Raw genomic sequence first — 62,833 nt, 5'->3', positions numbered from 1 at the left:
CTATCTTTTCAACCACTTCCTTTATTGTTGGTATAGCTACCTCATTATGACCTAATAATTAGTTTGACTGGTTCCAAGTTTGCACATAAATAAACTAATAACTATATAGAAACATATGTACATAGCTTTTGCTTACAATTATCCTTTAAACCATATACATTATATGTGCTCACATGCACATATCTAATTGTACATGGGATGAAATCAAAGGGCCCTATAGGAGAAACTGAGATTAGTCATATAAAACAATCAAAACAGTAAAATACAAAAGAAGAAAAATACCTTGGATAAATAATAGTGGTCGTTAGATTCTGGCCACAACAAAAAAGGGCAAATAAAAATCAGCAAGGGGTCAAGTTTAATAGCAACTAATGTGGATGAAGTGAATATACTTAAATTGAATGTGGCATGTGGACTGTAGCTATTGAGCAGTCTCTACATATTGTAAAATATGTGAGAGACTCCCGTGACAAGTTATTTGACTGCATGCACATATTACAATATTATAGTGATTATGTTTCTCTATATATTAGACTCTAGATTTGAGCCTTTACCTTAGAGGGTTATGGATTTATCTAGTTTGTTGTTCTACTACGAATGCTAAGTCTTTTATTGTTTGCCTTTTTTAGGTTTTGACGGGTTTGAGGTAGCAGGTTGATTAGATGACTCTGCTCACATCCTACTGAAGAGACTTTGAGTATATAGTAGTGCCGACGCGTCACGTTTTGTCTCATTGATGTCTTGTTTTTGTTTAGACATTGATGTTTTGGTTTTGGGGCATTTTTGTCGTGTCTGTCATTGATAAATGTGAAGTCATTTTGTATGAATTGAATTTGCGATTTGTCTCAGTGTCATTTTGATTTGCATAGCTTATTTTTAATTGTTGTGTCGTCGCACCTCAACTCGTTTTGTTGAAAAAAAAAAATTGGGGGTAAAAGGTTCGAGGTGTGACAGGAAGTGTCAATTGGAATGGACCACCTCTTGGAAAAGACAAGCTAGTGTTAGATCCTAAATATGTGCAAACACCCATTTTTTTTTCAATTCCCCAATGCTTATGGCAGTCAGTGCATTTAGGTGGAATGCAATCAAGGGGAATATATTTGTTTTCAAAAAAGTTTTTGAACTCTTTTTTGAGAGGGTTCCAACTCCTTTCAAAGTTGTTTTGAAAATTGAGGCTAGCTGAATGGGCATCAATTGGTTCATTTTTATTATTTTCTCTGGTGATTTCTCTCTCTCAAAGTTACTTAATGGAGTTTTGTATTTTTTTCTCTCTCATCCGATGTGGGTGAAGTGGAGAATCTACTCTGAGAAACCTGATCCGAAGTTAAATTTGACTAAGTCAGACTCATACTTAGGGAAACTGAATCAGCCAAACCAACCTTGGATCATTCGATTCAATAGCCGAGTCGATTAAACTGACTATGAATTTCACTAAACCGATAAATGAATTCTCTCTGAATTGGCCTTGGAACAAGTCCTAGATCATTTGAATCGGTCTCAGAATTGGTCATATTAGTCCCAAAACTAGTTTAACTAGCCTTAGAACTGGTATAACGCACTGGTCCTTGAACCAGTTGAACCAGTTCATCGTGACTGAATCCATCAAGTCAGATTAGACTATGCATGTTGGTGTAAGCAGTTGAGATATATTGTTCACATTTACCCTTCACGAGAGCAGAAAATAGCAATGATGGTGGTGCCAACGAAATGGAGGATCCTTCTTCAGAAAACTCTTAGCAGACACAGTCTGCCGTGTCTGCCATGCTATGGTTTCTCCTTACTTAATGTTCATAGTCATAGATCTGCTTTTTTCCTAAGCAACCCTTCACTTGACACTTATGGCTGGGAGCCATAAGAAACAAGTTTTAATTTTGTATTCCTGGCCACCAAAACTCTCTTCAAAGTTGTTCTTTCTGTTCAGGTTGGTGGCTATTTTTTTTTCTTGACCCCCTAAAAGAGTAGTCTACAATAGGAGTGGTTACCTGTACAGAACCCATAAGAGGATGAGTAGAACCCTTACTGTATTTGGTCTCAATACTCCTACCTTGATACATAGTAGATAGACGACCATGTTTATTCCAGCAACGATCCTCTAAGTATCCTATCTTCCCACAACCCTGCGAGCATATTGCATCGAAAAAAAATGAGTTGTGGTTCCTACGCAAGGAGCAAGGAGAAGGTGAATTGCAAGCCAACATACAGAAATAGAACAACTAGATGCAGGGAGGAAAAAAAAAACCCGACATTAAAGTCCCGTTTATTTATGTACAACTTTAGTGTTGTTAAAATGTTAAAAATCCGGGGCATTCATATGGAATATGTTACTTTTGTGCTTGTCTTCTCCTGCCCTAGGAGAAAAAGACTCCGAGGTTCGTTCGCCCCTGGTGTCCAGCCGGTGTTCCTCTGGTGGCCGGCCGGTTGGCCGGCGTAGTGGGACGGTTCGGAAATGGAAGCAGATGCACAGATGATCTGTAGTGTTATGGAAGAAGGAGGAGATGGTGTCGTGCAACCAGCTGCGCTGAACAAAGAGGCGTCTGCACCTAAGGGGCCCTCTTGGGCGTCCATCATTGAAGGGGAAAAGTTCCATGATGAAGAATATCTGAATGAAGTTGAAATCCGAGAGGTGGACAACAATAAGGTGTTGTTCATCCCCAAATCACCGCACGAGCAGCTCAAAGCCCCTTTCCGATTTACAGCTATTGCAACACTTTCAGGTGGTCGCTCCAGCAACAGGTTAGACTATGGTTTTCTGTTTTCTTCCCTTCGTGCTCTGTGGGTTGGGCTCTGCCTGATCAAGTTTTCGTCCGTAGGTAAAGGATTGTTCTTGGTAAGGGCCTCAAATGAGGCTGATTTGCAAATGATTCTTACTCCTGGTCACTGGAAAGTTGGGGGCAGGTTCTGGTTGCTAATTGATGGAGACCTGGCATGCCGTTGAAACTGGAATCATCTAGTAGAGTCTACATTTGGGTGCGCCTTCCTGATTTGCCGCCTGAGCTTTGGAGGAATAGTATATTTCATAGGCTAGCCAGAATGATGGGAGCGACGTTCGTCGAAGCCGATGCTTTCACAAAGGAGGTTGCTAGTCTGGGTTTTGCGCGTGTGCTCCTCGAGGTTCACTAGGTTTTCATCTAGTGAATGAAGTCAGAGTCTCGTTTGAAGAAGGGGTCGCCCTGGTGCAAAGTATTGAGTATGAGTCAAAGGTGAGATACTGTCGTAAATGTGGTGCGACATCCCACTTCACCTTTGCTTGTGATGATTTGAAGCAGTCCCCCAGTACATATACTGTTGATGTAGAAGGTGGGAAGGCTTGGATGGCTGTTAAAAGCCCCAAACGCCGTTCTTTTTCCCTGAACAAATCGGCTGGTCCAGCTAATCAAGCGAACAGATTTTTAGCACTTCATAGTGTGCCTGAGAGGGAGGAGGGTGTTAATGTTGAGGAGGGAGGGACTAGCTCTGCTCCTATCCCTGAGAGCACGAGGAGAAAATCAATGCAAGCCAATGAGGTCTGTTCGGAAGTCGTGGGACATAACAGGGTTTGTAGTAAAGAGGCGAATCCTGCCATAACAAAAGGGCCGACTAGTGCAAGTATCCTTCAAGGCCAGCAGAGTGCCGTTTCTATGGCTATTGATGAGACACATGATCTCTCAATCGATGTTTTGGTGTCTCATCGGAAAGCTCCAATGGAGAAGAAACGCCAGTTGAAAAGCAAATCTACCAGCTCATTTAAAAAGAGACCCAACAGCCACGCACAGTCAGAGAAGCTCCTCGCTGATCTATATGCCTCTTGCTCTGACGCAAGCTTGATCCTTCCTCAGTCCACAGATCACTCTAGCTTCAGTGCCACTGAAGCCAGGGCCTCCCCAGCTTCTGAAGATCTGGGTGATAAGGATATGAGTTTACCTATATACAAAGAAGAGAAGAAAATCCAATTGAATGCTAAGGATAACAACCCTACCAACGGAAAGCTGGCGGGGTGTAGTAGGGAGAGTAGCGCTCTTGCTGGGATGCAATGAGGTTCCTTGCTTGGAACGCTCGCGGGCTGGCCGGTAAGACTGCCCAGCGTGACCTCCAGTTAATTTTTCAGCTTGCTCACCCAGATATTGCAGTTCTCATTGACACTAAATTGAATGAGATTGTTTTGACAAAACTCAGTTTGAAGTTTAGCAGATACCTCTCTGTTTCCAACATACATCTTAATGGCCAATGGGCCCAGATTTGGCTTTTGTGGGATGCTGACAAGATGCAAGTCCAGACTTCTAAAATGCATGCTCATTGGATTTCTATGGAGATGAAGCACCTAAGTTCTGGCATAATTTTCTCTGTTTTAGGGGTGTACCTCAATCCGGATTTCTGTATCCGTAGGTTCCAATATGATGAGCTCAATGTGGAGCTTTCTAGCTTATGTAAGCCCAACGTATGCTTAGGCGACTTCAATTCGGTGAGGGACATATCACAGAAAACTGGAAGACCCCCAGCTCTTTGGCCTTGCATTCTTTTCAATAATTTTATTGCCTCCAACCAATTTGTGGAAATTCATGACCCCGACACTAAGTTCTCTTGGTCTAACAAGAGAGAGGGGCCTGCTAATGTGCAAAGTTTGATTGATCACTGCTTTGTCTTCCATGACTGGTGGGACTGCCGGGAATGGAATTTCAGTCTTCGGATTCTTCCTCACACTTCTTATGACCATAATCCTATTGTTATGGCAGCTGAGAGAAACCATATCTTCACATGTGGCAAATCGGTCTTCCGTTACTTCAATTACTGGGAACAATTTCCTCAATGCACCAAACTTATTGCAGATTGTTGGCCCCATCATGTTGCTGGCTGCCCCATGGTTAGGTTTGTTTCTAAACTTCAACTTGTTAGAGATAAGCTTCGGGAGTGGTCTAAGCAAGACCCCAATGATCTGGTCAGAATTATTAAGAGACTCAGAGTGCAGGTAGGAGTGGCCCAAAACCTTATGGATAGGGGCGATTTGTCTGCATTCTCTCATGAGATTAAGCTTCGCCTCACTCTCATTAAGCTCATCAAGATGGATGAGGAGCGGCTGAGGCAAAAGGCTCGTGTGAGGTGGATGAGGGAGGGTGATTCTAATTCAAAATTTTTCCATGCTATGGCTAAAGGCAGACAACGGAGAAACCATATCCGCACTATCATGGATGGAGAGAGGGTTATCTCTGACATGGATGAAATTTTTGCGTCCTGCACCACTTATTTCAAAGACCTGTTGACTGACAATGCGGGTTCGGGGCTCCTTCCTTGAAATGACTGTATAGGTCTGAGGGTGACTACATAAGAAAATGAGCTTTTAGTGAGTCCTATTTGCGATGGGGAAATACATTGGGCAGTATTAAGGGCGACAACTGCTGGACCAGACGGTTTCAACAATCACTTTTATCAATCATACTGGTCCATCATTGGGCCCGATGTGAGCCTCGCAGTTAAGGAGTTTTTCCGGTCCGGGCGCATGGTTAAAGGGATCAACAAAACACACATCGTTCTTCTTCCCAAAGAAGAGGGTGCTTGCACTATGGACAAGTTTCGGCCTATATCACTTTGCAATAGCATTCTTAAATTCCTCACTCGTATTATGGTTTTACGCATGAGACCCATACTGAGTCGCATTCTTCATCGGAATCAAGTGGCTTTTTTTATGGGACGCAGCATCCAGGACAGTTTTTTACTCAGTCAAGAGGTGGTTCATTTACTTGCTCACAGTAAGTCTAAAGATGCGTGCGTTAAGATCGACCTTAGTAAGGCATATGACAGAGTGAATTGGCAGTTCCTGAAGAACAACCTTAAACTGCTAGGTTTTTGCTCCAACTGGACTAAGCATATTATGACTGTTGTTTCTACTTTGTCCTCTGCACTTCTCATTAACAGTAAGGAAGGATCATGGTTCTTCACGGCGAGGGGGTTGCGGCAAGGAGACCCCCTGTCCCCCTATCTGTTCATCGTTACGATGGAAATTCTTAATCGTAGCATGTTGGCTTATCTGCATTTGGGTAAGATTCGTGGCCGAAAGGTTAGCGCTCTTAGCTCTGTTCATTCCTCCTTCTATGCTGATGATGTCCTTGTTTTCATTGAAGGCAGGAAAAAATTCTTTCTAGGCCTTAAAGATTGTTTCCTTGAGTTTAAGGCTTGTTCGGGACTCAAAGTTAATCTCAACAAAACCTTTGTGTATTTCTTTAATCTTTCTGATTTCGAGTGCAACCGACTATGTGCTATCACAGGCTGGAAAAGAGATTTTTTGCCAGTTATGCATCTGGGTCTGACTCTTCAATACCAGGCCATCACAGAGAGCCCATGTCAGCACATAGTGATGAAAGTTAATCAGAAATTGGCAGGCTGGAAGCAGAAGCTGCTTTCTTATGCCGAAAGACTCTGCCTGGTTAAACATGTTCTGACATCTATCCCTAGCTATTGGATGATGGTCTTGTGGATTCCTCTGTCCACGTGCCACCAAATTGAAAAGTTGTGTTCAGGTTTCATTTGGGGGGATGATCTGGGGGTCAAAGGGGCACACCTTATTAGTTGGAATGCTCTTTGTAAACCAAAGGTGGAGGGTGGAGTAGGGCTTCGACGTATGGTGGATATCAATAGGGCTAATTTCTATTTTCTCAGGGTCAAAGCTATCACGCAGGACTCACTCTGGGTCGATCTCGTCAGGGCCAAGTATCTAACCAAAAAGAGTATGTGGCAGTACAAACTCAGTGGAAGTGAATCTAGCTTATGGAAGCGGGTGATCAAATGTTGGCAGTTAATTGAATCTCAAGTTCATTGGAGAGTCAACAATGGCTTTAGAGTCAAATTTTGGCATAACCGGTGGAATGGTGTCATCATCTCCAATATGATTTCACCTACTAGTTGGACACTAATTCAAGATACCATGAATTGCACTATTAAGGAGTTGTTTGCTGATCGGGCAACCTATGTTCACATGTTCCTTGAATCTATGAGCATTCCCATTCACCTCCGCATGCTTGAGGATAGCCGACAGGATACACTTGAATGGGTGGACTGCAGTGCCTGGCCATTTGGACAAGCTGCGAGATAGTAGTCCCACTTAGCAGTGGAGGAATGCCATTTGGAATGTTAGAGCCCCTTCCCGTGCTGCATGGATGACCAACCTGGCAGTTGAAGGTCGCCTTCATGTTGATGCTAGAGCTCAGAAGTATGGACTCTACCTTGCCTCCAGATGTTATAATTGGGCTCAAAAAGATATCAACCATGTCTTCCTCCATTGCAAAGAAGCTAAAAGCCTGTGGGAGTTAGTTAGAAGTTCAAGCAAAGTAATTTCCATCCACTAACGATTAAAGACACTCTCGTATGGTGCGTCTCTCGCAAATTTAAAAATAAAGTCTTCTTCAAGTGCTGGAAGAATCTACTGCACATAATCATTTGGCACATTTGGAAATGGTGCAATAACTGCAAGCATGGGGAAAAGCTGCTATGAACTATAGTCGTAAGGCGCTATGGAGCTACTGCAGCGACTTTATGATCTCTAGAGATTGGAAGCAAGGTGATAGACAAGCTATCCAAACGTGGTTACATGTTGGGCTCCCTTGGGGAGGTTAGAGGTGGGAACTTCCCATAATATTCACATTACAGTTTGCCCAAACAAAGATAGCAGGGATGTGGCTGCTCTAGTTAGGGAGAGTAGTGGACGCTATATCTTTGGTATCGCCTGTTGGAGTGATGCAGCCAGAGCCACTGATGAAGTTTGGGTTCTTCAGCAAAGTCTTCTAGTTGTCCAGGAAAATGATAGGAATGTGGGCAACATCAAAGTCATTTGCAATAATGGGTTTTTCATCAGTTGCTGCTGCAAGTGCTTCATAGATGAGTCATTACAGCAGATTTTGTGTGGCGTTGCAAGTCGACTGTGTAACAATCTGGTTTTCATTAGAGATGTCCCTGCTCCCGAGGTGTTTCATATTCTTAAAAGAGGTGATAGTGCCACTATTTGCAAGGTATGGCATCAGCCGTCTCTAGACTGGAGGCCATACAAGGATATTTTGTAAATGGTTAGGATCTCTTAGATCCCATTTTTGTTGTAGATACTCTCCCATTTTTTGTCAATAAATTCCGGGGGCAACCCCCTAGCATCAGTTCTCTGGATATATGGAATCGTTAAAATGTTTATTATCTGATCGAGTATTTATTTAAAACTGAATTTCTATCTGAATTTAATCAGACATTATCTTTTAAACATTTATATTTAGTAATTGCATGTTTTTTTTCTTAATCATATCCAACTTATTTATAACAATTCGATCGGATTTCAGAAGTGCACACCCACGCGGTTGCAGGAAGCCTGCGTCGCTTCGATCAAGGCAAAATTCCATCGTGAGGTGTGCGCCTCGTAACCCCTTTAACGCCTCACGTCCCGTCTAAAAGCCAAAAGGAGGATTTTTGCCTTTTTTTTTTCGTGTTTCTTTAAACAAATTACTAAAATCGGTGGGAATCGGGCAGAATCGGCCAATTCGATCCCGAGAGACCTAAAAAATGGGGCGAATTTCACCCGAATCGCTCAACTGGAGGCAACTGCCTTGAATCGTCCGATTTTGCCTAAAAACCTACAAAGAACTCACACCGTTAGGGGCTTCCCGCATCGCATTTTTGAGTCTTCACAGTTCGTCGTCTGACTAGTCGTCTTCCACCTTGGCAACCGCAGCTTAGAATCGCCTCGGCGTCCAGTTTATTGGCATCCACAAGTGCCCCTCTTGGTGATCGGTTCATACATAAGATGCCTGTGCTATATTTCATTTGAGACTGGCGAAGGCTCCCATTGATGACTTCAATGAAATCGAATCCACTTGCCATTAGAGAGAGGACCGTGAACAGGGATCTCAACATGGACGCTCCTAGCACATTCTGTAGGTCGTATTCTTTCTCTTTTTGTTAAAATTGGGCAGGATTTCTAAAGCCTCCATCGCCGAAAGAGGATATCGACAGATCAAGCTGGTATTCGTTACCCACACCGCTCGTTTGATGATATATCTAAGAGAGAACTTGCATCTTGGGATGTTAGGATTTCTAGGTTTGCTCACAACAACAAGAGCTCTATAACGGAGATGGAGTTCATTTTTTTTAATGAGTATTGGTAGGGAGAGGTCTAATTTGCACCTCTGTGCACATGGGGTCCTCTACTGTAGGTTTATACGATCACGGTCTTTTTGAGCTTTTATCATATTTTCTTTCTAAATGCTTTTACATTATTTTTTATTTTTTCTGACTTTTTTGTCATTCTTTTCATTTTAAATTAAAATTATATCCTTTAATTAGTCCGATTTACACCAGATTCTGGTCTCGATTCGATTCACTGATTCACCGAATCGTTAGGTTTTCCGATTCGATTCAGACACGGACTTTGATAACGTTGCTTTGAACACCATTTCCTCGCACCCCACACGCCTCGGAGCGCTCAGAAAAACGCTTCCTCCAGGACCAATGCGATACCGAATGCGTGGATAACCCACGAAATTCTATCTTTCCCGAAAACTCTTCAGGGCTAGGTCGTCTCTGATGTTTACTCCCCACGTCTCTCTCTCCCACTCCTCTCTCTCGCTCTTTCGCGAGCCTTTGGTGTTATTTATCTATTTTCCTTTTTCAGTTGGAGACCTTGTTTCGTGTTGCTGTGTGATGAGCTAGTTTTTTTATGGGCTAGGTCATTGATCTGAATGTATTGCTTTGATGTCCAGAAGTTAGTGTCCTGCAAGTTATATAGCTATTTTGTTTGCGTCATTGAACTTCCGCGCTCATGTTTTTGAGCCTTTATATATTTAAACCTGTTTGGTGTAGGCTCTGTTGAAAGTTCATGGCTAGTACGAATGGTCTTTCATTTTGAGGCACTCTTGCTTAAAACTTGCATACGGATAACCAATTGGAAGGGTAATTCATTTGCGATTGTCAACCATCCAACGGTTCAGATTGTGATATTTGAATAGGGGCTCTTCTTAGGTTTCGTATGGAATATTTCACCATTGCTGCAAGTTTCTTCTGAACTTTTTCATTTTCTTGGTGGGTCATAGAATTTAGATCTCCTTAGATCAAATAAAGTTTCGTCTTCAGCAATTATAAGGCTGTACCTTAGTGATGTCTTAATGGTTTATGAATTTGTAAGTTATTGAATTAATTACTTCAGACCATCAGCTTGCCCTATGGATACTGGATAGTATCCAATTAATGCAGTCGGTAATCAGCTTTTTTCACCGAGCAACTTGTTTGGTGCCCAGTCGTTTGGCATATAGCCTCTAATTCTTCTGTCAGTTGGTCGAAGTTGAATTTATTTATCCTGCATTATGAAGTCTATCTTCAGGATCAGCCTGAAGGTCATTTCACGTTACTGGTCAATAACTGTACTCTTATAGATGCATTCATGTATGTTTCTGAGCGAATTGAAGTAAAAAAAATAGAATAAGGTTAAACATTATATTTTTAAGTTAACTTATTAACAGCACATAATGAACCATGCATATTATTGCTTCTGTCAATGTAAGGGTATGCATAGAACTGTCGAACTGTCGAAATATTCCAAGTGTTGCACATAATGAACCAAACGTAGCTTAATGGAGGATTTGGTTCATCTTTGTATTAAGTGCTATTGAATTACACGTCAAAGGTATTATAAGTTAGGTCGATTTGGCAAGAGTTTTTTGTGCATAAATGGTATTGCTAGGACACGCTGATTTGGGGCTGACCCAAAATTTGTCTGAGTTGGTTTAATATGATTTCGTGATTGTGGATACAACTTCTTTCATCATGCATTCTGAGTACCACTTGATGACACAATTGAACTACACGTAGAAGGTATTGCTAGGATAGGTGGATTTGACACATATTTATTACTAGGACAGGTCGATTTGGGGATGCCCCACATTTGTTTGAGTTGCTTTTAATATGGTTTTGTGATTGTAGATTTAGCTTGTTTTATCTTGCATTGTGAATATAACTTGATTGTGGCTTGTATGTGCATGCGTATAATTATCTTGCATTGTGAATATAACTTGATTGTGGCTTGTATGTGCATGCGTATAAGAACATGTGTTTTTATGTTGTTTTTTACTTATATACTTGTAAATTTGCAATGCTATTTTTTTTTTCAATTTTTCCATTTTTATGATATTGTATAATTTAACACCACTTTAATGCCTCGAGGCTTATGCCTTATCATGATAGGTTAAGCGCCTTCTTTTACCTCATCACATTTACTGGCATTGATACACACCCTTCTCTCTCTCTCTCTCTCTTTTCATTTGTGACTTCCAGCCAATTTCGGCAAATTTGATGATGAATAAGGTGCGCAGTCATGCAACTGTTTTGTGCGCTCTACCAGATTTTGGCAATCTATGAGTGTAAACCACAAAGATCAATGGACTTGCCTTCCTCCGGTGACAATCTCTCTCTCTCTCTCTCTCTCTCTCACACACACACACACACACACACACACACATAGTTGGGGCCACTTTAAGTAAAGTGGCTGTGTTGGATTTTCAGCATTGTCCAATTTGTGCTTGCATAGAACATGGACCAATTCATTGTGTGATCACCATTGGTCAAATAACTGACAAAAGGGCATTTTTCCAATGAGAACTTTTAGTTGATCGTTTTTTCAAGAAAATAATTATTAGGTATCTAGAATGACTTAGTTTGGTATCAATACCACAATTCCAAATGTCATGTTTCTTACGAATATGAGATCATAAATAAAAATGACTGCCAAAGGAAACATAAGAAAACTCTCAAAGGAAAACATGTAAATATAAAAGCATGATATAGTACCTTGATGGTGTGCATTCTATTTAATTATTGCCTAAAAATATTGATGTTGATGAATAAAAAAGAAAATAAAAGATGAAAGGGAATTAAATTTTACATTTTTCTTTTACCTATACTTTTTTGCTAGGAACCCATTGTTTTTTTGTGTTTTTATGTTCCTTTTCATGCTTGGGTATATAAGAAACTGTATGTTGTGGACTTTTCTTTGTCTTTAATACTTTGTGACTAATGCACATGATTTTTTTATGATTGGAATTGTCTATACCATGGTACCTTGAATCTGGGGTTCTTCATACTGATAAACTGGTAAATATGAAGGTTGATTTTCAACTCATGTGAAGAAGTCATAATTCTTATAAGATTGTTGGCTGTTGTTTGCTTTTCCTTTTTTATTTTTTCGTTTAACTATTGCTTGCTTGAATAGCATACAGATTAACAACTTATTGCACTGCTGAACTTAACCAATTCTGTTCATGGCACTAAGCTTTTGAGTAGAAATTCACATGGTTACAAGCTTTTGCTATAAAACACTGTTCCTCTGGAATGCAAATTGAATTTGCTGAGTGTGGCCATGTTCTATGCTAACAAACCAGAGGTTCAGTCATAAACTGTTGATTTGCTGGGGAAATTTCTTACTGTTAATGCTTGAGATCATGTTGCTTGCAATTATTGGGTAATGTGTCTCTCAGATGGCACACATAATTGAGTCTATTGTTTATTATTAGGCCATGCTGCACCAAATGATAAATAAATGTTGTTTATTTGTCTTTTTGCACTTCTTTTTTATTTGTTTCAACTTGTCTCATAAATATTATGTATTGTAATTATACTGTCATGTAGCTTTCACCTCAACGTGTTCTTCCTGCACCTTGCATCATAAAAGTTTGAATGCCTAGCCTCACCTCAGTGCATTCAAAAACTTATGCTAATTACAGTTTATTTTATAAATTTAATTTATAAATTTAAATAAATTGACCAAAGTAAGTTTTGAATAGACACATTGCACGGTTATCATTTTGAAAACTACATTAAAAAAACTGATTTCGAAAATATAATTTAGCGAAAAATTGTACAATCAGACTGAATAGAGACCTTTTTTGCAGTTGCAAATCTTTTTGATACTTTGGAAATAAACTTAGCTTTGATTATACGAAAGGACAATCAAGTTTCATAGGTTTCCCTTTAAGTGCCTATTTTTCTGATAAATGTACTCTTGTCCAAGCAGTCAAATTTGAGATGATAACGAAGTAATTTTTTAAGACAATAAAAATGATTTTTTTATCTTTTAAAAAGTTAAGCATTTTGTTATTAGGTATATATTTTTTATTGTATATAGTTTTTTGAAAATTTTATAAAAATTCATGTATGTTTTGATGGGTATAACTAAAGCATAATCAGGTTTGAGTATGTTATACTTAACTGCCTAAATTATGTACAACAGAGATGATTAAGTGAAAGAAATTCTAACTTAACTTGTTTTTGTTATACAGCCAGACTCTTTGTGTATTTTTATAAACATGCCATTTCCTTCAACTGAAATAATTACCTGATAACTTCAATAACAAAAGATTCACCTGCTCCTGAATTTATGGGACACGAGTGACGACAGAAGACTGGCGTTTGTCTGAGCAATAACAGCCTTCCTCTTAATAGTTTCAATTACTAGATATTCGTATGGTTTATGTCTTTCGGTATTTGTTAATTTCATGCTTCTTTTTTGCTGTGAATTTGCCTTGGAAAATCTTTAGAAATGTGAGAAAGCTATTGCCTTTTTCAAAGTCGGTCACTAATTATAATACCTTCACCACAGGCCTTAAGTTTGCACCAACCTTCATTGGTGAATGCTTTTGACTGGCACCTCTTGAATATTTGCTTCAGGAGAAAGAAAGAAAAAAGAGAAGTATGAGTACTTTGACCTTTCCTTCTTCACCAGTCCACATCCAAGGCAAAAGATCACCTGTTTCAGTACTCGGCCTCTGCAGAAACAGCTCTGTTGTAGACAGCATAACCACCCCTCCCAGCAAGCCTCTGGATGAGTTTAGCAAGTTGGTGTCTGGTTTCCACAAAGTTAAGGGTGTGCATGGTTCTCACAGAGGCAGTGGGAGCCACGGCTTTGTGATAAGGTGTGATAGTTCTATAGAGAGAGATGATTCTTTTTATATGAACAGGTGTGTGGAGCTGGCCAGAAAGGCACTTGGGTTCACTAGTCCAAATCCAATGGTTGGCTGTGTTATTGTAAAGGATGGGGAGGTTGTGGGCGAGGGGTTCCATCCAAAGGCCGGCCAGCCTCATGCCGAGGTAATACTTGTTTTTTATGCATGTTTATTCTAGCTCCCTCTCTCTCTCTCTCTTTCCTCAACCCTTCAGAGTCTGAGAATGGGACTGCATATTGATTTACTTATTTTGCCCAAAAGTTGGAGAAGGGGAGACCTTGAGCTATGCTCTATAATGCCTTTTCCAAAATTAAAACATTAACATCATACAATCTCTAACTGTAATTTTGGGTGTTTAAGCCTCCCTTTGTTGCGAAATTTGATTAATCTATGCTTCCAAATTTTCTATTCCTCTCCATTTGTGAATTTTTATAGTTCCATGAAGACTTTTGCTGATTCACTAATACTTGTTCTAGAAAAAGTATGAAGCCTTGTCTTTAATCTCCACTTGTTCATTTATTTAGCTTTTTTCAGTTCTTCTTTTCCTATTCTAAATTTATATCTCAGAAGGATCTTCATCAACAATTTAAATTTCATTACAATCTCTAGTAATACCATGTTTTTCTTCTTCGAGCCATTGACAGTTGACATGCAAGCATATGGTTGCCAACACCAATCTAGGTATGAAATGGCATTCACGGGGGAACCACTTTTGGTTGTAGCTTCTTGTTGGATTTTTAGAGGTGAAATTTTGCAAGCAGTTTTACTTGTCAAAATAGGGTTTAGTCAGCCTGACTAGTTGACTGGACAAACTAGTATCTAGTTAGCAGACCAGTCCCTACCAACTTGTCATTAGGGCCCATTCTGGGGACTAGTTGACCGACTATTTGCTAGTACTTTCTGTTCATTTTGTCGGATATGACAAGCCTTAGAAAGTTAACTTTCTGTTGTAATCTAGAAAGCACATCACTTATGCAAATTTGTTGTCTTTTTTTTCTTTCTGAAAAATAGAAATCTATTATAAGGTAAAAACATGCCATCTTTATATTAGTCTGGACTCCCTCTCTCTCTCTCGGTAACATGTAATAGTTGTAAAGTGCATAACATCAGACAAAATAGTTGATTAAGGAATGTAAGAAATTGCAGTTCTTATTTCTTTTAATTTAAAAAATATAAAAAGGTTAGAGAAATTAGGACAATAAAAAATCCTTCCTATTTAAAAAATCAAGAATAGGCATGTCTTATATGAACAATGTAGCAAACTAAGTCACACAGACTCTTCTATTTAATGCCGCACCCGAGTTAACGTGACTCGGGTGCGGGTGCGGACACGGGTGCGGCTCCGACTCGCACCCGAGCCTAGTCAACGCGAGTCAGATGCGGTCAGCTGCACCAGACTATATTCGTCTAATTCCGGCACGCACCTGACTAGCGTCAAATTGGAGTCGGGCGCGGTCAACCCGCGTCTGGTCTAAATGTGTCCCATTTTTTGGTTTTTTTTTTTTAAATTTGTTAAAAGATAAACGAACAGGGGTTTTGGGCTTCAATTCTTTTCAGTCGAAGCCCTAATAGTTGCTACCTTTGCCCATGGACACGGGTGCGCCTTCGACTTGCACTCGAGCCCAGTCAACACGAGTCAGATACAGTCAGCCGCACCAGACTATATTCGTCCAATTCCGACGCTTACCCGACCCACGTCAAACTGGAGTCAGGCGGTGTCAACCCGCGTCCGGTCTAAATGTGTCCCAGATAAACGAAAAGGGGGTTTGGGCTTCAATTCTTTTCAGTCGAAGCCCTAACCGTTGCTACCTTTGTCTGTGCCCTGCTATGCAGTGTGCTTCTCCTTCCGGTGATCTTCCACAAGAGGCGGCTATCTTCAACCTTTTTTCGGTGACGAGAGGCATTGATTTAGCCACTCTCCAACGACAAGGTCACGAGAGGCATTGCTGCGTTGAGACTCCACCATCGCCATCTCCTACAGCGACGAGAGCCGCTCTGTCTCCATTCTCCACCCAAATATGTCGTAAAACAAACAGATTGAAGCTGAAGGCTTTGAACCCACCATAGCCCAACCACATTGCCCGGTTCCAGCGTGCGGAATCGCTTCATCTGTTCATTTTCTTGCCGTGCCTTGTGTGTTTGTCTTTCATCGCATCTCTTAGTTTTAAGTCAATTTTTATTGCTGTTTGATACTTTCATATCATGCCATCGTGGTCTACAACCTATATGCCTAAACAGTATACGGTTCTCAACTTTTCATGTTTTGTACTTTTGTAGTTTGGTTGACCGCGGTATACACTGCTGAGTACTGGACTGCAATTGCTATTATTGCAGTATACATTTTAGCATTTTATTTTAGATGCTTGTTCAGTTGTTCTTGAATCTACTATAAAAGTTTCAAAGTTCAACTAACAAATATATATATTGTCAGTCGTGTACATATGCAGCTGTGCATACACACTTTGCAACTGATACAGTGATATATTGTCATGTTATAAACTTATAATATATAATATAAGCTTTTTTATATATGCATTATGCAGCCGACCAACTGTGGTTAGTGTTGTTTTTTTGAAGTTTTAATTTCAAATTTTCAATTTCTGCTTCTATGATTCTATCATCTTTTCATGTTTTATGTTAGATTGTTAGTATGTCATATTACTAAATTACTATATATAATATTTTATATATGTGGTTCTGATATTTTCCTATGCAATACAATTATGCAAGTATGTTATATACACTAATAACTAAATTGTAATAATAATATATACATGCTTATGCTGTTATATATATAATAAATTAATAATAATAATAATAATAAAATACCCTCGCTGCACCGCCGCATAAATTTTTTGAGATGTGCTGCTTTGGCACCCACACCTGCACCCGCACCCCACTCTTATGTGACATAGGCAGCAAAGTAACAATTATCAGTTTCACATCTATGATCCATCAATTTAATTGAAAGTTCTAAACATCAATAAATAAACTTGTAATTGTAGAGAACGTGAACTTCAAATCATCATTCATTGTCATCATCATCTCCTTTTTCATTGTCTCCTTCAAACGTACATCATCCACAACCTCTAGAGGCTCCTCGTCTTCATTTTCTTGCACTCTTCCAATGTTAATCCATTCTATATATTCCTCTTGAAATATAACACCGTTTCTTCTTTAACCACACATTTTACATTCAAATGCTTCAAGGTTACAAGATCAACTTGCACTTTATATCTTTCTTATTGCTGTTTTCTTCATTTGCCTAAACAAGTATATTATTACTTTGTGTGCCATTATATCTTATTCTTTTATAGTTGAGTGAATCTGTTTTATATATCAACTGGGGGACTACCTTGTGGAATTGTAGAAGCTCTTTCATTTGTATGGACAAAGGAAAGTTACAATCTTACATGCGTGAGAGAGAGAGAAAGAGAGAGAGAGAGAGAACACCAGTCACAAATATCATTACAAATATCATTAATGCATTTTAAACAGCAAGATTTTTTTGGCAAACCTGAAAATCTTGGGGAAAATTCAGCAATTTTTTAGAAAAGGAAAAACCTAGAAAATTAGGAAAAAGTAAAATAAATGAAAACTCACAAAAAAGACATAAAAAATGATTAGATAAAAAGACAAAAATGATGTTTTAGCAACGATAGAAATGAAGATAAATAATTTAATTTATTTTTTAAACTCTAAAGTAAAAATAATGAAAAAATGTGATAAGAACGGAGGGAAATGAAAAAAAAGTGAAAAATTTGTGACTACGTAAAAAAGTAAAGAATAAATTCTTAATTACTATTCTATAGTTAATGTCAAATTCTTTCATTAGTTTGAAATAGTCACAAATAACGTCTCGGAGTTTTAAACGGCGATGTTTTTCTCGGGTATAATACGGCAAGCTAGAAAAAAAAAGGGGAAAAAAAAGGAAAAATGTGGTAAATTTTTAAAATTTAAAAAAACTAAAAATGGTGGAAAAATAAAATAAGTGAGAAACTAATAACACAAACATCAAAAGATAAGTAAATTTGCAACAAATAAAAAATAGTAAATTAAAAAAATCTGTTTGGCATAAAAAATGAAAAAAGTGAAAAAAAGTGAAAGAACGTGAAAAAACGTGTTTTTTTCGTTTTTAACTTTTTTTCAAAAAAACACTTTTTTTTTAAAATTTTAAACGGCCATATAATTTATCACGTTTTTTCGAGTTTTTTTCTAAAAAAAAAAACGTGTTTTCTGTGACTAACTTTGAAATAACGAGTTTGGTCATTTTAACCCTTAGTTCATTTATATGTTTTATTGATTTTATTTTAATTAACCAAGACGAACCAGTCCTTTTTGGGGCCATTTTGATGATAGATGGTAAGACTTGGTTATAGAAAGGCAACTTTTGTCCATAAACCAGACTGGTTTTAATTTTGTTTGCATGCTAAACTATGTTCTGCAAAAAAAAAAAAAAAAATTAAGAAAATAAGAAAGTAAATAGAAACTGTTTCCAACTGCTAACACAGTAAAAATGATGCAGCCGAAGTCGCCCATGGTAGTTTTTAGCCATCAAATCTCTGATCAACATGTAACCTACAAAATGTTAAAAGTAAAAAACATATGATTGGAAAATTTCCAGTCATTTTTTGGGTGATAGCTGTCTGATAAAATGGCTGCAGTTGTATGGGGCCAACCAACTAGACAACAGTTTTGCCCGCACCTAGCCAGATGACAAAAGAGTTTCTGCATCATGAGTAATGATAGTGGGGAAGTGTAGGAAAGGGTGGGGGTTGAAAAGATTGAATGTCCCACTTTTTTAAACCAGCTTTTCTTTCCACTATTAGTTAAATAGACAAACAATCATATTTGGCTTTAGAAACTTGGGTTCACACGAAAACCTTGTTTTAGGTTCCAATTGGCACTCTTTAAAGCATTCTCACAAATATCATTCTTGGAAAAATATCAACGATGTTTTTCTTGGGTATTTTTCAGCAAAGTTATTCTTCTCTAGAAATTCTTGGGAAAATGTCAACAATTTAAAAAAAATCATAAAAACATATCAAACCTTAAAAGATTCTAAAAACTAAAAAATATATTAAGATCTTGGAAAAAATTGCAAAAAAATCATGAGATTTTTGTTTTGGTGAGATTCAAAAGCTCATGATGTTTTCCTTTTCTTTGTTTTGTTTGATTGGGATTCTGGAAAATCTCGTGATATTTGTGACACTGACCAGTCTTTATTTGATTATCAACGTTTGGATGTGATAGCAAAATCTCTTAAACCTCCATGCGACCTCTCCATTTTCAGCGCAATAACTATCAAAGCACTTTTGGCAACAACTATCAAAGCACTTGTGTTTTGCATAGAAAGAATTTATTAGTAAAATTTGTCAAAATTGGAAGTCAGATAAAAGTTGGTTAAGGCCTTAAGGAAATACTTGGATGACACTCAGAACCAGGTGAAAACCTGTTTTGAATGTCAAACTAGGTTTCTATAGAAAAATCTAAACCAGGTTTACCTTGACTAAATGGTTTTGAGAAAGCTGGGGAACTTAGAGCCTTCATCTTTTTCACCTTGCTCTTTCCCTAAACTGTTGCTAGCGATTTGGAAGCTTGTTTCACCAATTACCAACAAAAATGACACAGAAAAATTTTCAGCTATGGATCTTTTCTTTTATGATATTCTCAAGCATATACGGACCTTAACCTGGGCTTTAACACAAACAGAATAGGAACCCAACAGTCCCATGACATTCTAAACATAACTCACTTTCTACAACCAGGTCTTGCCTCTCTGTGAACATAATGGCCCCTAAAAAGCTGGACTAGTATAATCTTGGCTGCACTGTACTAGTCCAGCCATTTTTTCACCACTTATCAACAGAAAATGACTCGGGAAAACTTTCAGCTACACATTTTTTCTTTTTATGATTTGCTCAAGCATATACTGACCGGAAAATTGGTGGCTGGAAAATGTTTACTATATATATATATATATATATATATATGTATATGTATATATATATATATATTTTACATTTCTTTCATTCTTTTAAACATAGTTTTGCTTCCAAACAAAATGAAAACCAGGTGTATTTTATCAGGAAAACCTGGCTCCCTTTAACAGAAACAATAGATTGGAGCGGAACTATCCAGTGACGTTCAGATAGTATGTGCTCCCTCATGCATGTTCTCCAACCGTTGGCATCTCAGCTGCTGTGGGCCATCCAATTGGATGACCCACATTTTAATATGAAAGAAAAAGACAAGGGACGTGTTGGCCTCCCCCTTCCTCAAAAGGGGCCTGATGCCTCTCGACCTTTTTTCTTTTAATATAAATAATGTAGGTTGTTTGATTCCAACATGCCATCCGCTAGAGAATGAGTTTGAGGAAGCAGGTTCTCTCTCTATCTCGCTATATATATATATATATATATATATATATATATATATATATGTTAACAATCTTCTTGTTTCTTTAAAAGAAAAATTAGGAGGAACATATATACATTGCTATTAAAACCATACCAAGTTACAAAATTTACCACTACCTAATTATTGATATTTTAAATAGGATGACGATGAAGGAAACATTCCAAATCTAGATCAAGTTTTCTATTTTAGTTGTCTATATATGATAAAAGGAAATTTTGGTAGTGGTAAATTTTGTAACTTGGTATGGTTTTAATAGCAATGTATATATGTTCCTCCTAATTTTTCTTTTAAAGAAACAAGAAGATTGTTAACATATATATATATATATATATATATATATATATATATATATATATATATAGCGAGATAGAGAGAGAACCTGCTTCCTCAAACTCATTCTCTAGCGGATGGCATGTTGGAATCAAACAACCTACATTATTTATATTAAAAGAAAAAAGGTCAAGAGAGGCATCAGGCCCCTTTTGAGGAAGGGGGAGGCCAACACGTCCCTTGTCTTTTTTCTTTCATATTTAGTTGTCTATATATGATAAAAGGAAATTTTGTTGCTTTGTGAAATAATTTTTAAATTTACTGTTTTTTTTTTCCTTTGACAACAAAACCTCATTACTTAAGTTCCTCCTGTTTGTTTCCAATAGAAATCATTGAAGATATTGGTCGCTCTAGCATAATTTCCATGTAGAACTCTCTCTCATATTTCTACCTACTATATATTTCATCTATTTCCTCTCCATTGATATCAAGGTTCTCTCTTGCACACACATACACACGCTTGTGTACACATGCCTTTTATCTGCCTTCTACAGTCATATTTGCTTTTCATCCTTGGTATCAATTTATGTCACACAGACTCTTCAAAAAAAATGGCTCGACAGACACCCTTACCACATCCAGTTCTTATCTTTTTCAGTTTTTCCCGTCTATTTTTTATTCTCTCTCTCTCCCTCTCTTTCCCTTCCTCTCTTTCCCTTCTATTTTTTCCTTTCTTTATCTCTTTCTTCTTTCCCTTCAGTTTTTCCCCCTTTCTTTATCTCTTTCTTCTTTCCCTTCAGTTTCCCCCCCTTTCTCTTTCTTTGTTAGTGGTACAAGTCATGGGTTCTTTCTCTCTCTCTCTCTCTCTTTTTCTTTCCTGTCCTTTGAAAAGGACTACACCTAGTCATCCTTTTAAAGGACGACCTGGTGGCTGGTGGTCCTTTCAAAAGGAAGACAAGTCTTGTGGCCCTGAAGACAGTAGTGCCTAGTCTACCAATATTTAAAGTTCACTTTATGCAACATAAAATTCTAAAAACTACTAAAATGGCTTATTTATAAAATTTGATTTTCATCAAAAAACATATAAATGTATAAAATTATTAATTATATATATTAAAAATATTTCAAAAAAGGGTCGCCAGCCTTTAAAATTTTGGAATAGACTAGCCTTCCCATAAACCTTTATTACAGTATTAAAAGTAGAAAAAAAATTTGTGTGGATATATATGTGTGTGTGTGTGTGTTCCTGCATCCCTGCATCCAAGTTTTTTGGGATGTGGTGCACAGACACCCACACCGGCACCAACACCCACACCTTTCATCCATGTGACATAGGTATCAATATTGCTCCATATCCCAAAATGATACAAAACCCATACTTTTTCTTTTTCATTATTAGTCAATTTACAATATTTTAAATTCATAAACTCAAAATGTAGGGCAGCACAGGTTGATACATAACAATATATATCAGTCCAGTCGGCCAAATACACAACTATGGCGAGCTAACCGGTACAGTGCCAATACTATTACTTATAACTTTGCTTTTCATCACTCTCTCTCTCTCTCTCATGAAAATAAACAAAATGGCTTTTCATTAAAAAGTCCCCATTTTGGTGCGTTTAAAGGTGCAGCAAGTCTTCAAAGTTGAACCCAGGCTATCAGATGTACTATGTACACAAAATTTTTGGTAGGTCACTTTCGTTTACAGGTTTATTTGTTGAATCTGGAAACTTAAGTACATTATCCATATCTCTCATTCCTATACTAGCATTCAAATTAAAAATCTCCATCTTAATCTTCTAACTTTGAAACTTATTCTACAATTTCCTTGGGGTGACTGTGGTGTTAGAGGAGTGGCCCAGTGGGCAACCTTATATATAGTCGGTCCCTATTTCAGTTTCTTTTATAGGTCTACACTTCTTGAGATGTGTACTTTTTAGATTAAAAAGATACTACAGATAAACAATCTACTGTGTTCAGTGTTGTTGACCTATATACCTCATGCATGAGATCATTTCTATTATATGGCAGGGTCTAGGTAAGGCCAAGGCTTCATATTTGGAACTTCTTTGGATTGTGGCATCTCCAGCACATTGTCCCTAGTCTCTCATTCCATATCTTGTCTCCTTCCCACTTAAACCTGAAATGAAGATGTGTCCTTTAATGGAAAGATCCTTAGTGTCACTGAATTCATGGAGTAGACAAGTCCATTTGATCCTTGGATTCCTTCCACCTTGTTCCTTCTCACAAAAGATGCAGTGAAAAGATCAAATAACTTGATACATTTTTTTTAAATGCTGAAGTATTTGATATAGTGCTAAACATTTTCCAGGTCTTTGCATTAAGAGCAGCTGGATCCTTAGCTAACCAAGCTACAGCATATGTCAGCTTGGAGCCCTGTAATCATTATGGGAGAACCCCTCCATGCACTGAGGCTCTTATACAAGCTAATATTAAGCGTGTTGTTGTGGGAATGGTGGATCCAAATCCAATTGTTGCATCCAAGGGAGTGGAAAAGCTCAGAAAATCTGGAATTGATGTAACAGTTGGCGTGCAGGAAGAACTCTGCCAGAAACTCAATGAAGCTTACATACATCGGATGCGTACTGGAAAACCTTTTGTTACTTTGAGGTATATTTCATAAGTAGACAGATGATTCTGCTAAGCATACTTATTCATGACAATGATGGATGATCTCGCTTGAAAGAGCATAGTGGCTTCCATATAGCCACTCTTTTGCCATCATGCTTGAGTTGGGAGATGATTTTTTCTTATTTCTTGAAGCAGATCATAGGAGTTTTTTGACTTTGTTCTATTTAGAAGGATAACCATATTGTCTGTCTGAGGGCTTGTTTGGACAGAAGATTGGTTCCGAATTCTCTCCAACTTGTGGATGAGAGCTCAGAAAGAGTAACAATATGTGGTACTTGACGGTTCTTCTAGGGACTTCACTTCCTGTGGTTGAGCACATTTTGACATCCTATTTCTATTCATGTTGGTATTTGAATAACTATGTGCAAAGTTGAGCTTCATGAAGAATCTGTCATCCAGAACGTTGAAATAGTTTTCTTGCCTGAAAATATGCTATAGTAGCTTATTTATTTCTAGCTAGATTCATTGGCGGGTAAAGATTTCTTGGTGTCACAATAAAAGGTAGACATAGACTTTAGGAAGTTTTCAATTAAATAACAATCCTTCGTACTGCATAGACATTAGGACAGTTGATGGAAAGTAGAAAGCTTGAGTCAAATTCCCACGGTGACAGATATATAAACAAACGAAATTCCTGGGGAGCTGTTCTTTTATCTATTGATAATGACTGTTCACTATTTCTAGCAGCTTGATCCTTTCCCTGGAAGAACCAACATAGGATTGGCTTTCAGTTTTTTATTCCGAACAAACAGTCTTTGTATTCCATTAGTAATGAGAAATTCCAAAGCATCTACTAACAGAGCACTTGTGCTTAACACTGAGAAGATAACCTTCTTGTCCCTCGTATTTACTTATGATGTACCTTTCCTGTTAGTGATGAAAGCTGTATTAGTGACTAAAGTTGTTCGGTGCATGTTGACCATTTGGTAGGACTTTTATTTGTTTCATATGCACGAAAATATAGGGTGCTTTTATAGGCACATGTCTTTCCTGTACTTTCAGTGCATGAAAACTCATCTTTAAGTGCCACTCTTAAATGCAGGTACTCCCTGTCATTCAATGGTGTACTTCTTAATGAGATTGGCGAAGGAACAGCTGATGTTGGTGGGTACTTCTCCCAATTACTTCAGCAACACGATGGTGTTATAATTTCTGGGCTTGATTTAACCAACAATGCACTTCTTCTGTCTCGTGAAATTGGAGCTAATCAACCAGTCCAAATCATTATAGCAAAATCTCTAGAACGGCCATTGAACCTCTCCATTTTCAGAAACGCAACTACCAAAGCACTTGTTTTCGCAGAGAAAAATGCATTTTCTGGTGAAGAAATTCAAATGGCACTAAAAAATCAATCAATTGAAATTGTTACTCATGATCAGATTAATATGGATGTAGTATTGGAACAGTGTTCAAAACTTGGCCTATGCAGTGTTCTAGTGGATATGAGAGGAAATGATATTGCTCAAAGTGAGATTATTAAACAAGCCATGAAGGATGCAATGATTAACAAAGTGGTCATGGAAATTCTGCCAGTTTGGTGTAATGCGAGTCCAGGTTCCGTAGATATAGCTAGAGATCTGAAATTGAAGGACCTGCAAACAAGACTCTCAAAAAATAGCGTCATTGTGGAAGGATATGTTTCTTAGTGCTTTATGTGCTAGTTTGCCTGTCGGCCCTTGTTAAGAGAGGGCTAAAATAACTTGTGCATTACAAGTCGGTATTCAGGAAACACTCCAAAAAGGAAAGGTGAGATACAAATAAAAAAGTTCCATGAGAAGTTATGAAACGTGGCGGTACCAAGATTTACACAACAGAGTGGGAAGGTAATGCATTTGTCTACTTGTGTAATCAAGTTTCGAACCTTTGCAAGTTGTTTGTGGTCTTTCATGTTATTGGCCGATGTGAAGCAGCCCGTATTCATCTAGTGAAACTGATGAATTCTTATTAGAACGGTCTTATGTATCTTTCATTGGCTAACCGGTAAAATGCTGAATGCATACTAGTCTCTCATGCAACATTGCGAATTCGAATTAGCCTGCTTCATCATTTTTGTCTTGCATAAACTACATACCATTCTGGTAAAAAAGGAAACGTCTTACTCCTCGTGGGAGCTCCTCACACCACGAGGTTCGTAAAATTCTCTACTTAAAAGTGTGCACGTTCAGCGAGGCCCACTTTCCTGATGCAGAAGGGCTTCTGGGTGAGAAAGGTATAAACTTGCAATTGCATGTTGGCTATACTATGGTACCTAGGAAACTACAGTTTCCATCACTGGAAGAAAAAGAAAAATCTGCGTGCACATGGAAGAGGGCGGTCTGCAAATTTGTTATATGAGGCCTTAATAAATAAACCTGCCCCTCATGATATTTAACTTGAAGAAAATTACATTCATCGAGTGGACCAGGTGTTTTTGTTACTGTAGACAAAACTACAAGTAGATGAAGCTTGACCGACACATTGAAAAGGACACCCGCAGATTTACAATCCTGGTGGAGAAGAGCTGGAGATACGAATGGTAAACCTTGCATTATCTTTTCCAATCAAGAGATGAAGAAGATGAAAGCCCCCTTTGAATGGACAGCACTGGCGTGCTTTGTGGGTTACCCAAAATCCAAAAGCATGGACTATGGCTATGTCATTGCTACTCTGTGATGGCCTTGGATGGAAGTCATAAATCCCAGGTTCTCATTTCTTGTCAAAGGTGTCTTCCATGTTAGGGTGGACGGTGATTTCGAGCTGCGAGGGGTTCTCCATTAAGGAGCCTGGAGAATCGGTGGAAGGGTCCTTGTTACTACGAAATGGCAACCTGGAGATTCGATGAGGATAGAAGACAATTTATTAGTCCCACTCTGGATTCTTTTGTCTGAATTTCCAGCATTTCTTGGGAACCGAAAGATCATCAACGGTGTGGTGATGACGTTAGGGGACAGTTAGTCGAGGCAGATCTGTACCCGCAGTCTCCCTCCTACCTGAGTTTCGGACATCCATGCATCGAAGTCCCTCTTCGTTTCAGTCTTAAATCGACAATTAGTTTGGAGATTAAATTAGATTTTGCTAATTCTAATGATAACGATAACACTATGCTAGATGACCTCCGCCTGGCTTGTCCAGGAAGAGGGAAGTAGATTTGCCTTCATGGCATGTAGTCATGGGATGACGCTGTTAATCCTATGTTGGCTGAGAAGTATATGCAATTCCTGGGACTCCAGGAGAATCTGCCACAGGCAAAGGAAAAACAAAATGAAACTTATGGCCTGGTGAGAGTTGAGGCTCACAAAGGAGTAGATTCCTTCTTACATTCAGCTTCCCCCAATATTATGCTTTTATTTGACTCCATGTAAAACTCTAATCCATATGAAATTTGGTGTAGTAAATGCTTTTTGGCCTAGTTTTTTCTCAAGATCAATCGCTGGCTAGGATTATACTTTGTAGGGACCCGGATCCTAATGGTAAGAGTTGATATTGTTGCAAATTTTGGATTTGGCTGATTACGTGGTGAAATAATCATGATTTTGTTTCTTTGTATGTGACTTTCATATGCATAACAATGCCTTGGTATGAAAAGTCTCCTTTAATGAGCTTGGCTAATGGTATTGTGCAGCTTCAAGTTCCTTGAACTATCTTGGGTGATTTCAATAGTATGAGAGGTCACATAGATAAAACTGGTCGACTTCCAAGTTTATCATCTTGCAAGTACTTGAATAGACTCATAATCATTGTGAAGAAATCATAAAATCCAGTTGGGAGATGAATGCTAAAAGCTGCCCATGGTCAGATTGCTTTAAAAATTGGAAGTTACCAGGTGAAATTTGACTAAGTAGAGTAATTAGTTTTAGGAGTTGAACTTTTTTTTTTTTTTTTGTGGGGTGGGGGGTGGGGTGTTGGTGGGGGAAGTAATTAGTTTATGTTTTGAACATTATCTATAGAATTTGCAGAAAGTAGTCAAAGGAAATCCCTCAATTTGAGGAAAGTCTCCTATTTATAAGGAGAACCTTCCCTCTTGGCCTTCTCGAAGAGGAAAACCCTTTCATACTTCACCTTTAGCTATATTTTGTGAGTGCTTTAATTTTTAAAAAATAAATATCAATACTTTTTCTTTTGTCAATTTATTTTGCGTTTTGGGTAATTATATGTGCACTTCATTTACATTTCATTCGGTTTTAGTTAAAAGACTCAGTGGTTCCCTCTAGGTAAGGTGGCATGCTGATTAGGATACACAGGAACCTGCTAACCCAGCTGGACATCCTACATGGAGTTTTTTTTAAAAAAAGTCTCACATAAAATCTCGTTTAGTTGAAAAATACTTATGATATATAGTTTATCATTGCAATTACGTGACCTTCATTCATGTCGAACAGGTAAGCTAACGTAATATCTTGCATATCATTGTGTTTATCATATTTATGTATAGTATATACTATATAGTGTATTAGGTGTGTGAGTCTATAGGTAAGGGCCGGGTAGGGTGAGTCCAAGTGCTTGAGTCGTGTCAAGTGTGTCTATATAGTTTTCTCTTACTTAAAATTAAAATTAGAATGTTAATTCTCTGTTTTGTTACTTGTTCAGTGGTAATTAGGTATATAATTATATCACATATAATACAAGATATAGACATGCTTGTCGTCATTAACTGTCTGTCAAAACCAGAAACTAAATGCATCATCAAAATGATTTTTGACAAGGCAAACGAACGAGTTTTGATCTGAAATTTTAATTGTAGGAGGTGTCTACGTTCTGTAGACCATTTTTCACGATAATTCAATATCATTTAGTGGGATTTTAAAGACAACTTTGTTCTATGGTTTTTTAAAAACTGCAAAACCTGACTTTAATTGCTTTCTATATTAAAGTGGCCATATTTTTAAAAACATAAATGATTTTCAAGTTCTGTAAACAGGGCTATTTCTTTTGTTGTGTCGGCTTTTCAAAGAACCTAATGTTACAAAATTTGGACATGATTTACTCTCCAAGAGAAGCAAATTACGATAAACTCTCCAGAAACATAAACTGTATAGTACAAGGGTAATTTGGTTATTTTTTGAAGCTTTTGACTCATTCATGTTGTTGAGAACAGGGCGATAACTCTTTTCATAGCAATGTTGTAAAAAGCGTATAGTAAGCCATACTGGTCTGACTTTAAGATACGATATATCGTAAAATATCATAGCGTATTGTAACCATATCGTATTCAAAAAAAAAATTAGTCAGAAAAAATAAAAAAAATGGACAAAAATCATAAAAAATACTAAAAATAAAGAATAATATGTTCTTCATAAAAAACATGGTTTACAGAATGATAGACTTATTGTTGCTATAAAGTTATGGTTCATCATTCATAAATATCAAAATTCATAACAATATCAGTCTAGAAGGCACAACAAGAAACATAACGTAACATAATGTAAATCATAATTTCAAAGCCATAGATTCATAAGTCATAAGATCCATAAGTCTATGAGATAACACATCAAAAAAGAAGTTGTAAACGTTACGTATTACATCACAAGATGATAATGAAATTGTGAAAATGTTCAATGTTAATACATATAAAATGAAAGCACTCTCGACTCTCATTCATAATCTTCATCATCTTCATTCTCATCCTCATATCCATCTTCTTCTTCATCTTCATGAATTTGAAGATCTTGACCAAAATATCTAGCATGCTCTCCTTCATCAGCAATGTCTGTTGCTTCAGCTTCAAGGTTGAAGCATTGAAGATCATCATCATCAAATATTGTAGTTGGTTCTTCCTCAATCCATGGTTCTATATCTTCAAAGTTTTCTAAGCTGATAGGATCAAACTGAAATTTGTCCACAAATCCACAGTGTAATCGAGATTTTACGGTCAAAATCGATGATTTCACAATGAAAATCGATGATTTCCCTCCAAGGTGTCACAATGTCTAGTGTTAGAAATGAAGAAGGGGCGGGTTTTTATAAAGGAAATGCGAAAAAGGGGGTTCGGGACTCCCTTTTTCAAAATCAGCCTGTATCGTGCGATACAGGGCATATCGCACTGTATCATATAATATGGGGGCTGTATCACACGATAGGCATGATACACCACTTGTTTACAATACAGGTGGTGTATTGTATCATATTTTATAAACGATACGGTACGTATTGTACGATACAACCCTGTATCGTACAATACGTATAACACTGGTTCATAGTACATTAAGTCTAATTTAGGGTTAAATTACCTTGATGTTATAATTTCATATTTTATTTTATTTGTACGTCAATTAGTCTTATGTGTTATGTATTTGTCTTGTTTAATTGGGTAGGTGTGTTGTGGTGAGCCTCATTGTTTATTTGGTCATTTTGATATTCACTTCAACTTTGTTTTTGTTCTTTTCAAGGTTCGTGACTTATTCATGGTCAGAGTTCCAAATATAGCAAAAATCACAAGCTGAACATTGGAGTGGAGTCCCAAGCAATAGTTTCAGGAACATACTTATTTGTAGTCTATAATTTTACTTTCTTTGATTGGTTAAATGTTTTCTGTGTGAACAAATATCTACACTGTACCAAACATTACAAACTTGAACCGCAAACATCGTTATACAAGTGGGAAGTTTCTCGCTAGAGTTCAAAACAATTTCATCTCTTAATGACTTTACTGTATCCACATCAAGAGAGGTGCTGAGAACATGAAGCTTAATACCTCTAAAGAAACACGTGTGAATTTCGCAACTTGCAAAATCAATGTATTCACAAAACTACCTCAGCGCCCTCCTCCATTTTGTTGAACCTGCTATTAGTTGCACCACCTTAGCTGTTCTTGGAATATATTTGAAAAGATGATTAAAAATGTCATGAACCTCCCAACATTGCCTAGCTTTCATCCAGTAAACTCCCATAAATTTACGAATGATAACAGAGAGTCTTTGCCAATCTCTACCTTGAATGCAAGCAAGAGATATACTCCAACTCAAAGGTTTTAAAAGAAGGCTAGGGATCTGGCCTAATACACGTGCCAATCTATAGTGCAAGATCAGTCTGCACAACTTTACTCCCACAAGCAGTGCGAAAAATATTTACCAGATCATCCCACAAATTCTTTAAAATCTGATTGGTACCAGGGCACATAAGTTCTTTAAAATCTGATTGGTACCAATGCAAAAAACATTAACCAGATCAAACTTACGGTGTGATCACCAAAAGTTTGCCAAGAAGAAACTGAAATCATGCTGAAGCAAGTGCCTTGGTGAATAAATTTACTTTCAATATGCTTTGTCCGTTCATGAAAAGTATGATTATTAGCCATGTAGATGACACTTTTATTGTCACAGCAGAGCTTAGTGGCTTCAGTCAAATCAACTCCCATGTCCTTCAATAGACTTTTTAACCATAAAATCTCTATGGTGGTAGTAGCATAGCACGATACTCTGCTTCAGTTGAAGATATGGAGACTTTATTTTGTTTTTTGCACCTTCAAGAAATAAGAGTCACCTAGAAAAATATAAAAACCAGTGGCGGAATGCCTATTGTTAGGATCTCCACCCCAATCAACATTAGTATAGGCAATCATATTCAAATTTGATGAGGAGAATAGAAAAAGTCCCTTAGTGATAGTGTGTTTGACATATCGAACAATCTTCAATGCAGCTCCCATGTGTACAGAAGTAGGTCTTTGTTGAAACTGACTTATGACATGTACAACATGCAATATTTTAATACTATGTCTCTTGGTTCAAACCATTCGGTTCAAACAAGGCTAATTCATCCCATAATTGTTCAATATCACCAACATACTCCTTAATAGATTTAACTCCTTGTTGGAGACTTGTAATCTTCATTTGAAAGTTACACATGTAGGCCACATCTTTCATAGTATGAGTTTTCTTAGGAATTCCCAAGCTTCATGAGAAAAATTATGTTCTGCTATTTGACTTATGGTTGTAGTATCCACACAAGCGTGAATCCATGTAATGATTTTGTGGTGTTCTATCTTCCATTCTTTCCATTTTTTCTCATATTCATTTACAACATTATCTTTTTTGATTTCATCTATTCTATGGGCTTTTCCATCTTAGGACTAATTGTGGCTCACATTTAGACCCATCAACAAGTCCCCACAAACCTTTGCTTTTAATTAAATGTTTCATAGTTCTTGCCCATTAAACATAACTAGATGAAGTAAGTTTAGGGAGAGGAATAAAAATAGTTCCTTTATCCATGATGTGCACCTCGTAGAGATGTAGTTGAGGCAGCACTAAGATGAAAAACTGCTGAAAAAACAGCAACAAGAAAGCTTTGGGCGGCTCCAAAACAGTCCACGAAATCAGCCACAATAATAAGATTGAAGTTTGTGACAGCACTAAAACAGCCACAAGAACAGCGTCAAAACAGCCACCAAAGTCAGCAAGAAGACTGCCCCTCTTGTGCAAAACAACAACAAATAATTTCGTCAAACAGTTGGTGTGTTTCACAGCTACAAGTAGGCAGCAAGAACTGATTTTTCAAGACCTTGAAAACCAGCAAACTAAGAGCCAAACCAAGGCTCTAATACCATGTAAACCATACCCAAACTTGATGGTCAAAACACTTCAAGAGTTATACTCTTGAAGATACAAGTCATTCCAAGAATTCACACAAGAAGAAACCTCTAACAAGGGGTGAAAAAAAACATATATATAATCTCATGAGGTATACAAAAACAAGCCTCAAAGCCCTTAGTGAAACAAGGAACAACAGTCCCTTATTTATAGTACAAGGGAAGAGAGGAAGAGGGAGATGGCTGTTGGGCCAGCTCCAATGGCTAGAAATCTAGCCATTGGAAGCTTGTCCAACAGCTAGTTATTCTCCCTTTAACAGTAAAAAAAAGATAAAAAAAAAGAAAACAGAAAAATACATAAAAGGAAAAAGAAGAATACATAAGAGACATAAATACCTATGCATACATATATATTTATATATACAAATCATACATCAAACTAGATGTATGACAGTACATATAAAATACACATATATATACTTACATGATGTCTAAACCTTAAATTCTAACAATCAGAAGTTCTAGCTTTGAATGCCAAGAACACCATATGTGCCCAGTTAGAGAGCCAAAATTTCTACAAGCCTACTCCATCGTGTTGGAAGGGGCTGCATAGAGATGACCAGCTTATTAGATGGAATCTCCTTCCATTTAGCAGCTCTCCCCAAACAAAATTACAGTATTTCCATGCTCAACTGCCAATTACATCATTAGGAAGTCTAAAGGAGAAAGACCAGTAGCCAATTATATGATCAACATGTGCCTTACTAAAAATACTCCACATGCAGTTGATAACATCTGACCTTTCCAACCGGATAGTTGTTTATCAACCTTATGCATATGCTCAACACAATCAGATGCCTTTAATTTCCCAATGAATAAATGTAGACCCAAGTATCTATAGGGGAAGATAAGCACAATTCCATCCCAAAGTAAGAGAAATTTGGTCACAAATATCATTATTAACATGAAAAGTAACAAAAATTGATTTTTAGGGATTCACCTTGAGGCCTGCATAGTAGCCCAATTCATCAAGAGCTGACTTAATGCAGCTGATATAGTCCACCATGGCCTTACTGAAAATAATCATGTCATCAGCATAAAAAGTCCTGGATTAAGAAGGCTATTTCCCACAAATTTAGGAAACTGAACTTTTTTATTCGCCTTTGTCATCTTGGGCACCTTGCAAATATTTCACAACAAGAATAAAAAGCAAAGGGGGCATCAGGTCCTCTTGACGAAGTCCCCGTCTACCATCAAAATATTTGTCTTCTCACCCATTTATCATCAAGTCAAAAGAGACAAAAGAAACACATATCATGACTTTGCTAATCCATCTTTCACAAAAGCCAAAATATCTTAAGGTGTTCTCCAAGAAACTCCACCTGACTTTTATCATATGTTTTACTCATGTCCAACTTCAATAAGACTGAACTATCATATCTGGATTCCAAGCTGATGACTACTTCATGAATCAGTAGAATCTGGTCTTCGATCACCCTGTTAGGTAGAAAGGCACCATGATCTTGGCCCACAATTATTTGCAACTATACACTTCATTCTATTGACAGCAATCTTAGTAATGAGTTTATATATACAGTTGCATAATGAAATAGAGTGAAAATCTCTTATGTTCACAGCTCCCTGCATCTTGGGAATGAATGTCAGATGAGTATGATTCACCTTTTTTACAAGTTCACCTGTCTTGAAAAAATCTATAATTGCCATGCACACAATATCTCCAATGATGCTCCAACAAGAATTGAAAGAATCAGCAAGCAAGCCATTGAGACCAGGCGCTTTATTATTCTTCATAGTAAAGAGAGCAACTTTAACTTCCTCTGGTGTCATTGGCTTGTTCAGCTCTTCATTATCTACAACTGTCACCATTGGTCCTGCCTGAAGATGTATAACAATATCAGTAGGCCTTCCGTCATCATCAAAGAAGTCCACAAAGAAGTCTATGCATGCGTTATGAATAGCTTTAGCACCTTGAAGGACCCATCTATCGATCTCAATCACCTCCAAACCTTTTTCCTTTTGAGTATAATTTGCATGGTGCTGAAAATGAGTGGTGTTTCGATGACCTTCAAGCAACTAGTGTATTCATGATTTTTGCTTCCAGAATGACTCTTCCTTCTTAAGGGCTATGTCAAGTTCTTTCGAAGAACCCATTCTTGCTCGTCACCTCGAAATAGTCCTATAGCCAGGATCCTTTGAATTTTTCCTAGTTTAGACCTGATGGATTGAATTTTGTCACCAAGAGGCCCATATTGGTTTCTATTCCAGCTAGCAAGGTGCCTTTGTGTGGCTTCTAGTTTCTGCTACAGGCACACCATAGGACTCCCGCTGGTGACTACAGTCCAATTCTTTTTTATAATATCTGCACAATCGTTTTGCATAGACCAACAAGCATAGTACTTGAAAAGACTTCTACCAAAAGGAGTATCACAATCATTAGAAACAGAGAGTAATAGAGGACCATGATCCAAACATGACCTTGGAGACTCTCAGAGTAAATTGTATGACACATTGTTTCACCATATAGAATTGACTAGCGCCCAATCAATTAATTGCTTCTTCAGCATCAATACAATTATTAGACCAAGTCATCTGGCAAAAAAAATCATTGATGATGATCAGATTGCAACCAAACAAGAATTCCAGAAATCATTACATGAAGATTGGTTCGGCTGCCAACCTGTTTTATCTTGCAGACTCCCAAGTCAATTATAATCACCCATAAGCACACTAGGAACATTCAAATTTAGATATTCCGCCAATTGAAATAGAGAATCTTTTCTCCAAAGTCTATTCTTGTGGAGATAGATACCATAACCTGTTAGAGATAAGGTTGCCGATCCAAGGTCCTTGCCAACCTTGCAATGTAAATCAAAATTTGAATTTCAAGCCAAATATAGAAGAAATTCAATTGACGCTGAAAAGAGGAAAGCAAATTCAAATTTGTAATCAAGATCCAAAATTTTTGGATCTTGATAGACCAGCCTCAAATTTCTATTTAGCATTCTTTCCTCTTTAAAATTAGAGAGGATTCCCTTTTAGAATTGAGAAGAAAGGAAAGACTTCATGGACGTAGGTCAAGTTTGACCGACTCATGTAATTTCTTGTGCTCTCTCTCTCTCTCTCTCCCTCTTTGTCTATCTCATTTCATTCTTTTACATGGTATCAGAGCCACAAAGGATGTCATGAGGGCGTGGGGAACAGAGGAAGAATAGAGGTATCTATCGCCTGGCTAGTGGCTGCCGCCGAAAAAACCTGTCGCGATTTCGGCCGGCGCTGTCAGTTCCGGTGACGGCAGAGGTCGAGTAAGGCTCATTGGAATCATCTACATCTGAGGAATCTCCCTGCATTCAGAATTTTTGGAGCAGGCATTGAGGAGATATGAATTTTTGAAGTGTCGCATGTCCTGTAAAGCAGACAGAGAGTCACAGTCCGCTTGGAACCTGTCGCAAAATTGGCCGGTGTTGTCAGCTCCGGAAATGTTAATGGTTGAGCAAGGGCTCGTTGGAATTGTCTATATCTGAGGATCACTCCTACCAATTTTCAAAATTTTTGGAGTACCCGTTGCTGAGATATCATTTTACAAGTGCCTTGGGTTTTCAGCAATCTACCATGGCAACCATCAATCCTCAATGGAATGCTATTCCAAGTCTCGTATCTGTTAAGCTGGACGAAAACAACTATCTTCTCTAGAAATCACAACTCCGTAGTGCCATGTATAGCTAGAAATTATTGAGGTATGTTGACGGCTCTTCTACTCCTCCACCGAAAAAACTGAATGCTAATTCCATAGAAATTAATCTGGAGTACATCAAATGGAAACGCTCCGACCAGCTTGCGTTAAGCTAGATATTGTCAACTGTTAGTGAGTCCATACTCACTCAAATTATCTCTTATGACACAGCTTGTGAAGCCTAGGTGGCCTTGGCTAACGCCCATGCATCTCATTCAAATATTTGTATTCTTCAGTTAAAGAGGGATTTGCAAAATGCCAAAAAGAATGACAACAGTATGTTAGAATATCTCAACCACATGAGGTTTTTGGTTGATTCTCTTTGAGCTGTGAATGAAATTGTATTGGATTCAGATCTGGTTTTGCATACTCTCAACGGTCTGTCCAGTGAGTATGAGAGTTTTATTACTACAGTCACCATGCCCAAAATACTACCCACTTTTTCTAAGTTGCATGATCTCTTAATCAAGAGCATCGACTTCAATTGTTTGCTCCTAAATCCCTAACCAAGTTGAGTCTTCAGCAATAGCCTTTTTCATTCAACGAGGAGGCTATGGTTATCGAGGAAACTATGGCAGTCGTGGGGCAAATAGTGGCCAAAATGGTCGTGGTGGCCGTAGTCGCGGAAGGAACTCTTACCCTGCTAGACGAAGAACTCAAGGGCAAAATAATTCTGAAAATCAACAGGTTATATGTCAATTTTGTGGGTGCAGGAATCATATTGCACAGACATGTTATGACATACCAAAGGCTTTTATGGTGATGGCCTTGAATGGAGGCCGCAACAATGCCCAATACCCTGATAGTGGTGCAACCCATCATGTGACTCATAGTGATGATTCCATGGAAGACAAAGTCGATTACCAAGGTGGAGAAGATGTTCTTGTAGGCAATGGTGCTAAGGCTGCGATTTCCCATATTGGTAACATATTTCTCAATTCAATCTCTTGTTCTTTCAGCTAAAGAATCTTGTGCATGTGCCAACAATCAGCCAAAATCTTATATCTATCTCTCGTTTTACAAAAGACAACAATTGTTCGGTAGAGTTTGATGCTAATGGATTTGTTGTTAGAGATTTGCAGACAGGAGCAGCTCTTCACAAAGGGAAACTAAGGATGGTCTATACGTATGGACTGATAAAGACAACAAGGAATCCAAGCGTACTCTTATTGCACAACATTTTAGAAGTGTTCCAGCCAATCTTTGGCACCAACGACTAGGTCACTCTCACTTGAAGACATTGAATTTGCTTAAGAAAAATAATTATGTGTCTTTAGATGAAAGTAAACTTGATTTATGCTCTAGTTGTGTTTTGGCTAAGATGCATCAATTGCCATTTGATTTCAGTTTAAGTAATAGCACTAATCTTCTTCAGTTACTTCATGCGGATCTTTGGGGCCTGCCCCAACATGTTCTAGAGAAGGTTACAAATATTATCCATTGATTGTGGATGATTTCTCTCATTTTAGTTGGATTTCTCCTCTTGTTAGAAAATCTAACATGTTATCATGCTTCCAAAATTTCAAGATGTTTGTGGAAAAACAATGGGGATATGAGATAAAAAATTTTCATAGCGATTCTTGTGGGGAGTTTCTAAGCAATGATTTCTCAATTGAAACGGAATAAAAAGATGGCGTTCTTGCCCCCACACACCTCAACAAAATGGCATTGTGGAAAGAAAACATCGCCATGTTGTTGAAACCGGGTAATTATGATGATCCTCCCTGTTAACACCTCAAATTTTTCCACATCAAAATTGAAGCAATGTGAAAATTTCACAAAAGAATTGTGAAAATTTGCAATTTCAAAGCCAATTTCGAATCTAAAGAACAATTAGATTCAAATCGTGAATTTAACCCGAGACACGAATCCCAATGCAGGATTACGAGTCCAAATCCAATTGCAAATGTCATTTGAAATCCAAATCCAATTGCAAAATGCAAATTTTGACTTAGATCCAAGAATTGGATCTAATTCAGTCTAGAATGCTACGTGGGACCCACGTGTGGGCCCCACCTAGCCCGTGTGGTCAAGAGCCCCCCAGGGACCACGCCCCCTCCATGTCAAAAAAATAATAAGTAAATAAATATTTTCTCTCAAATTAATTAAAGAAAAGTCATTTTCAAGAAGAAATAAAGGAGAAACCTAAGAAAAGAGAGACATTTATGTCTCTCTCTCTTCTTTAACCAGGTCCTCCTTAAAGAAAAAAATCATTTTCAAGGAAGCAATTACTAGATTGGTCAAACTCACCTAACCTACTTAATCCAAGTAAGTTTGACCCGGTTGCACCCAAATGTGGTGCCAATTCCAGCTAGGTTCGGTCACCACAGGCTCAACACAGTCAAAACGTAAGTCTGTCTCATGATCCAATTAATGGCCGAAAATAAACTTTGACCGAATCAAACCCACTTTGACTAAACTCAGTCAAAGTACAATTTAGCTCAATTAAGAGCTTTCTTGACCCAAATTTATCAAATTACCTCAAATAAAGTCAAACTACTCGCAAATGAGCTTTGACTTTGGTCAATTGGTCGAAATTGATCAATTTAGACAATTTTGCCCTTCTGCGGTCAAATTAAGATTAAAAAGCCTAAATTGGTTTATGAAAGGCAAATAAACATTTGAATTTGTCAAATGCATGAATCAAATACCAAATTTAAATTGAATTTCTCAAGTAAAAGTTTGATTCAGTTGAAATCCACTTTCAATCAAGTTTTGGACGAAAATACACTTTTCGAACCAAATTTGATAAAATTTTTGAATTTTATTAAAATTTAAATTGAATTATCATAATTCAATGGCATTTGGAGCTTAGTAACTAGGTTTTAACCTTACAAGCTCGATTTCAAACAAAAAATAAATAAATAGTACAAAATAAGGGCAAAACCCTGTGCAATGGCATTTTCATCCAAAATTTTGGTCAAGATGGTCACCTAGGTCTGAATCAATGTTCACCAAACCTAGCCCAGCCCACCTAGCTCGTGGAAATGGACTGAGAAATGGTCAATTAGAGCCTTTAAAGCCTATTTAACTCATTTTACAAGTCCCCAAGGTCTTAAGCAAGTTCCCAAGGTGAGTTAAGAAGGTGGTTGAACCCACCTCCTCCTCTATATAAACCTCCCTTTGGCCACCAAGGGGGAGGACGAAATTTTGGAGCATTCTGTCAAATTGCTGCAGCCAAGGAGCTAGGAGGGAGAAGCTAAGGAAGAGAGGAGAGGTTCGTCCAAGCCCTCTTCCCCTTCTTCTCTCATTCTCTTCTTCACTTTCTTCTATTCTCCCTATTGATTTTGATAAGTTAGGGTGCTTAAGTGAACCCTTACTTAGGATTTTCGTGGTGAGAAGCCCTCTTTACCACTCCAAATTCCAGCAAGCAAGCTATTTCTTATTCTAGCTTTGCTAAGCTTGAATCCATGGTTGGATTCTTGCTTAGGATTGCTTGAGTTAGAAAACAAGTGAAGACGAAGGACAAACATCAAGACCGACCGTAAGGTAGGTGATTTCAACTCACTTCTCTGCTACTTTAGCTTACTGTTGATTTATTTTAATTCCAATAATTCATGGGAGGGTTTATTTTCATTTGCTTACGGCTGGGAATGATGTCCAGCTAAGGGAAACCTACGCTTTAATGTATATGTTAATGCATAATGCATGTATATGTCGGTTTTTTTTAAATATGAACCCAAGTATCGAATTTTGAAATGGGCCCCAAGGCCACGTCCCTTTCAAAGGAACCAACTTAATACCATTTTGAACTCCCTACCATGAGAGAATCCCACGGTGAGAGTGATTTTGCTGCACCATGTATGATGAAAATGTCTATAAGGGATGGATACGTTTTTATGAATGTGATTCACCCTTGCATGGCGAAATGATGGATGAATAAGCTTGAGCATTGTTTTATTTTCTTTCTTATTCATAGTCATTTTGATTCATGTCTTTCAATTTAATTGATCAAGGGTAGTAGGGAAGATTTGAAACAAGTTTTCAATCTTCCTACATAAAAGAACCGAGCCATGAATCATCATGATTCATGAGTCATGCGGTCCCTTGATAAAATTTCATTTTGAAGAGTAAGGTATGTATATATATATATGTTGTTATATATATACATACATGTGTCCAATCTCTTGTTGAAAATCATTTTTCTTCTCTTAAAATCAGGTTGGAATACGTTTCCAAACTGGTTTTTAAGAAAGATGATCATTTTGATTGATTTTCATAGTGCAAGGCTATGAAATCATTTTCATTCATTTTTACTTAATTTCAGCAAACCCATACGTAAGATGTATGTATGTTGTTGAAATCAGACCATGTTTCATAGGAATTGGTTTAAGAATATCAAAATTTACATATTTGAAATACCAACTATCCTAGAATCATCCAAAGGAATTGATGATTTCATTACTACGAAATCTGGAATTTGAATCTATTTGAAAGACTTGTCATTTCCATCTAAGAAACAATATATTTATTGGAATCAATGTCCATAATTTTCAGCTATTTAAATCAACACAAGGTCTGATTTTTAGCTATTTTGAAACGAAAGTGGATGTCATCCATGTCTCCTATCCATTTCAAAGATTGAACTTGGCATCACTTATATATTTTCATCATTTTGATAATTTTATGTCAAGCCTCAAGCTTATGGACTACATCTCTAATTCATGTGTTTAATCATATAACGAGCACATATAGAGAAAGTCCTACATTTTAATCAATCCTCATCCATAGATTGTATGACGTGCAATATAGACTTTGAGAGATTATGAGAGAGAGAAGAATGTATGTTCCATATGAATGAATCTTGAGGGATTATGAGAGAGAGAAGAATGAATGTTCCATATAGTTTCCCTTCCCGTTTCATGCATTCACCTTCACTCAAACTCAATAGCACCACATGCACATTCTCAAGACGTTAAGTGATTCAAATTTGAGTTGCAAAAAGTGACCAAGTCATATTGCAATGAGAATTTGTAAACCTCACTTAACTTCAAAAGAAAACACAAGCAATGCATTCATAATCTTTTGGCCAAAGTACGTTTGAAAACAATATGTTTTCTAACAATTTGGAACATATGTTCTTTCAAAAGAATGAATTCTACAAATCACATGATTTGACAAAAGAAGAGTTCGAAATCAATTTTGATCATAAGATGATCATCATCATCTAGAGTTCACAACAAATAACTCAATTCCATATCTTCAAAATCCTCAAGAATTATGTGTTTCAAATAACACCAAAACAAAGGTTTTTAAACCAACTTGAAATCCCCCCAATATTCAAATTCATTTATTCAAAAAAAAAATGAATTTCGGTTCTTGAATCCAAAACCTCAATGCATAAGCATATAGGATTTGCACTAATAACTCGTATATGATCCAAATGATCCTTAGTCCTTGGTCTAATAACCCCTGTTAAAGGCGGCAGGAACGGTTGGACCTCGTACCGATGGGCGGATCCCTTTTTCTTGAAAATTTTATCAAAACCCTAATTGTAAAAGAATTTTGCTGACTCGCATTTCGACCTCATTGAAAAAGGAGTAGGGTGCGAACAGATGGCACACCCGGTGGGACCCATCATTGTTTGTCTAAGGACTTATTTGGATCATATATGAGTTATTTTCACCAATGTCAGACATCAATTCCACAAAAAAAATTTTCGCAAAAATGCATACCGACATCATGTAGTGTACATTGAGATTTCATGAACCTCTTTCATTTCAATTTATCTTACCCCTCCTCAATTTAAGGATTGTATGCAGTCCATGTATGCTCTCAAAATTTCAAATCTATCTCCTAGGAATGTATGCAATAGAGCCATCTATTTTGCATCTTCTCATGGTTTTTGAAAAACAAATTCTTACCTATATCATATCCCGGTCATCATGTTGCCGGGCTATTTCTAGGACATTAGTGCAAGATATAGCCTTACAACTGGACCACCCAATTGGACTGAGAAGTCCCCCCATTAGTACCGAAACGGACAATAGTCCCGGTATATTGATGGGTGAACAAGGAGAAATGGAGAGCCCAAATCTTGAAAACCCTTGGAAGAGTCTATGCTAGTACCATAAATTTGGTATATAGGTATACCATAAATTTTGGATAAATAAAGAACCATTTACCCATTTATTTTTCATAGGTTCCAAGACCAATTTTCAAAATAATGCATATAGGAAAGAGTCCTAGGAATTGCATTATCAATTTTTCATTAACTGCTTGTTTGGATGCATGTGATGTTTTACTTTGCCTATAAGTCCATGTCCAAACCCAATGTCAAAACTCTTCTCGAGTCTCTATTGGGTCAATCCATGTCAAAGTCTAATACCTTCTCTTGTCTAGATGGACTCAGAAAGTATCTTCCCATATGACCACATCCTATTCGGGTCATGTCAAGGCCGATCCGGACTTCGCATCATCCCAAGTGGAGTCTACCTACCTCAGTGGTATCTTTCATGGTACCCAACTTTTCGGTGTATGTTCCCGGATCACTTAAAGGATTGCGGTCTTGAAGAAGCAGTCAGTCTTGCCATACAACCTATCAATGGCAATCTAATCCATGCAATTGCTGAAAGATGGAACCCAAGGGCCAACACATTCTGGTTTCCATGAGGTGAAATGACAATCACTCTTGATGAGTTCTCCAACATTATGGGTTTGCCAGAACCAAAAAGGTGACCCAAGAGGTCCAATTGAAGACCAGTTCCTTGTAAACCAAGGTCAAGTTAAAACTCTAGAAGTGATTCGTAAACTCACAGGAAAAAGGAGTTGGCCTTTTCTAGAGAAAGATGGACATCAATATCTTCAACTACAAGAGCTTGGTGAAATATACTCCCAATTTGTCAACCCTGCGTCACTATCTAGAAGTGTTGCAGACAAGTACAAAAACTCCATGGTGACTTGTACCGTGGGTCTTATCTTCTTTAACAATGAAGAACACATAATGGATTTCCGCATAGCTCGCCTCTTCAGAAAATAGGGGCATGTCAAAGTCCGTCACATTTCCATAGCAATGGCAGCCTTGGCATTCCTTTACAGAGGGTTGACCAAATTTTCAATTGGAGATGCAGACTCGATAGAAGGATGTGTCTTTGCACTGCAAGAATGGTTCTACAAACATGTGGGGCCACAATCATGTCATTTTCAAAACACAGACGGTCAGTTATCCAGTATGGAGCACTATCACAGAAAGATGGAGGAAGTTGATGACTCCACCATCATTTGGGACTTCTTCGATCGAGAGGTCATCAAGTCAAGATACACTTACAACCCAGTCAGAGGAAGTCTTCTATTGGGACCGTTTATCATAATTGAATATCATCCAGAGCGTTGCCTCAGGCAATTCTCACTGCGTCAAAGGAAGGCATATCCAATTGAGTCGGAAGGAGCCATCGTGGAGTGTGAACTAGACACTGAAGAGTGGTCCGGGATATACACCTATGCCCAGCAACATTGGGAATCATTTGCTCACCTGTATCTTGTCCTTGGTCCAGGAATAGGTCCCGAATATATAAAATGGTGGGATGAAAAGTCCACCCATCTATCCTTATGTCCTAGATTGTCATGTCTAGTTCATTGTCATTAAGCCAAAATTTGTCAAGTCTTGTCAAGTTGTGTTGAACTTTGTTAAGTTTTCTCATCTTTCTTTCTAAATGCAATAAAAAATTTGTCATCTCTCATCAATTCATATCCTAACATTTTCAATTTTTCTTCTTGCAAGGTGAACATCCGCTTTATGGTTGAAACCAGAAGCCAAAGTAGGAGGAGTGAAATGGAGCTTGATCAACCTTTTATAGGAGACAGGGGAGAAGAATCCTCCTCAGAAACACCTCCCAAGCTGGAAATAAATGACCCGGAATTTGAGGAATACAGAAGATTCTGGAAATACATGATCATGTTCAATGAAGAACAAGCCCAAGCAGAAAAAGCCAAAAAGAAAGGGAAGAAAACAAGAAAGTACTCATCAAGCAGTTCAGACTATTCTGAAGACGCTACAACAGAATCTAGTAGTGAGGAAGAACCGAAAACTCTCAAGAAAAAGAAGAAGGGAGAATCCTGGAAAACAAAAATCCAAGAAGTTGAAAAGAAGTTAAATGCAGTACAACTTAAAGGCAAGAACAAGAGGAATTTCACTTGCGAAGATTTCTACGAAAGCTTCGAAAATGACAAACACATAAAAAACTTGCCCAAGAAATTTATCAAATTTGATGGCCATGGAGACCCAAAGGCACATTTGGCTATGTTTTTTGCTGAATGCTACAAATTCCACCACAAAAACTTGCCTAAGAAATTTATCAAATCAGAAGCCTAGAAGGAATTGTAGCACAATGGTATCGGGAACACATCAACCCAGTGGAATTGAAAAATTTTGACATGTTAATCAACCTTGTCATTGAAAGGTTCATTCAAAACGTTGAAACTGCACCAACGATCACCACATTATGCTATCTAAAACAGAGGTCAGGTGAAAAGGTGAGAGATTTTATTCAGAGGTGGAGGTCTTCTTGCAACAAGATGAGAGACCCAATCTCTCAATCCCATGCACTGGGATTGATCGTAAATTTGACACAACCATTAAGGAGCCTCATTTCCAATGCTCCAATCAAGTCTTTCATCGATCTTACTGAGAGGGCAGAATGCATTGAAGCAGGAATTGAGAATGGAGCTTTTGATGCTGTCATCCCGGTGAAAGTAAGGGAAGATACAAAGAGGAATAGCAGAAGTCAAAATGCTCCAGCCAACATCGTGGCCAACGCTGCAGCCTTCAAGAAAGAAAAGTCCGAATATCCCAAGAATAAAGGGGTAATGGACAGAGCTAGTGGCAGTAGTAGTGGCACCAAAAACAAACATCATGGATGGGGGTACGATAGAAAATTCACCCCATTACAACAGAGTTATGAAGAGGTCATGCATATGCTAATCGAAAGAGGTACTCTGTTCCACCCAAAAGTCTCCAACCCCCCACCAATGATGGGGAAAAACAAAGAGCAATTCTGCAAATTTCATCGCGCTCTAGGACATGATATAGAAGACTGCCTTGTACTTAAAAATATTGTGCAAGATGCAGTTGACAAAGAAATAATCAAAGAGGTCAGTGAACAGCCGGACATTCTCAAGAATCCATTTCCTAAACATGGCAAAGGAATAGTTTCGATGGTCGGATTTTCAACTGGTCGTCAAATTATGGTGACAAACAAAATGGATACAATGTACCTGGATTTCTTTGGATTGCTTTTCAAACATGATAAAGGATCCATCAATGCACAAACCGGACTGGTTAAACAAGACCATCTGACGGAGATTGATCAGAAGTCACAAGTGTGCGACCCTGAACCATTGGAATCCATTTTCAATGAATTGGACCCCTTACCTGAAGTCAAGAAGGGAGGGTTTAGCCCTAACAGGGGGAATGAATGGGCTTTTGAACTATGTGAAAATAGTCCGATCATATTCTCTGATAAAGATCTACCAACTGGAGGTGCATCGCACAATGACGCCTTGCACATAGTGGTAGAGACAAGGGGCACCAGAGTCTCCCACGTTTTAATTGATGGTGGAGCAAGCCTGAACATTTGTCCACAACAAACAGCTCGTGAGTTGGGCATAAGACAGGCCGACTATACTCCATCCACAATTTTCATCCATGGATATGACGGGACATGACAACCATGCCTAGGATGCATATGTCTAGATTTGAATATTTCTGAGACGTATCATCGGGTTTTATTTCATGTGGTGGATATAGAACCCTCCTTCAACTTGTTGCTTGGCAGGCCATGGATCTATGCTACCAATGCAGTTCTCTCCACTCTACATCAATGTGTCAAATGGACTCACAACGGGAATTCTATAACCATCTATGCAGAGGATAGGGAAAGTCGGCTTGTACACCCAATGATTTCGGTACCAACATATACAATTGAGGTACCCAGTATTCAAGTCTGCAAAGAGGAAGAAATATCTCAAAGTCTTAGCAGATTGGCCATTCAGAAACCAAAGAAACAGGTATGAGTGAAAAAGGGTACCAAACCTGAAACAAGTTACAAAAGTCATCCGTTGTTCAAGAAATTCTACCAGAATGAGAAAGGATTGGATTTACTCATACGCCATGGCTACCAGCCATTTACTGGCCTTGGCAAACATGAAAATGGAATCTTGGAACCAGTTACCTTGACAAGACAACGAGGCACTCAAGCCTTGGGGTGCCAAAGCTATGAAAAAGTGGATGTTGAGGAAGAATTCAAGCCAGTACCTTTTGTCAAGAGCAATACCATAGGCAGATGTTCACCATCAATTTGAATCAACAAATCCGCCATCATTTTGTCATCATTTTGTCATTTTGTCGTCATTGTACTCAAATAGACCAAGTGTCTTCATTTTGTAATACCTTCAAAGATACAATGGCATATGCAAATTACTTCCACATACAATGTCTCAAATTTCATCTAACTTCTTTATAATCTTTAGGATGATATCTAAGGATTAAACATCAAGAGCTTTTAAGGAGATAAATCCAGAACTCACTGAGGCAGAATGTCCAGAGTTCACCCAAATAAGAAAGCAAGATCAACCGTCACCTTCGATTAATGATCCGATTGAGGAAATTAACATTGGCACGGAAGAGAGTCCAAAGATTTTGCAAATTGGAACAAGTCTCTCAGCAGAAGAAAGAAAAGAGTTGATAGACTTCCTCAAAGAACATCAAGAAGCCTTTGCGTGGATTTATGAGGACATGCCAGGACTTGATACAAAATTAGTCGAGCATCGACTACCATTGAAACCAGAATGCAAGCCAATCAAACAAAAGTTGAGGAAACTAGACCCTCGTCTTGAGGGGCAAGTTAAGGAAGGCCTGGAAGACCTACTAAAGGCAGGGTTCATCCAAATAATCGACTATCCTAAATGGTTAGCAAACATTGTGGTAGTCCCAAAGAAAAATGGCAAAATTCGGCTATGCATCGATTTCAGAGATTTGAATAAGGCTACACCAAAGGATGACTACCCACTTCCAAACATTGACTTGTTGGTAGACAGTACCGCAGGTCATGCTATGTTCTCCTTTATGGATGGATATTCTGGTTATAACCAAATTAAGTTGGCAGCTCAAGATCAAGCCAAAACATCATTTACAACTCCATGAGGTACCTTCTGCTATACAGTAATGCCATTTGGTTTGAAGAACGCTGGGGCAACATATCAAAGGGCTATGACAGCTATTTTTCATGACCAAATGCATCAAATCATGGATGCATATGTAGATGATCTACTAATTAAGTCAAAAACAAGGGAGAATCACATCAACATTCTTTCTCAAGTTTTTGATAGACTCTTACAATACAAACTTAGATTGAATCCACAAAAATGTGTATTTGGTGTGGAATCCGGTAAGCTTTTGGGATTTATGGTCAGCAAAAAGGGAATCGAGATGGATCCTTCCAAAGCAAAGGCGATCATCGAAATGTCACCCCCAACAAATCTTAAGGAACTATGCAGCTTGCAAGGCAGAATTCAGTCAATCAGAAGGTTTATATCTAATCTCGCCATGAGGTGTGAACCCTTCAACTATTTACTACGGAAAGGAGTCAAATTTGAATGGGGACATGAATGTCAAGCCTCATTCGAAAAGTTCAAGAAGTATCTCCTTTGCCCACCAATTTTAAAACCTCTAATTTTGGGGAAACCTCTACTCCTTTACATCACAGTTAACGATTCAGCCTGTGATGGATTTTTGGCTCAATATGAAGAAGGATTTCGAATAGAACATGTCATTTATTACATCAGTAAGACATTTGTGCAGTATGAAAAGAACTACTCACACATGAAAAAAACTTGCTTAGCCTTGGTATGGATGTGTCAAAAATTAAGGCATTATCTATTGGCTTACGAAGTTAAAATTTTATCCAAATTTAATCCACTCAAATATATCCTCGAACAGCCATTTTTGAATGGAAGGATAGCAAAGTGGCAGGTTTTGCTGATACAATATGATTTGGACTATGTGTCACAAAAATCAATCAAGGGGCAAGCCATTGCAGACCAATTGGCAGATTTTCTTCTATATGAAGAAATTAGAACAAATGATGATTTTCCAGATGAGCAAATCCTGACGACTGAACCAGAGCCGATTTGGGAGATGTACTTTGATGGATCTAAGAGCACAGCTGGGACAGGCATTGGGATACTTTTCATTACACCAGAAAGGGAAATGATTCCTTACTCTCTCAAATTGAATTTTTCCTGCACGCATAATATGGCAAAGTACGAGGCCCTAATCCAAGGACTCAAAATGTTGCTCAAATTTAAAGTGCAGAGAGGTCGCATTTTTGGAGATTCTCTCTTAGCTGTCAGTCAGGTCAATGGAGATTGACAAGTCAAAGATCAAAAACTGATCCCATATCAAGAGTTAGCAACTTCCCTCTTAAGACAGTTCGAGGAATATCAACTCTCACATGTCAAAAGCGAATTTAACCCAATAGCAGATGGTTTAGCCAGTTTAGGCTCTACCATTGCCTTCAAACCTGGAGAATCTATCAGATCTTTTGAAGTTGGAAGACTCGAACAACCATCTTTTGTCATACCAGAACAGGTGTTGCAAGCATAAAGTAGAGAAACACCATGGTATCAGAAGATCAAGGATTTTCTCCAAACTGAAACACTTCCACCAGAAATGTCTCGAAAAGAGAAAAGAGTTTTGAGACACATGTCTTCAAGATATTTCATTTTAGCCGACATCCTATACAGAAGAGGATTCAACACAGAATATGCTAGATGTCTCGATGCAAATGAGGCACTAGAAGTCATTCAAGAAGCCCATGAAGGAATTTGTGGGGGACATGTAGGGTATCAGACCCTCGTCAAGCAGATAGTCAGAGCAGGGTACTATTGGCCCACAATGCAAAGAGACTGTCACCAATTTGTCAAGAAATGCATCAAATGTCAGTTGCATGCACCATCAATTCATGCTCCAGCAGCGTACCTTCATTCGGTCAGCTCACCATGGCCATTCTCCATGTGAGCCTTCGACGTGGTCGGTCCAATCAATCCACCTGCCTCAAATGGACACAGGTATTTTTTTGCAGCTACAGATTACTTCACCAAATGGGTGGAAGTGATCACTTTAAAAACAGTCGAAGGACAACACGTAGTGTCCTTCATTCACAAAAATCTTTTGTGTAGATTTGGCATCACGCATGATATCGTTTCTGATAACGGTACTCATTTCAAAAATGAGAAAATGCGCAATCTCTGTCACAAACACAAAATACAACATCACTTTTCTCCCCCATATTACCCTCAAGGTAATGGTCAGGCAGAAGCAACCAACAAGATTTTGATTCGTGTCTTAGAAAGGACTGTTGAAACAGGCCGAGATTGGCACGAGAAAATGCACAATGCACTTTGGGCATATCGAACCACAATTCGGACACCCACCAATGCTACACCAGCAGAATTAGTATATGGAACGGAAATTGTCCTTCCATTACATGTCCAAAAACCAGCAATGAAATTTGCTGCTCTCATTGAACTCCCAATTAGCAAATATAAAAAAAAAAAGACTTGCTCAATTAGACCACTTAGACGAGAAAAGACTACAAGCGGCAGAGCATACCGAAGTCTATCGTAAGAGAGTCGCCGGACATTATGCCAAATCAGTCATTGAAAGAAAATTTCAGGTAAATGATCTTGTCTTAAGATCCATAGTTCCACTCAGGAGTAGACCCAAAGGAAAATGGGCGCCGAACTGGGAAGGATCATATGTTGTCAAAGAGGTTCTACCTCACAATTCTTATCGACTGATTGATGCCGATGGGGTTGAAATCCCTTATCCAATTAATGCTTTGCATCTCAAAAAATTCTATACTTGAATTTGCAATTCAAAAATTTCAAAATAGTTGTTATTTGATAAGCACATTTGTAATAATTTTCGAACCAACTAAGGGGCATGGTATCCCTTAGGGAAAAGTTTCAAAAATGCATCAAAATTTTCAAACTCAACCCATGTCTTGAGGACAATTGCAAGGGCATCGGCTTCAAATATGCAAAAAATTTCACAAACATTGAGGGATTAATGTATAGCAATTAATGTTGGTCCCGACAATCGGCATTTGTAAAGGTCTAGCATGAGATGCCATAAGAAAAAGTCTTGTCACCTAAAAGACCTTGGCAAGATGCTAGAAAAAGCTATCAAGCGAAATGAGTTGAGCAATGAGCTCGGGGTGAGTGTAGTTGTTCCTCTGGTTCAAAGCTCAGCAGGCGCGGGTGTGCATATGACTTATGCTTGCGCCGTGAAGCTAAAAAGCAATCCATGAACATTTTGCTTGTATTAAGTCTCCTAAAGCCTTTTGAATTCGAGCAAGTAAGCCCAGGGAGTGTTTTACATTTGGTACCCTGAGGCCAACTGGTCTAGGAGTTACCGGCCCAAAGCTTGTTACAAGGGTTCAGAAGAAAGCCCAATAAACTTGATATTACACAAAGCAAACTACACAAAACCACCAAAGCGGTGGAACTCCGTAGTAGCTTTTGGGGTGGTGAGGAATTTCTCCCAAGAGTGAAGGGTGGCTCAAAAAGAAAATCAAAATTCAAAAGCAAAAGCGAGTATGTGAAAAACTAAGTAAAAGGAGAGAAAAAGCACTTGCCAACGGTCTAGAAGGCATCGAGGGCAAATTTCTCCAAGTATCAAATGCAAAAACTTTCACAATTACAAAATTTTTCAACCAACATTAATTCCTCTACAAACTCTCCAATGAGATGGAGAAAAATCTTCTTATTTCAGGTCTATGCCTAGCATTTCCCCTCGAGCAAGGATGGTTCAACATCATTTGAAAAATGGATTTTCCAAACGATTTGTACAAATTTGGTGCGTGAATCTTTGCTATTAAGCAAATTATTCAACTTGCTTAACAGCAAAGAGGGGCATCTGTTAACACCCTAAATTTTTTCACATCAAAATTGAAGCAATGTGAAAATTTCACAAAAGAATTGTGAAAATTTGCAATTTCAAAGCCAATTTCGAATCTAAAGAATAATTAGATTCAAATCGTGAATTTAACCCGAGACACGTATCCCAATGCAGGATTACGAGTCCAAATCCAATTGCAAATGTCATTTGAAATCCAAATCCAATTGCAAATGTCATTTGAAATTCAAATCCAATTGCAAATGTCATTTGAAATCCAAATCCAATTGCAAAATGCAAATTTTGACTTAGATCCAAGAATTGGATCTAATTCAGTCTAGAATGTTACGTGGGACCCACGTGTGGGCCCCACCTAGCCCGTGTGGTCAAGAGCCCCCCCAGGGGCCACGTCCCCTCCATGTCAAAAAAAATAATAAATAAATAAATATTTTCTCTCAAATTAATTGAAGAAAAGTCATTTTCAAGAAGAAATAAAGGAGAAACCTAGGAAAAGAGAGACATAAATGTCTCTCTCTTCTTTAACCAGGTCCTCCTTAAAGAAAAAAATAATTTTCAAGGAAGCAATTACTAGACTGGTCAAACTCACCTAACCTACTTAATCCAAGTAGGTTTGACCCGGGTGCACCCAAATATGGTGCCAATTCCAACTAGGTTCGGTCACCACGGGCTCAACACAGTCAAAACGTAAGTCTGTCTTATGATCCAATTAATGGACAAAAATAGACTTTGACCGAACCAAACCTACTTTGACTAAACTCAGTCAAAGTACAATTTAGCTCAATTAAGAGCTTTCTTGACCCAAATTTATCAAATTACCTCAAATAAAGTCAAACTACTCGCAAATGAGTTTTGACTTTGGTCAATTGGTCGAAATTGATCAATTTGGACAATTTTGCCCTTTTGTGGTCAAATTAAGATTAAAAAGCCTAAATTGGTTTATGAAAGGCAAATAAACATTTGAATTTGTCAAATGCGTGAATCAAATACCAAATTTAAATTGAATTTCTCAAGTAAAAGTTTGATTCAGTTGAAATCCACTTTCAATCAAGTTTTGGACGAAAATACACTTTTCGAACCAAATTTGATAAAATTTTTGAATTTTATTAAAATTTAAATTGAATTATCATAATTCAATGGCATTTGGAGCTTAGTAACTAGGTTTTAACCTTACAAGCTCGATTTCAAACAAAAAATAAATAAATAGTACAAAATAAGGGCAAAACCCTGTGCAATGGCATTTTCATCCAAAATTTTGGTCAAGATGGTCACCTAGGTCTGAATCAATGTTCACCAAACCTAGCCCAGCCCACCTAGCTCGTGGAAATGGACTGAGAAATGGTCAATTAGAGCCTTTAAAGCCTATTTAACTCATTTTACAAGTCCCCAAGGTCTTAAGCAAGTTCCCAAGGTGAGTTAAGAAGGTGGTTGAACCCACCTCCTCCTCTATATAAACCTCCCTTTGGCCACCAAGGGGGAGGAGGAAATTTTGGAGCATTCTGTCAAATTGCTGCAGCCAAGGAGCTAGGAGGGAGAAGCTAAGGAAGAGAGAAGAGGTTCGTCCAAGCCCTCTTCCCCTTCTTCTCTCATTCTCTTCTTCACTTTCTTCTATTCTCCCTATTGATTTTGATAAGTTAGGGTGCTTAAGTGAACCCTTACTTAGGATTTTCGTGGTGAGAAGCCCTCTTTACCACTCCAAATTCCAGCAAGCAAGCTATTTCTTATTCTAGCTTTGCTAAGCTTGAATCCATGGTTGGATTCTTGCTTAGGATTGCTTGAGTTAGAAAACAAGTGAAGACGAAGGACAAGCATCAAGACCGACCGTAAGGTAGGTGATTTCAACTCACTTCTCTGCTACTTTAGCTTACTGTTGATTTATTTTAATTCCAATAATTCATGGGAGGGTTTATTTTCATTTGCTTACGGCTGGGAATGATGTCCAGCTAAGGGAAACCTACGCTTCAATGTACATGTTAATGCATAATGCATGCATATGTCGGTTTTTTTTAAATATGAACCCAAGTATCGAATTTTGAAATGGGCCCCAAGGCCACGTCCCTTTCAAAGGAACCAACTTAATACCATTTTGAACTCCCTACCATGAGAGAATCCCACGGTGAGAGTGATTTTGCTGCACCATGTATGATGAAAATGTCTATAAGGGATGGATACGTTTTTATGAATGTGATTCACCCTTGCATGGCGAAATGATGGATGAATAAGCTTGAGCATTGTTTTATTTTCTTTCTTATTCACAGTCATTTTGATTCATGTCTTTCAATTTAATTGATCAAGGGTAGTAGGGAAGATTTGAAACAAGTTTTCAATCTTCCTACATAAAAGAACCGAGCCATGAATCATCATGATTCATGAGTCATGCGGTCCCTTGATAAAATTTCATTTTGAAGAGTAAGGTATGTATATATACATATGTTGTTATATATATACATACATGTGTCCAATCTCTTGTTGAAAATCATTTTTCTTCTCTTAAAATCAGGTTGGAATACGTTTCCAAACTGGTTTTTAAGAAGGATGATCATTTTGATTGATTTTCATAGTGCAAGGCTATGAAATCATTTTCATTTCATTTTTACTTAATTTCAGCAAACCCATACGTAAGATGTATGTATGTTGTTGAAATCAGACCATGTTTCATAGGAATTGGTTTAAGAATATCAAAATTTACATATTTGAAATACCAACTATCCTAGAATCATCCAAAGGAATTGATGATTTCATTACTACGAAATCTGGAATTTGAATCTATTTGAAAGACTTGTCATTTCCATCTAAGAAACAAGATATTTATTGGAATCAATGTCCATAATTTTCATCTATTTAAATCAACACAAGGTCTGATTTTTAGCTATTTTGAAACGAAAATGGATGACATTCACGTCTCCCATCCATTTCAAAGATTGAACTTGGCATCACTTATATATTTTCATCATTTTGATAATTTTATGTCAAGCCTCAAGCTTATGGACTACATCTCTAATTCATGTGTTTAATCATATAACGAGCACATATAGAGAAAGTCCTACATTTTAATCAATCCTCATCCATAGATTGTATGACGTGCAATATAGACTTTGAGAGATTATGAGAGAGAGAAGAATGTATGTTCCATATGAATGAATCTTGAGGGATTATGAGAGAGAGAAGAATGAATGTTCCATATAGTTTCCCTTTCTGTTTCATGCATTCACCTTCACTCAAACTCAATAGCACCACATGCACATTCTCAAGAGGTTAAGTGATTCAAATTTGAGTTGCAAAAAGTGACCAAGTCATATTGCAATGAGAATTTGTAAACCTCACTTAACTTCAAAAGAAAACACAAGCAATGCATTCATAATCTTTTGGCCAAAGTACGTTCGAAAACAATATGTTTTCTAACAATTTGGAACTTATGTTCTTTCAAAAAAATGAATTCTACAAATCACATGATTTGACAAAAGAAGAGTTCGAAATCAATTTTGATCATAAGATGAACATCATCATCTAGAGTTCACAACAAAGAACTCAATTCCAAATCTTTAAAATCCTCAAGAATTATGTGTTTCAAATAACACCAAAACAAAGGTTTTTAAACCAACTTGAAAACCCCCCAATATTCAAATTCATTTATGCAAAAAAAAAAAAATGAATTTCGGTTCTTGAATCCAAAATCTCAATGCATAAGCATATAGGATTTGCACCAATAACTCGTATATGATCCAAATGATCCTTAGTCCTTGGTCTAATTACCCCTGTTAAAGGCGGCAGGAACGGTTGGACCTCGTACCGACGGGCGGATCCCTTTCTCTTGAAAATTTTCTCAAAACCCCAATTTTAAAAGAATTTTACTGACTCGCATTTCGACCTCCTTGAAAAAAGAGTGGGGTGCGAACACTCCCTCAATGTTTTTGGGTTGATTCATTTAGGACAACAGTTCATGTCATCAACCGATTGCCTAGTCCAGAACTTGGAAATAAATCTCCATTTGAAATTGTTTTCAACGCTACCCCTCAATATGATTATTTTCGAGTTATTGGATGTACATGTTATCCATTTCTTGTGTCATATAGAGAGTCCAAACTTTCTCCAAAATCCAAAGCATGTGTCTTTCTTGGATATGGGACATATCATAAGGGACACATATGTTTATATTCAATCACTAACATGGTCTTTATTAGCAGACATGTTGCTTTCAATAAAACAAGTTTCTTATTTCATGGATCTGATTCTCCAACCATTAAAGGGGACGTTGGAAAATGGATTTCCAATCATCTTGACATGCCTCCAGTTGAGATGCAAAAAGAAGACAACTCCAAGCAAACCAGATTGGGCCCAAATCGATCTCAATATGTATTATTACCTGGTCTTCATTCATGGAAAGAAGATCCAACTCCAAACAATCACTCAATCAATTCAATTGATGCAAGTCCTAATCATGGAGTTCAAGAAAATGTTATTGATCAATCTCCTTCTCTCACCATTGAAACCTCAAGTAGGACTCATCCCATGATCACGAGATCTCAAGATGAGACTACGTGAGCCAAGGCCTATACGGCTGCTACATCTCTAGAAGAAAGAGAACAAGAAAATCTTGAGGAGGCTTTAAAAGACCCACAGTGGATCGAGGCCATGCAAAGTGAAATGGATACTCTTTACAAAAACCAAATGTGGGACCTTGTCACACCACCTAAGGGAGTTAATCTAGTCGGATGTAAGTAGGTTTTCAAAATCAAACGATGCTCAGATGGGACTATCGCTCATTATAACGCCAGATTTGTGGCCAAAAGTTATAGCCAAAGGGAAGGAATTGATTATTCTGACACATATAGTCGAGCAATAAAACCTATCACTATATGAGTCGTCTTCTCTATTGTTGTGTCCAAATGCTGGACTATTCACCAGTTGGATGTCAATAATGTCTTTCTTCATGGGATTCTAAAGGAAGCAGTTTTTGTGACTCAACCACCAGCTTTTGAGAATATAGCAAAACCTCACCAAGTGTGTCATCTCAAGAAAGCACATTATGGCTTAAAGCAAGTGCCCCGAGCCTGGTTTGAAAGAGTCAAAAGGATATCTCTCGAAAGTGGGTTCAGGAAGTCATTAGTTGACACTTCACTCTTTGTTAGAAAAACCCAAGCTAAAATCATCTTTCTACTTATATATGTATATGATATTATTATTACAGGAAATAATCCTCAGGAGATTCAAAGGATTATACACAGCTTTGTACAAGTCTTCTCCATAAAAGATCTTGGAATATTACATTTCTTCCTGGGCATTGAAGTATCACTTCAAAAAGACAAAATTGTTCTCTCGTAGGGAAAATATATCAGAGATATTTTGAGGCGAGCAAACATGGAGAATGCAAAATCTTGCGTCACACCTGCTGCTCCAAATGTCCCTCTATCCAAAATTGATGGAGAAAAATTGGAACATGAAACTCAGTATTGTCAGATCGTAGGAGCACTTCAGTATGTCACTTTAACATGCCCAGGTATTACTTATGCAGTGATTAAGCTTGTCAGTTCATGCACCAGCCGACTTCAACTCACTAGACTCATTTTAAAAGAATTTTATGATATCTTAAATGGACCATATAGCATGGCTTTGAGATATCAAAATCTAATTCTTTCACATTATCTGCCTACTCTGATGTCGATTGGGCCAGGTGCCCGAACGACCGAAGATCCACTAGTGGCTATGTTACAAAAATTGGACACAATATCATATTTTAGAAATCCACCAAACAATAGACAATGGCAAAATCTAGCACAAAAGCATAGTACAAGGCCATTGCAGGAGTTCTTTCAGGAGTAATATAGCTAAATAACTTGATGATAGATCTGGGAATTCAGACTGAACAAAAACCAATTTTGTGGTGCAACAACATCGGAGCAACATATTTGGTGGCAAATCCAATTTTTCATGCATGAACAAAACACATAGAAATTGACTATCATTTCGTCAGAGAGAAAGTGGCAGACAATACGATTGAGATTAAATATGTTCAATCAGAAAAACAATTAGTTGATATTTTCACTAAACCGTTACCAAGGCCAAGATTTCATCGTCTCAAGGAAATGTTAAACGCCCTTGAAATGGAGGTTGGATCGAAGGGGCATGTTAGAGATAAGGTTGTCGATCCAATGTCCTTGCCAACCTTGCAATGTAAATCAAATTTTGAATTTCAAGTCAAATATAGAAGAAATTCAGTTGACGCTGAAAAGAGGAAACCAACTAATGCTCCAACACATGAAGATGCCAAAATCTATTCCAAAGGGAAAGAAATTCAAATTTGTAATCAAGATCCAAAAATTTTGGATCTTACCACCCTAAAATTTCTATTTAGCATTCTTTCTTCTCTAAGTTTTTCTGTCATTGTAAGAGAGGATTCTGTTTCAGAATTGAGAAGAAAGGAAAGACTTCGTGGACGTAGGTCGAGTTTGACCGAACCATGTAATTTCTTGTGTGCTCTCTCTCTCTCTCTCTCTCTCTCTCTCTCTCTCTCTCTCTCTCTCTCTCCCCTCTTTGTCTCTCTCATTTCATTCTTTTACATAACCATAAAAATTGTAAGTGTTTGTCCTAAGCATGCAATTTACTTTAATCCAAAACTCTGTCATGGAGACAATTTCAGCTTCTATTTCAGAAGGACCCTACATTAAAATTAGAGAGCATCTTTACCGGTGCAGGAGATAGTAGATACACAGACTTATCTGCAAACAACTTGAACCAATTAGCAAAGGATAGAGCACTCAACATAGCATCAAAAAGAAAAATCAAATAAGGATTGTAACTATGGATAAGCAGACTGACCTCAAGGCAAGCTGCTGATCTCACCAGTATGTACATGTTCCATTCCAATAGCTTCATTTGGACTGGAGGAGTAGAACTTAGTCTCCCTTGCAGGTCCTAACCTGTTCTACCCTCCGTGAGGTGGATAGTTTCCCCTCCCTCGTCATTTATTAAGTCCTCATCTATGGGAGCAATACAGTGACCATCGACACCTGAATTTGGGTTCGATGGGCCCTCATCTCCACTGCTTGTAGATAAAGAAAACCCCCTCTTCCAAAGCAGCTACTCCTGACTCAGGTTTGGAAGTATTTTCCAATGATGTCTGGTCTCTTTTTTCTTCAGCGAAAGTAGGGACCAGAAAATCTATTTCCTTTCTCTCATGCTTGACCACTAAGCTGTTCTGGTTCCCAACAAAACTTGCCTTAGTCGGGCTTGATGGGAAGACAATCTGCTTTCCAACAGAAGAATGAAAATTAACTAATAAAGTTTTGGAAAAACCAGGAGATGAGTCAATCTCTGTGAGGCCTAGATCAGGGCATTGACAATGTTAGTAACTTGCAACTTAAGATTAACATCTTTAGGATGGTAGGCAGGCACGTCTTTGTTTTGTTTGTTAGTGTTATCATCTTTAGAAATGAAAAGTGATGATGCAATGAAGGGGGCAGTTAGATCAGAGATTGGAGACTACTCCTCCACCATGTTGCCGGTTGGTATAGGGGTGTCAATAAGCATTATTTCCTGCATCGGCCCTTGGTCTCTTTTCCTTGTTTATGTAGGTACTTTAGTTTCACATAAACTTTATGCGTCCTTGTGCACCTAATTGGTCTCTTTCTGTTTTCCAAATGCTTCTTCTTAGACATCTTTCAATAAATGAATCGATCCCATCGCCCCTCCCAGCTGGTCCTTCCTTGGCTGTCCTTCTTTAGTTTGTGTTTCCCTCCCACCTCAGAGTGAGACAGTTTTGTTTGTGTGGCATGAGAGTTTAACTTTTGACCAACCATTCCCCAAATGAGCATTCTCTTTAGGACCTATAAAGTCTTCACCCAATCTACATTGCTCAGTGAGATGTGTACTTTCCTTGCACCTTGAGAAAAATTAACGTTTTGTTCATATATTATTTCTTGATGAATTGCTTTCCCATCGATTTCAAGTGTAACCTTAGGCTTGGGGATGAAAGAGAGAGGCACATCCAAGCAAACCCTTGCAAAACCAAGCCTAGACAGATTTTGAGTATGCCAGTCTACCTCCAGCAATTGAGCATTCCAACCCCGATGCTACACTTCTAGACAGCTTGTGGTCCCATAGTTATGGCGCAAGGCCAGGAGTAAGGCTGGGCACCTGGCCAGGCCGCCAGTGGGTACTTGGTACCCGGCTCAACTCGGGCCCGGGCCCAGGCCCGGAAAAAAGGGCATCGAGCCGACTTGATAATTTATCGGGCTGGCCTGGGTGGGCCAGATAAGCCTGGGTGAGCTTGATAATTTTTTTAATATTTATTTTATTAATTTTTACATAAAAATATATTTTATTATGATTAATTATATTTATATATTATTTTATATTAAAAATATATTTTTAAATTTAATTGGCATCAGGCTCTGGCTCGGGCCCGAGTTTCGGGTGTCGGACCGGCCTGAGCCCAGCTCCTTATTGGGTCGGGCTGGGCGGCCCGATGCCTAGGCTTAGCTAGGGCTAATCCACAAAGGGACTCTGAGATTTTCTTATATTTTTAGGGAGTCTCCTGACGCCAACGACTAGTCACCAGACCTCCTATTTTCCAAGTTCCTTTTCTCAGCATTGTCTGAAGCTTGAGCTCATCATCTATTCTGACGAAAAACACACCTTTTCCCAAGAAGGAGAACCGTGGTTACGAACATTGGACCATCATACCTTTAGCCTGTTAGTGATGAACGTAAAATCCATACTTACGAAAGAAGAATCACCCACAAAACAGGCAATTACTGTCCACTTGAAATAGGGATGATGACACGGGGTTTTTCCCCAATCCAATGTACAACTGATTTCCATCATGTCGATCCAAATCCATACTCTTTGAGGCAATTTTTACCCAGGAAAACGTAGTCAGGGTTTCCCTGGCATCTCATGTCCATCATTGCTGTTGGACAGAAGGGGGCACTGAAGCACCCCCAACCTGCACGTGAACCTTCGAACTCTCTGGAAGCATGTCGGTTCCGAGTCAGGATTTTTGTGCTTAATTTATATTAAAATTTGTTTAGTCATCTAATAAAGTTGAGTTCTTAGTTGAAAATCAAATTCTTAAGCGCCATTCATCAATGGATCGACCCATACTGAGTTTGGTAATTATTATTGGTGTGTGTTTTCAACTGTTTCGACAATGGAATCATATTTATAGAAGGGGCTTCAATGCACACATGATCATGACACATCTCTTTGCAACACATGAACACCTTAAGCCATTGAGTCGTCCCATTTGGGATCTCGTTATCATGGGATGAGTTCTTAGGGTTCAGCTTGTAGCAATACTCTAGCATGATCTACTTGAGGAGCTTATTGAATAGGTTGATGACCATTTCAAACATAAATATTTGATAGAGTGAGGTCATGATAAACTTATGAAGAAGTAAATCATTTGGCAATTCTAGTAATGGAGCTGAACATGTCTCTAAGAGTATTTGAAAGAGGGACCATGGTTGGGGCCATGCTAGTATCGCTCTCTAAAGTGGGAATAAATATGGAATTTTGACATGTTGAATCAAGTTGGTGACGTCTTTGTCTATAATAGGCTAAGAGTGACCAGAAAATTCTTGTCGAACACAATGTGGCAAGAAATAGTCACACACATTGCAAGTTTGCAACAGTGTCATAACATAGACACCTTTTATGACATGTACCATAGCCAATAAAAACGTATGCATAAGATCTTTGAGCAAATTTTGATTTTTGGTAATCTCTCATGCTGGGATAAGTTGTGCATCTGAAGACTCTCATGTAATTATAATGAGAGGGTTGGCTAAGGAGTTTTTGACAAGGAATTGTATGCTGAAGATTCTCCAATGGTAGCCAGTTAACAATGTAGATTGTTGTCTTAAAGGCATCTAACCAACACTAAGAAGAAAGATTGGCATGAATAAAATACTTAAACCAATTTCAACAAAATAGCTATGTTTTCTCTCTACAGTTCCATTTTATTGGGTGTATGAGGACACAATAGCCAATGATGAATTCCCTTAGAATCAAGATAACATGAAAACTCTTTACTCATGAATTTGCCTCTGCCATCATTGTGCAAGGTTTTGATGTTATGCTCAAGCTCTTGTTCAGTAATACTTTGAAATGTTTGAAAGCAAAGTGTCAAATTTATTCTAGGAAATATCCAAGAGAACTATGGGTAGTGATCTACGATGAGTAAGCAATAGATAAAACCATCATGAGATTAACACGGAGTATGGGTCCCTAAATCTGCATGGATAAGTTTTTAAGGCACTGATGCATGAAAATCAGATTTACAGAAGGGAAGTTGGTGCATCTTAGCTAGAGCACAAGATGGGCAAAATGCCAACTCAAAATTTCCAAAATGTAATTTGTTCAACATAAGAGAATGGGCATGTCCAAGATGGAAGTGTCATAAGTCAAAAGAGAAACAAGTAGGTTTAAACGCACTATGCAACTACTTAGGCAAACTAGACGATTGAGAACATTGAACAATATTAGGATGACAACACTGTGTTTGAGCAAGCACTTAATTTCTTCATGCAATAAGCTCCAGAATTCTTGGTGTCACCAAGAAGTTGATTGTTGGATGCTACTAACCAAATACAAATACCACCTCTAATTGGTTCAAAAACAGTACATCCCAGACTGCAACTTCATAACGTTAAAACCATTAGTTGAAAATTCTACGGTTTTGGAGTCATCTTTAGTTAACTTGGAAATAGATAACAAGTTCTTCTGCATAGTCACCACATGAAGCTCATTCTTGAGAAATAGAGGTGAAGAATATTGAGAAGAACAATATTACTAACATGTTGAATTTTCGTTTGAGCAACATTGCAAACTATATAATGGAATTGATCCAGTGTAGAATAATTTACCTTGCAATGGTTTGTTTGAGTTAGTCACATGGTGGGTGGTGCTGGTGTCGGAATACCACTCAAACCCAGTTTGATCACTTTGATTTCCAGACAGTGGCATAGCTTCACTTTTATATGATGACCTAGAATGATTTTTTGAATTGAACACCATGGCCATAAAGGCCTTTGGAATATCCCAGCATTGACAGGCCGTATGATTTTCATGGCCACAAATTAACATATTACTCCTTGTGTTGAACCAGTTTGCTGCTTCAATTGAGATTGTTTTGTTCCTTTAGATTGATAATCTTAGCCATGACTAGAGTAGAAAGTGCCCTGATTAGAGGATGAACCACCACGTCCATGACCCTTTTAAACAACAAAGATGATAGTAACTACCTCCATTTGAGCTCTTGAGAAAGAAATCATCATACTTAATTTAGATGCTTCTCTTAATAACTTAATAAATCATATAACTTAGAGGTGGTCAGCAAATGTTTAGATGTGAGAAAATTATGAATGGATTCATATTCACTAGTAAGTCCATTGAGAGTATACAATATCAAATCTGGATCTAAAATTTTATGATTGACTTCACATAAAAACTTAACATGGTTAAGATATTTAACAATAAAGGACTCTTATTTCTTCATGTTTCGTATATCCCATTCTAGTCAGATGATTCGAAGGTTGGACAATGATGCATGCTGCTGCTCGAGGATGAGTCAGGCCTCATGGGAGGTGGTATGACAAATAAGTTGGGCAAAGATTGATTCAGTGTCAGTGACTTTGGTCCAACAAAATATTAACTGGTCTGTTTCCGAGCACCATACGTAGGATATGGATTTTGATAAATCATTATTAATAATTTGTTGAGGATAAGTGATGTGCCATCAATATATCTCATTAAATCTTGGCTGATCATAGCGCTTTCAATCGAACATCACCAAAGGAGATAATTTGTGTGGTTGACCTTAATAGAGACCAAATTAGACAATGAATTCCATTGTTTGACTGGTGCAGTAGCAGCAGGTACTTCAGTGGAAGTATGAGTTGCCGATGAAGATGATGAAGAACCAGTAATAGCCATGATAAATTAACACTCGATCAAAGGTTGTGCCTCTGATATCATGAAAGTCAAGAAAAAGGAAGACAACTTTTAACGTGGTTTGGTAAAACATGATTTTAATGAATTCTACATCCATGAATATTTTTCACTCCTCTTGCTATCATCTCATGTATACATCACGAGAGATGGAGTGGTGCTTTTTATTAATGTCAAGAAGGATAAATATAGGCATTGCATCCTAAAGATACATCACTGTATTTACAACTTCCCACTATTGATGCACATGGTAACTGTTTTTTCTTATTGAAAGAATCATTATGCATGTTATCAAACTCTGGAATACCTAGGCTTCATAAGTGTGGATAGACAAGATTATGATGCATGTGACTTTATTGTCCTTTGCATTGGTCATATAGTAGGCACTAGACTTGTCTGTCCCGACTTGTTTTATGCTGACGATATGGTGATTATAT

At 37.9% G+C, this 62,833-nt stretch overlaps 3 protein-coding genes across 11 annotated transcripts; all 3 read left to right on the top strand.

The window, feature by feature from the left end:
• Nucleotides 1-2,247: 2,247 nt before the first annotated feature.
• On the top strand, nt 2,248-4,033 carry LOC126410632 (uncharacterized). Its single transcript, XM_050080987.1, has 2 exons — nt 2,248-2,733; nt 2,811-4,033. Exon 2 carries the CDS (start codon nt 3,312-3,314, stop codon nt 4,011-4,013), a length of 702 nt encoding a protein of 233 aa, XP_049936944.1. The 5' UTR covers nt 2,248-2,733; nt 2,811-3,311; the 3' UTR covers nt 4,014-4,033.
• Nucleotides 4,034-4,288: 255 nt separating this feature from the next.
• LOC116265845 (uncharacterized) lies at nt 4,289-7,060 on the top strand. Its single transcript, XM_031646797.2, has 2 exons — nt 4,289-5,246; nt 5,352-7,060. The coding sequence occupies exons 1-2, from the start codon at nt 4,289-4,291 to the stop codon at nt 7,058-7,060; spliced, it is 2,667 nt and encodes an 888-aa protein (XP_031502657.2).
• A 2,335-nt stretch (nt 7,061-9,395) lies between these two features.
• On the top strand, nt 9,396-25,312 carry LOC116265662 (riboflavin biosynthesis protein PYRD, chloroplastic). 9 transcript variants are annotated; one of them, XM_031646435.2, is made up of 5 exons: nt 9,396-9,518; nt 11,272-11,393; nt 13,660-14,079; nt 22,960-23,258; nt 24,322-25,312. In XM_031646435.2, exons 2-5 carry the CDS (start codon nt 11,352-11,354, stop codon nt 24,923-24,925), a joined length of 1,365 nt encoding a protein of 454 aa, XP_031502295.1. In that variant the 5' UTR covers nt 9,396-9,518; nt 11,272-11,351; the 3' UTR covers nt 24,926-25,312. The 9 variants fall into 9 exon arrangements, with proteins under 9 accessions (XP_031502295.1, XP_031502302.1, XP_031502297.1 ...); XM_031646437.2 differs by having other exon boundaries at nt 9,404-9,543; XM_031646440.2 differs by having other exon boundaries at nt 9,500-9,518; nt 13,592-14,079.
• The last annotated feature ends 37,521 nt before the right edge of the window (nt 25,313-62,833 follow it).

Source organism: Nymphaea colorata, chromosome 12, assembly GCF_008831285.2.
Source record: "Nymphaea colorata isolate Beijing-Zhang1983 chromosome 12, ASM883128v2, whole genome shotgun sequence".
NCBI lineage: Eukaryota > Viridiplantae > Streptophyta > Magnoliopsida > Nymphaeales > Nymphaeaceae > Nymphaea > Nymphaea colorata.
This window is presented reverse-complemented; position numbering and strand designations above follow the sequence as displayed.

Excerpts from the sequence above, each read along its gene's own strand:
- LOC126410632 (XM_050080987.1), top strand. The coding sequence starts at position 3,312 with ATGGCTGTTAAAAGCCCCAAACGCCGTTCTTTTTCCCTGAACAAATCG.
- LOC116265845 (XM_031646797.2), top strand. The coding sequence starts at position 4,289 with ATGAAGCACCTAAGTTCTGGCATAATTTTCTCTGTTTTAGGGGTGTAC. Across the intron at positions 5,247-5,351 it reads CCTGTTGACTGACAATGCGG|TATTAAGGGCGACAACTGCT; the intron begins GTTCGGGGCTCC and ends TACATTGGGCAG.
- LOC116265662 (XM_031646435.2), top strand. The coding sequence starts at position 11,352 with ATGAGTGTAAACCACAAAGATCAATGGACTTGCCTTCCTCCG. Across the intron at positions 11,394-13,659 it reads AATGGACTTGCCTTCCTCCG|GAGAAAGAAAGAAAAAAGAG; the intron begins GTGACAATCTCT and ends TATTTGCTTCAG. Across the intron at positions 23,259-24,321 it reads AAACCTTTTGTTACTTTGAG|GTACTCCCTGTCATTCAATG; the intron begins GTATATTTCATA and ends TCTTAAATGCAG.